Source organism: Embiotoca jacksoni, unplaced genomic scaffold (assembly GCF_022577435.1).
Source record: "Embiotoca jacksoni isolate LCO1_2020_lvr unplaced genomic scaffold, fEmbJac1.0.p SCAF_13, whole genome shotgun sequence".
Classification (NCBI taxonomy): Eukaryota; Metazoa; Chordata; class Actinopteri; family Embiotocidae; genus Embiotoca; species Embiotoca jacksoni.
This window is the reverse complement of record NW_027185263.1, coordinates 6,680,848-6,732,954: the sequence shown is the minus strand read 5'-3', so window position 1 is coordinate 6,732,954 and position 52,107 is coordinate 6,680,848. Positions and strand designations below refer to the sequence as shown.

Below are 52,107 nucleotides of genomic sequence, written 5' to 3'. Positions count from 1 at the left end.
TGTCTTAACCTCTGACATCTAGCACTGTGTTGCAACTTTAAACACGGCCAACAGTTACGTCACCCTGGACAACACCACAACATCACCGCAGCACGCTAAGCAGCTTCGTTTTTTTGTTTTTTAAACGTATGCTCTTTTGAATTAAGAAATCTAATGTGCAGAAGCTCGTCAAAACTACCAACTGAATCATGTCTCAGTCTAAAGTGTAAAATACAATGATCATGACTTATTTGCCTAATTCCAAAGAAAATCCAGCAAAAAGTTCTCTTTGGACCAAAAAGAGAAACATTATGTTGAAAAGTCGACACTCACTTTGATCACATGAAAACAGAAACCAACCCTTTGGCTATGCAAAGAGTTTGAGGTTGTCATTTTAAAATAAGATTTCGTGCATTTGACAGATTTGTGGGGCTGGCTCTGAATAAAGTCAAAATATGAAGACGTTTTATAGAACCTCTTACAGGGAAATGCTTTTTATTACTGTAGTTTTAGTTAGTATACGTTAGTACTTGACTAAGTAAACATATATGTTCCTAATATGACCCACTCTTTGAAATAGCACACCACTGCATGCTTTAGGGTGGTTTGACTCAGGTAGAGGTTGTTGTGTGCTGTACAGATTGTAAGGCCTACATATTTGTAATTTATAATGTTCTGCTTTGTGAATAAGATTATAAATCTGGCTCAGGTGGATGTAATGATCAGCTGCTTTACTGGGATGCCAGTTTTCTTCTGCAGACTTGGTTTGATGTGTCTTCTATTGAATTGTTTTGGCTGAGCTCATAGCGAATAGACCTCAGTTTTGACTAGGAGGATGATGTTGTTTTCTCAAACTGACTGACAGCTCAGTAACACCACCAGCTGGTTGCATTTTGTACTGATATTTAATTTAGCAGCAGAACTCTTCTTATGTCCAGTAATATATTGTCAAAAATAATGCTAATATCATAATGTTCCAGCAGCATAGAGTGCAGGCTATGAACGCTTTTAATTAGACTGAGAATGTACAATATTTTCAGGTAAAAGTATCCAGTACTTGTTTAAGAGAAAGGTATGAACAGGTTGTTATTAGGAACTGAATGCAGTATTAACAGAGAACATTTACTCCACACCCACTCACATGCATGTGACAAGCTCACCACAAAACTGAACAGTCATGCTGTCTACTGAAAGGTTAAAGTCGACAGTAACATGTCGGGCTGCATCGGGAAATTAAATGGAGATGAGCTGAACACAGCACAAAGCAACTAGACTATGCTGTTTCTCCACTGCAAACAGAACTGAAGCTGTGAGATTCACACAATGGGAGATGACGTAATGGTTGAAAAGAAAAACAGTCGGCTAGTAATCACTTTCACAGGCAAAAATGGCAGTTTCAGCACATACAACAACGCAGAGGCAGCCCTTGTGGGATTGACCTCATACACAGTCACTTCTGAAATATGATAGCCCAGCTGGTGTCAGATATGGGTTACCTCCTGAAACAGGAGCTCATCCGACATAAATTATACCTTAATTAATTTGACAATGATGTACTGATACTACACCAGGCACCTCCAATATCATGTAACAGATCTCATTATATCCATTGAACTGAAAGGAGACATTAGAAAATAAAGCCATGACAGAGCGAGCAAGAAAACAGAGCAAAATGGCTCGAGTGCATCTTAACTGTGCAACACAATACAGCACGATCACGCTGACTGCAAACCTGAACTACGGCTGAATTTCAATCTCTTTCTCCACCTTTATCTTTTTAAATGTGTCTTTTTGGAATGATGCATTTAATTGATGTTTTATTGACATCGTTTGAACCTGAGTGATCAAACACTCCTGCCTTGCCCTACTTCTAAAACGTATGGATATGTCTCTTTCACACACAGACACATCTTTCCAGTGGTTTCACACAGTGGCAGTAAGATAACTGTTGCATTACTTTTTTGCAGACACCCCCTTCTGGTAAATATTATCTTCTGTTAAATCGTGCTGTGTGTCACTATTTTGACCGCCAGGAAGCGCTACAGGACCAAAAGAACCGACTTGTATTGAGTCCTATATGTTTTATGGGGCTTTCAGGCGCTGTGGGAAATATGAGGCGATATTTTTGATTTGTCACCCCACCCAAAAATTTTGACAATTTAAGACTGCATGGGAAAGTGAGAATTTTCTACAACTGCTGAGCAACTGGGGTGTAATGTTTAGGGAGCGCAGAGCACCGCTGTTAAACCTATTTGACCCATGTAGTCTACTTTTAAGAGTTTGAGTCTGAGGACTTGCAGCGATTGATCTGCGTAGATTATTTGTTCAAATAAGATTGTTATAATTTAAAAAACAAAACAAAAAAAAACACTTTTTTTTACAAAAGCATGGCGGATTATGTATTGATGAAAAACCATATGCAGAACCGGGACAGGAGTTTACGAGGAACCCTGGAAGGCAACATTAATTCGGCTTCCACTTTGGCCAAACAAACGAGACTCCCGAAAGGAAAAAGAAAAAGCCCCACATCCCCCTAGCGGCAGCTCCCGCGGCTGGCTGTAAGCAGCACGGTGCAGACGAGGCTGTGTTTGGATTAGGGGGTTGGGCTGCATGCTGGTAGGAAAACCTGCCGCCAGACATCCACTTCGTCTCCGGCGGTTCAGCGTTGCTTCCCCGCAGCATCAGCAGCAGCGACACCGCAGAGCAGCCTCCAGCCTCACCTGCTCCTCAATCTGCGCTCCCCTCCGCCTCCGTCCACACACAAACACTGCCGCAGCACAGAGGGAGCGGACGGACAAGGACGATCAGCTGTGAGTAGCATCTTTTTTTTTTTTTTTACCCCGTTTTCATACATTTTCTGTTGTTGTATTTTAGGATTGAGAAAGGTGAGAAGGGTGTTGTTGCGAGGCGGTGGTATTTTGGTGTTTGGTTTCCGGTAGTTTTTTTTTTTTTTTTAGTTTATATTGCAAACAAAATTTCCCCTTTTTGTTGTTTGGGTCCTTTAATCAGTCACTAATAACTCGCATGTTCCAAATTTGATTTGTATGACTCTGAAAAAAACAAAAACACATTTGTTTACTTTAAGTAATTCAATATATTTAATCCGTTGATAAATTTGAATCTCCTCCATGCATCAAATAGACTGTGTGTCCCAGGTTTCATTGACCTGAAGGGCTTTGAGGTAAAAAAAAATAAAAAAAATCATCCTTTTCTTAACACCTCCTCTATTCAGGAGCAGTCTTCTGGGAAATAAGGGGATATAAAAGGTCAAAGATGGTGAAACTGGGGAGTAATCTGCAAGACAAAGGGGCCAAACCCGTGAGCGTGGAGGACGGCTTTCAGAATGTGCCCCTCATCACTCCTCTGGATGTTGGCAGCCTCCAGAGCCAAGCACCTGACAAGGTGAGAGACTGCCCACAAACTCTCACTGTGTATGTGTCTGTGTGTGTGTGTGTGTGTGTGTGTGTGTGTGTGTGTGTGTGTGTGTGTGTGAGAGAGAGTGTGTGAGCGTGTGTGTGTGTGTGAGAAAGAGAGTTTTCCTGCTTGTTTGTGCATCTGTCTGTGTTTTTGCAAATCTCCTCCTGTTACTGTTAACCGCATGTTGTTGATGCCATCCTCAAACCCTCTTATGCTAAATAGCACCCCCCCCAACACACACACACACACACACACACACACACACACACACACACACACACACACACACACACACACACACATATATATATATATATACACACATACACTCCACTCCCATAACATTTCATTCATTCACACATTCATTCATCTCAGCTGTCTCTCAGCCATGTCCTTTGTTTTCCAGCTGAGATTAGGAGACAGATTTGGTGCCAGACAGACTGTCATTTATCATCTTGACATCCCATAGTAACTGCACTGGCGCTCGTTAATCCAGTTACCATGGTGGCAGTGCGTAGTCGATCGGTGTATTTGTGGGGTTGGGACAGAGAGCTACGCTGACTGCACATTATAAAAATTAATGGAATGGAGACAATAGACAAGCTCATTGTCACCTCCTGCACATATAGTCTGAAAGCTTTATTGTGCATCCATTGTGTTAGTGTTTGGCGCTCTGAGTTATTGTACAGCTGCTAAATGAAATTATGTTTTGTCTTATTGATTTTTGATGATAGTTTTGGATTGTTTAATCACGAATGACATGTTTATAACCGAATCAGCAATCCGAAAAAGCCCTTCTACTAAGTCTTTCAAAACAACAGCTTTTTTCATCTTAGTGCAACTATAATTGATATTTTTTTTTTTTTATAACCTAACCACAACACAAAGGTTAATTTGGAGGGATGAACCGACAGAGAACGGTCACCTGAATCATCTGAGCTTTATAGAGAGTTTCAGCTAACCTCATTAGCTGTTTTCTATTAGAAAATGCTCTAAAAACCACAACCCGCTCGGCACCAAACAGCAGACACGCAACGTGAACGACTAGCTGCTCAACACAGTGGTGCATTTAGCAGCTAAGGAGACAGCTATCTCCCGCCGGAGCACAAAACTGACCTGAGAGAGCGTGAATATTGGAGGCACTCTGCCAGGTGGCCAGAAACACGACTCCAAATAAATGATTATGCTGTTGCATAACTGCTGGATGCGTAAATAAGCATCTGGCTGCTATGGTAACAAGTTCACCATATGAACTCCAAAAGGCGCTGCTTCACAAGCATCCCAAAAAGAAGAAGCAAGGAAATACATGACAGTGAGGAAATAAAAGGTGTCATTTATGCAATATGTTGCAGAAGATTTCATTGTGGACTTTAAAATGCAACTGAAACCATTTTACGAGCGTTCTTCATATGCAAGATATCTGGAGTTGGCTCGAGGGTCTTCAAGTAGTTTTGTTATTGAGGGTTAATAGAGAACTCGCCCTACATCACCCGGAAACAAACATCCATTAGCACTGATGCAGAAACTAACACACATCACAGCCCGAGCCCACATTATGTATTCTGCAGAGGGAGGCAGTCTCTTTCCATTTCATATACCTGTTAACTGGGGAGACTTGTCATTTACACACACGCACACAGACACACACACGCACACAGACACACACACAGACACAGACACAGACACACACACACACACAGACACACACACACACACACACACGCACGCACACACGCACGCACACACGTGCACACACACACACACACACACACACACACACACATACGCACACAGACACACACACAGACACACAGACACAGACAGACACACACGCAGACGCAGACACACACACACACACACACACACACACACACACACACACACACACACACACACACACGGACAGACGGACGGACGGGCACGCACGCACGCACGCATGCACACACACACACACACACACATACACATACACACACACTTTCATTCACAAAGGTGCTTCCTTGCATTTGAGGAGTGTGTATATACGAGACAGGCGTGTGGGCGTGCGTGAGTGACAAGTCGTTTCTGTCAGCAGCCATCAGTTTGTGACATGACATTCATAGAGCTGTCAGTCATTTTACACTGATTAAATCAGTCCCACTAGACTTAAAACATTGCTGTAGTCAACTCTGTCACTGTGTTGAGATTATAGCCTGCACGCACGCACGCACACTTTTACTGATTACCTGAGCAGGTATATTGACAGAGAGAATAACCTGAGTTGAGTGTAAACCCCTGCTCACTGACTTATTGTCATTGAAAGAAAAAGAGGTCAGAGAGACAGGCTTGCTGTTTTATTATTAGTTTTTTGACCATTGCTGAATTTTTACATGCCTCAGGAGACTAATCCACAAAGATTGCTGTTGCTTGCTGCTTTTGGATAAACTCGCTGACAGCTGATGCAGATTTGGTGTGTTGCTCGCTTGCTCAAAGGACTGAGAAAGTGTTCGTTCAGTTGCTGCCTAGACTGATTTAATTTGACCCTGCTTACAGACATTTAGCAAAAAAAAGTTATCTTTTTTTTTTATACATCACTATGCAAAGGCAAATGGATCCATTTGTTCTTGGTTTGGACAGTGTGGGAGTTGTAAAGGTCAATCTGCTGTTAAATCTTTGCATTTGTCCAACGCTGTATGTGTGAGAATTTGTCTTCCTGGTGAAGTGACGCATGAATGCAACAGAGGCCAAGAAATAATGAAATCTGTAATTACACATCGGAGAAGAGGGTGTGTTGATGAGGGCAGGTGCAATTCATTTGATGGAGACTCTACACACAGGACCTTAGCCTGTGCTGTATGTGCGCGTGAGCCCACAATTCTGTCCTTTAAAATACCATGGAGCAGTGTTTTTTGGGCCTTTTGATAACATTTTTAACATTACTAGCTAATCCGGCTCTGCATAACTGATGTTTCTTGACTATTTTGGGACAACGGAAACAAGCGGTGGACAAAAAAACAGACATATCATCAGCTTTTTAGTTGATGTTGGTGAACTTGTCCGCAAACGGCTGCTTATTTACACATCCAGCTGTTGTGCAAAAACATTATTATTCATCTCCAGTTGTATTTTATTAACGTAAATGGTGGCGTTGTAGGAAGCCATACATTAATGTTTAGATTTCTGTCTCTAAATCTGAAAATATGGACAGTGATGATATATCTTTGTGATGAAAATCTCTGTAATCTCACTGAATTTAAGGTCGTTGTTGTTTGTTTCTCGACTTTCCCCACCCAGACAGAGTTACCAACTAATCAGCTTTTGTCTGCCTTCCACAATCTGATCTGAGACCAGTTTTATTCTGTCTGTCCTTTAAACCTGACGGCAGGTTTATGGGGTCATGTGACCCGCCTAGTACCCCAAATCAGCAGTACGCTTCTGAGCAGCTTTACACATACGACCCCAGCTGTTTTCACGCTGATCCCGCCTGATGACTGTGACCTCGCTGACCGCAGGGCTACCCAGGGATGTCTGCAGGGGCAGGGCGAAGTTATGGCAAAACGCACACACGTACACACACACACACACACACACACACACACACACACACACACAATACGCACAACAAAGCCGCAGCAGCACACGGAGTCTGAGGCATTAGAAAGGTATTAGATTTGATTTCATCTGGGCGGGGACGCATCACAGCCACCGCTGGGTCGCCAATATCTTGATTGGATTGCTGGTAGTCTGGAAAAGGAGGCTGACCCACAGAAAGACACACAGATCTGCTCTTGTTTTTCATTGCTCCAAGAACAAAGCTGAGATCCAAAGACCTGCTTCAAAGGCTGTAACAGACTTACAATCATTCTCTTATCCTGCCCAACATGTCTCCCTGCACACCCTCACCCTTTTATATTTCTCTCCTCCCTCACTTACTTCAGAGTAGCTTTTAAGTCTCATTCATTCTTTACGGCTGTGTGTTGCTAGGCTCATAAATTAGGGAGGAATTCCTGCGAGCGGGAATCCTCAGTCAGCGTGTCAAATCAGTAATGGATCATTGAATGATTTCTTATGCGCTGTGACGATGCGAGGCCTCATAAGCAGATGATCCATCGTCCAAGTTTAATTTGACAAATCGACACAAATTATACATAAATTCTTTCCTCATTTATCTGGCTGGCTGTGCAAAGAGGCTGTACACTAAATTGGCAGGCACTCCTGAAGACAAAATGTAATAGAGCAGGAGTTTGGTTTTTTTAATGAAAAGGAAAGCCTACACATCTGTTAGCTCGATAGTCTAACAACTGTCAGTTTAAAGAACAAGCTCCATCAACACTTAATTTAAAGATAGTTGAATTACAATTTGTGTTTATTGGTTACATCCATATATCATACCACAGTGCAGCCAACATATTTTTTAATTAGCCGAGTATTTTCTTAGTTAATCCAATACTTGTTCAGTCAATGAAATGTTAGACGATAGTGAAAAATATCCATACAAAATATCTACCCTCCAGGATGACATCTCAAAATGCTCCAAGTTGTTTTCTGACTTTAAGTCAGAACCTGAAAAAACCTGAAGATTTCTGTTTTACTATCACATAAAACTGATAAATGCATCAAGTTCTCACAATAGAGCGAACAGCTGGAACCTTGGAAAGTATTGGCTTTGAGATTAAACAGCAACTTAGATGATGAATCACTACTAGAATTAAGTTACTGAATACTTTTTTTGGATCGATTAATTTTTGTTAAAAAAGGGGATTTTTAAACAATTATTGAAATAAGTCAATTTGGAAATTAGCAAATAGAGGAAACTAACTGGGAAATATCCATATTTTATGTTTTTAAAGACATGATAAACAGGTATGCACCTTGTGCCTTTAATACTTGTTGATTTTATGTATACAGGGCCCCTGTGTGCTAAATACTCTGTACTCCCACAGTACTGCAGTGCTGCCTGTTGGTTGGACCAGGGGATTTCAGTCCTGCTCCTCAGGATTCAAAGCCCTTCTGGCTTTTATTTGTAGCTGTGTAAATAGAGATTGATTTAAACCTCTGATGCCGAAAGAATGCAAACACCTGCTCTTCTTTACCTGGACGCTGAAAGAACCGGCTGTGCTCCGTCCTGAGAGACCAACAGTGGCTTTCAGGATCGAGCCCATGATTGTGGCTTATTGTAATCGTGTAAAGATTTTCTTTTTTGTTTTTTTAAAGCATATTTAAAAAATAAAATAAAAATCTTTGTATTAACAATGAGCATGTATTTTAGAGGAGGGTGATTTGTGGTGTGGTTTGTGGTGATGAAACCTCAGAGTGAAAGATTATTATGGTGTTGTGGCCTGAAACTTGACTGACTTATTTTGTTATTTTTAGAAGCAGCAGGCAGCTGTTTTCAGTGAAAAAAAAAAAAAAAGCCCTAAAACCCCAACCGGCACCAAAAAGCAGACGAAGTAAGCCACTAGCTGGTGAACATAGTGGAGCATTAAGCAGCCAGATATTTTCGGTTGACCAACAGCTGAAAAGGTAGTGTTGCTCCTCAGCTGCTTGATGTGTAACGATAGCTGTTAACAACTTAAAAGACTATAATATGTTAAATTTGTGTTTACAGCTTGTGTGTGTCCACTGCTCGCAATTCACCACTCGCAAATATCCAATACTGTGCAAAAGTTTTAGGCGCTTCAGATTTAGACTTTACAGTCATATCCAATCATTCAATACAATCTGAAAAGCAACTGGTCGGTCCCAAATTTAATGTGCCGTATGAAAACATCCCCAAATATCCAGCCAGAGCTCCAACCTAATCCACGTATACAGGATTCAGATTTTTGTTTGTTTGTTTGGTAATCACTTTACATTTGTGCACTGTGTCTTCAGGACTGTTGCAGTAATTCAAATCAATCAAATATGTAAATACTAAGAGGGGATCTGATTAAACATGAATCACCTTTGATAATATCATCACTAATATCTCGTTAGAATTCATGTTTTGCGAGTATACGTGAAGCTGCTACAAAGATGGATCCCTTTTCTTATTTCGACAACGGTTTAATTCACAAGGATACACTTGAATTAAAGATGTCAACAACAAAAAAAAGGGTCTGCCACTGCTTTTCACAGTGAATCTTCACCAAAGACCAACTCGGCCTCAGCTCAGTCTATGGGGATGAAAAAAAGAAACTGCAATCATCATGATAACAGGTCTGAGGGATAACATACTGGGGCAGACGGGCAGAAAAGAAAGGTTCTGACAGCGTTTCCACTGGGGAATATCAGATCTGAAAAACACTGTGATTGGAGATAAAGAGACAGAGCGACACAAAGAGGGAGTGGCAGGCTGAGTTTGACGAGCTAAAACTTTTCGGAGATGTGCTTTGTGCACTTCTTCATGTATCAATCAATCACGTCTTCATTCACTCAAATAACAAAACTAAAAAAGCTCTCAAGTCTTTTTTTTTTTTTTTTAAAAACAACATATATCTATCATATCATCAGTTCTGTTGGCATCAAAACCATCCATCATCACAGCAGCAGTCAGCTCAGCAAACCAAAATAAATCGAGGAGCTCTATTACAGATCTAAAAGTGACTCTGAGTCAGACTGACCTGATTAAAAGGTCAGTGAATCAAGATGATTACAAAGAATATATATGACTAATTGAATATCTGTAAATAGATTCTCAAAGTGGATTAAAGGAGAGGCTTCTGTATGTGCTGGAATCGTTAGTCTATCTGTTCCTGAGGTAGAACAGCACGTCAATCTTATTGACATTTTAACAGGGCTAGGAGTCCACAGTCATGCTGGAGATGAGAAGTCATGATATGATAACACTTTATAAAACAGAAAATGTGTAATTTTGTGTGAAACAGTGGATGAAAACAAGACTATGGGCAATTTTTTTTATTACTAGGAACCTACACGGGACTAAACTGGGAAAGAAGACTGAAGCTTTGGTAACATAGTGGTAACAACACTGATTATTAATCAATGCAAAACCTCATCGTGGTGCTAAAGGAAAAGTCAAGGGATCGCCAAACTCATTCAGATGTAGCTGCTGGGTATCGCCATTTCATATAAATCCATTTGACAGTTGTCGAGATATTTAATTGTGGTCACCGCTAGATTTACTAAAAAGTAAATTACACTTCAATACTCAATTAGATTCTCAAGTAATAAAAGAAATAAAAGCGTGGAATAACGAGAAAGCAAGCAGTAATTATGTTTTCATTCCTTTGTCTTATGACCTGTAATGGTCGTATCATTTCTATGTTTCTGAAATAAGGGTGATCTGTTCAAAAATGAAAGGTTTCCCATAGAGTATTTGAACCTGTCTAATCAGAGAAGGTGCCACTTTGTTGAGCTGCCGAAAGCTAAAAGGGCTGCGTAAATGAGGCAAAGTTGATTGATTGCCTCATCATTAGGTTATATGAAATAAAGTGGAGTGTTCCGTGGATGAGGTGAAAGAGTAATGAGGCAACATAAAGCGCTGGTGTGTTTGAGGCCCTGAGCATGTTATTGTGAAATTAGTTGGAGAACGAGAGAGTTGAGCCAAAATTGAGACATTAGTTTTGACTATGGTAAACGTGACGTCTGGTGTTGCTGCGGTGAGAGCCGTGAGTCACTGGAGCCTCAGGGGGCCAATCAAATGCACCGTATCCAGTACACCTACTGCGGCCATCAACTCTTAGATAAGAGCTTTCTAGTGCCAACTGACAGCTTTGTTATTCAGATAGTGGAGCCAGTTTGTGTGCACAGCAGTTTCTGGCTTTGTCTCAAAGTGACGGAGAGCCGCTCAGAGGCAGCACAATTAGCCACAAGGACACGGAGACATTGTTCTTGTTCTTTTCCTCTCCATCCACCTCTCCTCTGTCTTTTAATTTGCACGCTATTCTCTGCCCTGTCCTCTGCTGTGCATAAGTATACAGTGACACAAAAGAGTAGGGACACTTTGTCTTTTTAGTAATTGCAGTGATGAAGCGAAACCAGGTAAAACACGTCTCTCATTTCTTTAAATCAGTGCCACAAAAGAACAGACGAGGCTAAATCAGTAAAGTTGGGATTCTGTAAAAACCTGACTGCACCCCAGGCGTTACTATCCATCCAGACACGCCCCCAAATATACCTGTCTTTGAGGCCTAATATCTAATAAATGATGGAACTTAACTTGCTTACAAAAATCAGCATGTTGATTTTCCAACAAGGGGAAATAATACACGGGACCTGGTCTACACGACCCTTAGAGGAGCATAGAAGGCCAGATGCCTCCCGCACCTCGGCCTCTCTGACCACATCACTGTTATGCTAAAACCAGCATACAAACCAATTGTTAAAGTCACCAGGCCATTTGCATATCGAGCCAACCGGTCCACCGAGGATGCAGTCTCCTCTGCCCTCCACTCAGCGCTCACCCACTTGGACACTAGTGACTCCTACGTGAGTCAGTTGTTCATTGATTTTAGTTCAGCATTCAACACCATCATTTCCTCAGCAGTTAATATGGAAAGTGAACCGGCCGGGCCTGAGCTCTTCTCTCTCTAATTGGTTGCTGGACGTTCTCATTGAGAGACCACAAGCAGTACGGGTTGGCAACAATACATCAGGAACCATCAGACTTAGCATGGGGGCTCCCCAAGGATGTGTGCTCCGCCCCCTGCTCTTCACCCTGCTGACTCATGACTGTGCACCACTTTACAGCACCAATCACGTCGTAAAGTTTGCGGATGACACGACTGTGGTGGGTCTCATCCACAACAGCGATGAGGCAAACGACAGGAATGAAGTGAATCGACTGGCTACGTGGTGCAGGGGTAACAATCTCTCCCTCAACGTGACAAAAACAAAGGAGATTGTTGTAGACTTCAGGAGAACCCTCACCCAACACCACCCCCCTTTGACCATCACCGGTTCTGCTGTGGAGTGGGCGAGCAGCACCAAGTCTCTGGGTGTGAACATCACAGATGATCTCTCCTGGCCAAACAACACTGCATCACTGGCCAAGAAAGCCCAGCAGCACCGCTACTTCCTCCGCTAATTAAAGAGAGCGGGAGTCCCAGCAGCCATCATTTCCTCCCTCTACCGAGGCGCCATGGAGAGCATCCTGATCAGCTGAATCACTGTGTGGTCTGGGAGCTGCACCGCCTCCAACCGCAAGACCCTACAGTGCATCGTGAAGGCAGCTGGTAGGATCATTGATTCTGCACTCCCCTCCCTCCTGGACATCTACAACACCCACCTTCCTGGCAAAGCAGTCAGCATCGTGAGAGACTTAATCCATCCCTCACGGAGCCTCTTCAGCCTCCTGCCTTCTGGGAGGAGGTACCGCAGCCTCCTACTACTTTCAGAAGGACCACCAGAGCACCGATCAGAAGGAGTGAATTTAGCAAATGACACCATAACGGCTTGTGAAAAATATTTATCGACTTCCAGGAGAGAAGTTGATGCTTTTTGAATGGGAGTCTATGGAGCAGCCCCTGGTGACCCTCAGGGTTAGTGCAATTAACGGCATCTCGGAATTGGCTGCACTTTTCAAACCGAAATGTCCATGTCCATAAAGCCCCTGGCTTTATCCTGCTCAAGAGAACCTCAGCTGTAACTCCTACATAAATGAGGAAGTCATATTTACTTTCCCCTCCCACACTTTTTTTTTAACCTGTACCTTCCATAAAACAACTGAAGGTTGAAAAGTACACACGACTTGAGGAGTTTCACTCTGACTGTGGCTCTAAACCTGTTTGCTTGAGGAATGTAAAGACTGAAAGTACCAGCGAGGGACCGTGCTGTTGCTCTGGCTCTTTTTAAAGCAATTTTTTTAGGTGCCAGCACAAAGCCCAGTGTTTTTCCTTCAGATCGGGGTCTTTGGTCGTGGGTACCCAACCTTAGATACAATAGAGCCAGCAGATGTCTGAAATCAGTGTTTCCTGTAGGGTTCTTTCTGATTGTATTGAGTTTAGTTTATAGTTCTGAAGCCAAACTCCTCCTTAAAATGTAGTGCACAGATACTGTGTATTGACAGTTGTGGTATTATATGTCTGTGGATTCCTCATGTTTTACCAGATTCAGTATCTAATGGCAACCCTACACTTTCTTCTACGCCTCAGTTCCAGGCTAGTAAGTTGTGCGCTCGTCTTCACCTTCCTTTTTAAAAGGAATTATGGCATTTCTGCTTCACTGGAATATATTCAGGGGAAATATGTCTGATCTCTTGATGTGCTTTCAGTGTAATGTCAGTGATTTTATTCCCATATGGCTCAAGATCCTTTTGTACCTATCTACAGTAGTTTTTTGAGGAAGCATTAATTTTTTATTTTTTTTTATTAAATCCTCAATTGAATATTTGTAAATATAAAACCAATCCACACAACAAAATGTCAATGTCCAAGATAATGCTTTGATCAAATACTTCAGCAGATCTCCTAAAATGTTACCTTGAAATCTATAGCTCTATTAACTTTACACAGTACAACTCAGGTCTTGTTTTGAAGGATAACGAAGCAACAGGGACAATGCAGAGTAACAAAAGCTTCCTCCTGGACATCACACTGCGTACCGGCCAGCGTAGTTCATACAGAGTATACAATACATACTTGTACTTTGATATTTTTTCCGTGAAGCAAAGAGAGTTCTGCACTGTTTGGCCCGATTCATGTATTTGAGTACTAACGTTTTTGTCCTTCACTTCTTTGCACTGTAGCATTGTGTATCGGTTAAACTGATTTTCTCAAATATGACACGGCCTTACAGATTTAATGTGGCGACCCATCAAATGTGATTAATACTCATTCACCCTTCATTTTCTGCAGCATCCATGAGTGTTTAACCACTTTCTCTCATCTCCAGGTGGTGGTGAAAACTCGCACAGAGTACCAGACAGAGAAGAAGCGGCTGAAGGTTCCCAAGGTGGAGGAGTTCACCATCAGCTTTACTGACGGGGTGTCTGAGAGACTTAAGGTAAGAATTAATTCAATGAAAACTCATACAGTATTTAAGAATCTTTGGTGAAATAATAGATAAACTAATATTGAGGGTGTTTTTTTTTTTTTTTTTTTTTTTTTCATCACAGCTCTAATTACATGAAGGATATTGATTCATCTGACATTTCCCACTTAGCTGACAAAAATGAAATCCATGTGACCAGTTTGGACTGCCAGTTATCTTTAGTATCCATTTGGGGCTTTTTGAACTGCTGACAATGAACTGCTGTTCATTGCATCGGTACTACAAACCTTATAATGTCATATATAATAAGTGAAACAGTGGATTAAAGCAGAAAGAGCCCTACTTTTGATATTTTAAGTATATTTATCTAATAATCCATTTGTTTCTTCACTTAAGAGGAATTTTGAGCTGGACCTTTACTTGTAATGGAGTGTTTTTACATTGTGTCACTGGTATTTTACTTGAGCAAAGAAGTTGAGTGCTTCTTCCTCCACCGCTCCTCTTTGGCAAAGTGTAGGACTGGTGACCTCAGCAGCGTGCGTGTTACTGCTCCAAAAACATCTCCATCACCCAAGCACTGCCTGTTCCATTCTACTGTCGTTAGGGGAGACCAAAGAGGACTCATGTTGTCATGGCAGCAAAGAAAACCTCCCTCCATGGCAACACTGACAGAGAGCGAGGGAGGAGGAAAAAGTGCACAATCGAAGGTGTGCAAATATTTAAGTGTGTGTGAGTAAATGAGAGGTGTTGCACTGGCCTGGGAAGGTCTTTTTAAGAGGGGAGACAAGAGAATCAGATATTGGACACCAAAAGAGGCTGTGAAGTCTGTCTGGATGAGAGTAGATTCCACCAAAGTTGTTTTGAGAGCTTTGCTGCCAAGGTTAAGTAGAAAACTGTGCCTCTACTGTGTTTCCAAAAGTCATGAGATGAGCTTCTTGGAAATGCCAACATTGATGGACAAGCAAGTCAAGAATGTTGATAAAATATCAGTTTGGTCGGCTGAGTTCAGCCGCGCGGCTCCACGGGTCCGGTATTGATTTTAAATACAGCCATGTGCAGGGTTGGATGTCCTTGGGCCTTTTAAAGCTATATTTGAAATCAGGCAGGTTAAACAGGGCTAAAAGTGGACAGTGTGAGTAAAATCCTAACTCTTAGTATGACATCCTTTTGTTAAATCACACTGTCTGTATGTATACTGATACTGAGAAGCTTTCTGAACATGAGATAACCAGATACGAATGTCTGTTTTGTTCATAATGAATTAAACACCTGACTCTTCGTCATATTGATGCAGAGGAGGGAAGTCTTCTTTGCTTAGCCGATATTAATTTTGGGTCTGGTAATAAACACCTGGATATGAGCGTTGTTATTTTTGGATGACATACCATTTAGACAAAAGACCTACATATGCTTCCATAAGTGCCTGAGTACAGCCTCACAGAGCTGCTGACATGACGTAAGATTCCTATCCTTACTTTTAAGGGTTTTATGGCACACTGCACAGGTGTTTTGGAGATTTGTGGATGTGTGGCACTTGCAGTACAGAGAGTTCATTGGGAGATTGTTGCTCATCAGAAGTGGCTGAAATCTTGCGGCAGATTTTACGGCCATCTCTGGCTTGCCACACCACATCAGCTTTTGTCAGGCAGAAACGCATTTGAGTCTGTGTGATTTTGTGCCATGTCGGTTAGTTTTAGGTGCCTAGCTGAACTGCTTGCTTTGCTTGACTGACAGAGCTGATTCTGCAGCCACACACACACACACACACACACACACACACACACACACACACACACGCGCACACACGCACGCACGCACGCACGCACGCACGCAGAGTACAGAGCGGTGAACACTGTGCAGTGCAGAGCAAACATTTCTGGATGAAAAGCTTGCACATCTCGTCTCTCTTCAAAGCTTTGCAGATTGTGTTGATGGATGAAGAGAGCTCGGAGTATAAAACGCTCTCTAATCTGCCCTCCCTCACCGCCTTGTTTCTGGTTATAACCGTCCGTCCTGCTTCTTTCTGCTTGCAGGACACATTTTTTATTTAAACAGCTTTTATTTTGAACAGTTTGTTATGCAGCTTCATTCATAAATGACATATCACATTTCAGAAACTTTGCCGCAGCCTCACAGTGGTGACACATGCGGTGCTCTTGTGAACACAGTTACCTCTCTGCAAGGAAAGCAAAATAACAGGATTACGTAGGGAAAATAGGGACTGGTTGATTTTTTTTTTTTTTATTCTTACTTCTTAAGCATAAGAAATGTTATAGTTTGGTGGGATTTGGTCTAAACAGCATGTGGTGAAGATTTCATCCTTCCATCCTGCTCTCTCCTCATCTTTATCGTCACTTCCATCCCTCCTGCATCCCTCTGTTTCCCAATGATTCCTCCCTTTAGACCAGGTTCATGTGTCATCGCTTCCCATGTCCCTCGTCCCTCCCTCCCACTCTTGTTCTCTGTCTTTCTGATTACTCCCAACAGACCTGAGCTGCAGTGTATTCCCTGCAGTTGTTTTGCTCCATAAAGGAGACAAGGAGGGCACGTTTCCCACCTCATTAGCTGGCTAAATTAAAGACGGACTACAGGCTCCTGAATTTTACGGCATATAGAGCTAGTTGGACCTGGAGAGGTTTCTGCTAGAGGGAAGAAGAAGAAGAGAGGCTAAGAGGTGTAACAGATGAAGAGTGGTACGCTAGGGCAAGACAAGTGCACAGAAGGACTAATATTATCGTATGATTTTGGCTCATCACGAGTATATTAATATATTTAAGTTTATACCAAAACAATTCGATGGAAATGGTCAATAGTGGGAGTTGTGTTGACATAAATTCTATTTGCAAAAAGCTTAGAGATAATTGAGAGAAACAAAAATATAAATTATTATAACATGTTAGAGGAATTAGTCAGTGATGTAAAATGACAAAAAAAACAAAAACAATGTACACACACACACACACACACACACACACACACACACACACACACACACACACACACACACACACACACACACACACACACAGAAGTTTGTATGGGTATCTTTGTGAGGACATTCATTGACATGATGTATTCCCTAACACCTTACTCTAATGTTTATCATAGCAACTAAGGCCCTCAGGCATTATCATCCGGGTGATCCGATCACAAGGCCAGCTTTAAATAGGTGAGTGCACATCTGGCATTATCAAGTGTCTCGAGTGAACACGTGTGATTGGATCTCGACTCCTCGCTCTATATGCAAATAAATGACACACATCATGTTGCAGGAGAGGAGTTGAAGCAACAGGCATTCAACAATATGAGACAGCTTTGTTCACTGGAGCCTCAGTTTTATGCACCATCTATTAGAAATTTATGATGTCTTTCACTTTTGTTTATGTCTGAACACTACCAGTTCGGAAGGACAACCTGAAACCGTAACACCTACGGCTACGGCTATCACCGGCGCGGCATAATAAGCTAACTGCACATGCTCACGTATCTCCGACGTAGACTTTATCGCCACCTACTGGACTGACACACTTGTCTGAGCATTTGAAGTTGTTTTAGTATTACATTTTGTAAAACGAAGGTCGTGGAGGGGAAAATATCTGTTTGGAAAGTATCTGTCTTAGCATGGAGAAGGAACCATGATGACTAAACACAGATGTAAACTACCAAATGTCCACAGTCAAGAGGGCACATTATGATTAAAAAAAAAAAAAGTATGTATTTATAGCGTTTTTGATTTGCATTCAGCTTAAGACCTTTGCTGCAATAGATCTATTGCTATATAATCATGCTCGGCTGCAGACTTTCTCTAAAAAGCATGGCAGGGAAATCATCTGTGGATTGGAAGAGAAGAGAGGATTTATCTGGCGCAGTAGGGCAGAGATTGAGAGACACAGGTGTAGAGATTGATGATGGGGAGATTTAATTCATGTTGGTTCCTGGCTCGCTCCCTATTCAGAAAACATGGTGCGGTTGGCCGGCTTTCACGCACGCGCACACGCACACACACACACACGCGCACACACACACACACACTGACTGAACGACCGAACGACCGACCACATGACAGTGCCATGACTGCCAAGCCGAAAACGCTCGGCGCCAGCAGGAAGTAGCAGTCCTGTGCAGGTATCGGTGGGAGTCAGCCATCGTCCAAAACAATTATCCCATTATTACCTCCATTTCGCCCTCAAATAGAAGCTTTGCTGCAGTCTGCCGCCTCCACACAGGGCCTTCGCTGTTCGTCAGCTTGGAGGTAATTATTGCCGTGGTTTGAAACCTTGCGCAGCTTCCTGTTCCACACATGGTTCTCCCTTGTTTTGTATGGGTGACTAATAGCATGCTGATTGTAGGGAGTGTTGGTAGCCTTCGTCTGATCTCAGTTAAACACCCACACTGATGCTCACACAGATTAAAGTGGACAACAGGGAGAAGAGCTGATTCATCTTCAGCACTAGTATTATACACTGAATGTTGTGTGCTGTTTAAGAAGTGAGAACATCAGTGGGAGGGAGGCCTGATACTTTTTTTTTATTGATGTAGGTGAAACAATATCTCAACTCCTCTGCTGCACTTGGAGTAGAGCGGGAAAACACAGTTAATAATGTGGTTTTATATGAGCATCAACTCCCATTCTGGTCATCCATGTTTAAAAATCTGCATTAAAAGTTGCTGCATATTTAAGGCTGATTAGTTTTAGTTTTTATTGACTTATTAACCATATTTTGCACAAGTGGTGGTGCTATTTTTATTTTTTTTACCAAAATTTCACACCTGAGAGCATCCAATGCCTATGACTATGCACTCTCTTTGTGCCCAGACACAACACAAACAAAATATAGAATTTTGATCTGACATTTAATGTTGAAAATTTCATCAGAAGAAAACTACGCCAGCAAGAAACTGCATCTTTTTTCGTAAGTTAGACTACAATGGAACAAACTGTCGGTAATGCATTAGGTGAATTTATTTATGAACAGACAGCCTTAGGGTTAGCTATTTATGCTGGAAGCTTCTTTTTTTCACCCATTGGAAATAATTTTTAACAAGTCCTGAGCTGAAGTGAGTGTTGCATTAATATTATCTACATCTCAGCAGCTGAGGTTTTGCCCAAAGGCAGCATGAAAGTAATTGGTGACTTAGGTGCAAGTTAACTTGTTCTGGGATTCAGCCTGGCTACTTCCTTGCCCTCACACTGGCTCCTCATCCTCGTTCACCTTCTCTTCGTCTCTCCTACCATCACACCAAAGCCGCTCTCGCCTTCACAGCTCTCCTCCTTAACTTTCTCTCCCTCTAATCATCTGTCAAGATTGCACCCTTGTTCACCGTTTTGCTTCTTCTTTATTATTTTCTCTCCCTGTCCATCGTATGTTCACACTCTCATCAAACTGTTTGCTAGGAAGCGCTTTACAGCACTTGTAACACTCACACCTCTAACTGTGCCAGCTCCTGTTGGCAGATACTCAGACATCTTATTGTTCAAAACTGGCCTCTGATAAAATGAACTAGCCAGATGTGATCCCGAGATCCCTGAGCCTTGGCGTGCACACACACGTGAAGCACACACACTTTGAGCAGCAGACTGTCTTTGTTAGCTTTTGAATTGGCTGGGGTGTTCAGTTAAGAACTCAGCTGGAGATAATGGTGTTATGGGCTTCACGTGGGCAAGAAAAATCAGTTATCAGTGTAGAACAGACAGAAAGAAGATGTTATTAAGAGGATGAAAATAGAAGCTCTCTACAAATCAAAACCAGCACGATGGCGTCTTACGTATGTCTTCATGCTCCACTGAACCACAAACACGGTCCCGGTTAGGTCAGTCTGCCGTCCCAATGTCCTCAAAGTCAACTCAAGTTGGAGTTATTTGTCACCACAAAAGGGTCCCCCATGTCTCCTGCCATATGAGATGCTGACAAACAGGCTGGAATGACGGACGACTCGACGTCTTCAGGGCCCGAGAGATAGGCAGATGGACCAATAACAACAGAGGCAGACATCGCTGCCGTGTGTGAGCAATATTTGGGATGATTTAGAAGTCCTGATGGCTTCCGTTCTGCTCTACTTCTTGTTTCAGATCCCATATCAAGTAGTACCTTGAAGGACGGCACACTTCAATCACCGTCTCCCTATCAGTATCAGCAGATGTGAATAAATATACATAAATCATCTTTCTTACCTAGTCGATACACAAGGAGCATTTGAATAAAATTCTTACTGCATGTCCTATTTTATCTCAAAGGTCACGCAAAGAGAAAATCCAATTTGTGATTACAGAAAACAAATGAATCTAAGATTGACCACCCTATCTTGTTTTGTTTTTTTACAGGGACGCTGCAGGGGCGGCTGCATGCAAACTGTTCTTACTCTAAATAAACTCAGTTTTCAGGGGTTGCTAAGACAGAAAACAATGTCTGAGACTGATCGATGGCCAACAAGTCTATGCAGTCTGACACCATTAAATCTCTCGGCACACAAATTCTGATGCAGCCTGACTGGTTTAAATGTTCTGTATCAGTCAGTTTTCATCATTTTGGGTTCAAATCCACCGCGGCGTAGGATAGCAATGATAACAATCCATGATGCTTTTATAAATACCTGATTCTCTCTTTATAACGACACAACCTAATCCACTTTTATTTTAGATGTTACTAAATTAAGTTTAAATGTCTTTGGGCTTAATTGGCTGGTTGGAAACTGCCTGTGAACATAATTATTACCCACGTCCTTTGTTTTGATAGCTAGCAGGGTATATCTTAAATGTGTCAGCATATTTCAATGAAATTTGGTGGAAAATTAGGCCATTGCCCGAGGAAAAAGTAATCAGTGTCCGGTGCTGATCTAGTGGTTTTTAAAGGATTTCCTCACGCTGCAAGATAAGGCATAAAACCATAAGTGGCATATGTATTAAGCTTATCATTGTGTGTGTTTTGATGCTGACCTGGATGTAAAAATTAAAGTGAAGGGTGTTTTTAAAATAATACATTTTCTAGGATTTGTCCTTTCCAGTGTTTCAAAACACCACTACCGCCAACAATATGATGTTATCATAATTACCAAGTCATAACATGATATTACAGCATTTTTTTTAAATTTTGCATAATGCCGAGTCTTGTCATAACATACCCTATAATGCAATATGTTGTAATTCATTACCTTCTTTTTTTAACTGCATATTATGTCCCCAAAACGTGAACCCAAATTATGATTTCAGTCTTTCCATTTCACTTCAATCATTGTTATTGCAGCCATATATCATCGATTGGTCCGTGTATTGATACAATATTGCCACGCAAAATATTGTAATGCTATGTTGTGTTGATTTTTTCCTGCACCTGTCTAGGTCTAGCTCGTGTATCATCATCAGTAGTAATAATACAGCTGCTCTTTTACACCAGATTTGAATTGTTATCATTAGCTTTAATGGTGTCCTCTTAAGTGAAATGTAAGAATCAGTCATTTGAGATTATTTCCAAATAAGAAGTGAACATTTTTCAGCCACAGAGTACACGAGGGAGGAGGTCGGGATGGATGGATGCCCTAACAAAAACAGTGGACTCTTATGTACGGACAGTTAACGTTGGTTTCTTGTAACAATGGCCACGATTAGTCAAGTAGCTATTTTGACAAAAACATGATTTTCCCTTAATCTTACCAAGTTGGTTTTGTCCTTGAATTTAACCAAGGCCTTACCATTCTGGTAACAGGTATTTGTTTGGGTTTTGGAAGGCACAGACAAGTTGATGATGATGATGTTGTCCTGCAGATATGTAGCCATCAACTAAGACACTTATCATTCTGCAGGACAGTTACAAACGATGTGAAGTTCGGGGGATATGTTGTTCGCTTTAGTCTCTCAGATGACATGTTGGATTAAAATGTAATCAATTATCATTATGAATCCAAGGCCAATAACACTCATTTCTGCTGCATCCCAACTGCTTTGTGGCAGATGTCCAGGTTCATGTCCTGCCAATTTCAGATCATTCTGCAGCAGCAAAGACTCATAAGATAGAAATGGAGCCATAAAACCCAGAAAAAGCCGAGCTTTGGTGTTTCCATGTTGAAAATGATAAAGTGTGGAAAGAAAGTGAACAGTCATGGTGCTCCCTCAGCCAGAGTCCTTCACTTTGCTGCTGTTGTTCTGACAACCTGAGCCATGGGAGCAATTAGGAGACAGACAGACTGCGGATGACTAATCTGACCCTCTTCTTCCTGCTTCTCTGTTGTTTCCTCTCACTTAACATCTGTCCTCACAACTGGTCCACAGCTTTCTTCCAAGTATGTTACTTATACTGTGTTTTCAGCCCAGGCATGGGTGGTATCACTTTCATTGAGTCAGTGAAGCTACCAGTGTAGAACACAGGAGTTATAATGAGCGGGAAAGTTATTATTTATTATGAGTATCATTCATCTTCTGTTAATCTATAATTATTATCATCCTTTGACTCCCCGTTGTGTATTAAATGGGCTCATACAGTGCATCTGGAAAGTATTCACAGCGCTTCACTATTTCCACATTGTTATGTTACAGCCTTATTTCAAAATTGCTTAAATTATTTTTTTCCCTCAAGATTCTACACACAATACCTCATAATGATATCGTGAAAAAAGTTTTTTTGAAATTTTTGCAAATCTATTGAAAAAAAAAAAAGCACATGTACATAAGTATTCACAGCCTTTGCCATGACACTCAAAATTGAGCTCAGGTGCATCCTGTTTCATCCTTGAGATGTTTCTACAACTTGATTGGAGTCCACCTGTGGTAAATTCAGTTGGTTGGACATGATTTGGAAAGGCACACACCGTCTATATAAGGTCCCACAGTTGACAGTGCATGTCAGAGCACCAACCAAGCCATGAAGTCCAAGGAATTGTCTGTAGACCTCCGAGACAGGATTGTATCGAGGCACAGATCTGGGGAAGGGTACAGAAAAATGTCTGCAGCATTGAAGGTCCCAATGAGCACAGTGGCCTCCATCATCCATAAATGGAAGAAGTTTGGAACCACCAGGACTCTTCCTAGAGTTGTCCACCCGGCCAAACTGAGCGATCGGGGGAGAAGGGCCTTAGTCAGGGAGGTGACCAAGAACCCGATGGTCACTCTGACAGAGCTCCAACGTTGCTCTGTGAAGAGAGGAGAACCTTCCAGAAGGACAACCATCTCTGCAGCACTCCACCAAGCAGGCCTGTTTGGTAGAGTGGCCAGATGGAAGCCACTCCTCAGTAAAAGGCACATGACAGCCCACCTGGAGTTTACTAAAAGGCACCTGAAGGACTGTCAGACCATGAGAAACTAAATTCTCTGGTCTGATGTAACAAAGATTGAACGCTTTGGCCTGACTGCCAAGCGTCATGTCTGGAGGAAACCAGGCACCGCTCATCACCTGGCCAATACCATCCCTAAAGTGAAGCATGGTGGTGGCAGCATCATGCTGTGGGGGTGTTTTTCAGCAGCAGGAATTGGGAGACTAGTCAGGATGGAGGGAAAGATGAATGCAGCAATGTACAGAGACATCCTTGATGAAAACCTTCTCCAGATCACTCTGGACCTCAGACTGGGGCGAAGGGTCATCTTCCAACAGGACAACGACCCGAAGCACACAGCCAAGATAACAAAGGAGTGGATCGGGACAACTCTGTGAGTGTCTTTGAGAGGCCCAGCCAGAGCCCAGACTTGAACCTGATTGAACATCTCTGGAGAGATCTGAAAATGTCTGTGCACCGACGCTCCCCATCCAACCTGATGGAGCTTGAGAGGTCCTGCAAAGAAGAATGGGAGAAACTGCCCAAAAATAGGTGTGCCAAGCTTGTAGCATCATACTCAAAAATAATTGAGGCTGTAGTTGCTGCCGAAGGTGATTCAACAAAGTATTGAGCAAAGGCTGTGAATACTTACGTACGTGTTATATTTTCGTTCTTTATTTTTAATGGGTTTGCAAAAATCTTAAACAAACTTTTTTCACATCATCATTATGGGGTATTGTGTGTAGAATTTTGAAGAAAAAAATTAATTTAATCCATTTTGGAATAAGGCTGTGACGTAACAAAATGTGGAAATAGTGAAGCGCTGTGAATACTTTCCAGATGCACTGTAAGTAAAAAAAAAAAAAGCATGCTTGCTGATACATCCAAAGCACATTGTTTTTACTGTTAAGTGACAAGTGTCCTCACTTTCAACTGACCGTGAAATGGTACAAAATGGTGCAGTACCTTTCCCGCTATGATTAACGCAGCTTAGATCATCATCTATTTTACTCCTAAAGCTCTTCTATTCAAGACAAATCCTCACACTCCCCTCTCCCCACTGAATGTTATCCTGCTCCATCTACTCTTTCTAAGTACAAAAATCCTTTATATCTGTCCCCTCATCTTCTGTTTCTCATATTTCTTCTCTGAACACGTTTGTCTCTGGTGATCAGTCCTGTCGGGGCCAGTGGGTCCGAGTTTGTTATTTCTTAAAATTTTGTATTTGTATTTGGTTTGCTGATCCAACAACTTAAATTAGTTTTTGTTATGTACACACTGTTGGGATTGCTTTGAATATGATCCTCATATAGTGGCAATCGTTGTTCAAGATAGCAATGCTCCAACATTGCTGCCTGACTACACCTCATTTTTCAGACCAACGCGCTCATGGGCCCAAAGATGAGGATAAGATAAAGCAAATCTGTTAGAATTCAAAATCAAATAAAGTTTTACATAGAAGGGTAACATTTCCAAAATAATTGATTACATTTTCTGCATACTGTACGAGAGATAAACTCATTGCACTCACACGCAAACACATGCGTGCACACCCACACACACAGCTGAGTACACGTTGAGCATATGCAGGAACATAAAAAGTACCCCGGAGACTGAGAGCTGGGGAGACATTAGAGTAATGAACCTTGTCTTGTGATGTAAACAGATGTTTAGAGGTGTGCTGTGTGTCAGGAAGCAGGTCCCGTCATTAATAATATCTCCTCTCCTGCAGCATCTTCATCTAGAAAAGTAGGAGCTGATTAGAAAATGTAATCCAGATGTTTAATGTGTCCTCGGGGACTCATTACTGCATCATGATTAGTGTCTGTTTGAGTATGTTTGTGTGTTCATATTATTGAGGAGGCATTTGGATTTGTCGTCATTATTGATTCGTGTTGTGTGTTCCATATATATTCGAGGCTACAGTAGGTTTGAGACTCATATTTTAGCAACAACCGAGTATCATCATGCTCCTGGATTAGAGGTTTTTCAAGGTTGCAGACAGCACATGTGACTTTCATTGTGCTCTTGTTTACGCACTTCCTCTTGTCTCTTTTACCCTCTCTGTCACTTTCTGCTTCTTCTTTTTTTTTTTTTTTCCCCTTGTAGCCCACCTGCTGTTTGATTTGGAGTCTATACCCCAAGAGCACATTCTCCTCCGAGCGCCGTCTCCAACTAATATGACAGTGTGTGCAACGACGAATCCTTTGAAGTTTTGTCTCCATAGAGACCTCGATTAATTGGGAGGAATTAGCATAATTAGCACCCATCTACGGCTGAACGTGCACCGGCTCACTCGGCACTGAGGCTGTGAATTCTGCGTGCGCGAGTTGTTGTTTCATGACACGTCTTACAGCAAGACGGAGGAAGAAAGATGTTTTCTACACACACAGAAAATATCCTTCAGTATTCGAGTATCATCTGAACTTCTCACCTGTAGCCCCCCCCATAATTGTTAAAAATAATTAATTCTGAGAAAAGCCCTGAGCTTCATTAAAGCTCGAACCAACAATACATGATAAGAAAACTGATAATAATCCTAACTTTCCCATAATTCTTTCAGATGGTTTCTCTGTAATTACATACAGAAATGTTTGATTTTTATGAGTGAAATTGACTAATATGGATGTGAATCCTGTGGTTTAAGATAATTAAACACTGACTGTAATCTGCATAAATCAGCTGTTACAGGTGTGATGGTATTTTCACAGGGAATAAGGATTGTAAAAGTCCTGTAGTCTGTATACGGCTTACTGTATTTCCCTTTCAGCACATTGTCAGTGGGATTCAAAGCCCTCACTTTGCTCCCTGCGATTCAGTACAACAGCCAACTTGGACTGGTTTAAAAAGAAAATACAGCCACTCTCACTGTGGTTTTATGGAGGAGAGGCTGCAGAGGACATTCAAGTACAAAATGTTTGTAGCTCGGTCACCTCTGGATGTGCAGAGTCACAGAGAGGGAGATTATGTTTTTTCATATCAGACAGAATTCAGGTTTTAATCACAACAGTTTTTATCTCTTGCCTTTCTGTAAATCTGTGTTAATCCTTGATTTTGGTGATCACAGACTGCTGTCATCAACATATAGAATCAGATGTGGCTTTTCTAAGTTCTTCTCCTTATTGCATCCCAGTGACCTTTATATGAAATGCTGGATCTCTATAATCAATAACAGAAACACAGCATGGGCGCTGCATAGATAAGCACTACATCCATGTTTCAGTCATGGTGTTCTGGAAAAGAGTGAACAATGTTTGTTGACCTCTCCAGATGAATCAGAGCTCTGGGGGAGACGTGCTCTCGTGTGCAGACCTCAGCTGACCTGAAATCAGAGCAAAGATCTTGTGTTTTCTCAGGTTGGCATTTTAACAGTTTGTGTTTCCATCCGAGACGCGATGCATCTCGACAGTGGAGTGTTTGCGCTTTGTTGCCACACTAGTGGAGCTGCGCTTGTCTCAATCGTCCTCAAGAGCCCAAATCCCCTGACACGGTCTCCTTGACATCCCTCTGCCCCGTCTGAGATACTCCGCTCTGAGGTAGCCAGCTCCCCGAACAGCGCCTGCTCTGAATGTTGTGTTTGTTTCACTGACTAAAAACAAAGAGGATTTTCCGCTGAGATTCTACGGGAGGAAAAACAGAAGATTAGCAGTGACTTTTGCAAAAAAAAAAAAAAAGAAGCAATTTGAAAGAAAATCAGTGAAAGCAGTTTGCTCTTTGTAAGTACAGCAAAGCATGGCTCTGAAAACAGCCTAGAAAACATGTTTTTTTCTCTTAAATGTGGCACTATGCTAGTATCTGAAGATAACTTTAAAAACCAATGAGAGAAACTACATTTACCCAAGTACTTCACCGGACCTCAAGTACATGTATCTTTACATTTTATACTATATTATACTGTTTCTTTACTGCATTTCAGAGAGCAATAATGTACTTTTTCCTCCATCACATTCATCTGACAGCTTCAGGTTAACATTTTACATAAACAAAACGTGAGGAGCTTATATAATGCAATGCTGTGACACAAATTAGACCAGCCCTTTTCATTAACCCCCAAAACTTCCCAGATGGTTTCATTAAAAATAAATGTTGTTGCCTAGAGAGGTAGATTATACAGTACAGACTAGAGAAAAATCCCCAAAATTATTAGAATTAAAAATATACAGTATATAAAAGTTAAAAGTAGCTCCATCTGTAGAAGTAAAATGCTGTTCATGCACTAATACATCGGTATTAATATAATCTATTAGTCATGGGTGCCAATTTTCTGCAAGCATAAGTAATTTTACTTTAATATAATTTTAATTACAGCATTTAAGGTTTAAAAACATGTTCTGGAGCCCACATGGCCACTGATGTCTCATCTCAAACTACTGTAGTTCACATCACTGAGCAGCCCTGAAGCAGCGATACAGTAATTCACCTAATTTTTCTGGCATCATTTCCCTCATGCCCCCATCCGCAGCCGACACATTTATATTCCATGTACGGTGACAGAGGTGGTACTAGTGCCGTGTTTTGCTCAAGGACAGATGGGGATCAAACCTGTGACCTTTAAGTTATCAGTTGTGCTTTCCAACCACTTGCCCTAACAGATATCCTATACCCCACTTCATTAATTTCACCCTTACAAAACTGCCTGAAGAGGATAGGAGAATATATAATTTACATTTTTATGTAGTGAGCTGATCCCTGATTTAGTAACACGTGTGTTGTATAGGTGAGGATTTAGTGTGTCGATTAGACACTTCAGCAGGGGCACATTTCCATCTTCACCGTTGAACCTTGAGGCTAGATTAGTTGGGATGTTTCCAGAGGGAATGAATGATGAATATTTTTACTTACTTTTGTATTTTTTATGTTCTGAACTCAGAGGTCTTTTTGATGTCTTCAAATGAGGAAAAATTCTAAATGATGTAAAACAGAAAGAAATTCAACTTTATTGCAAGATGCAAATTGTTTGTCATTTTTTACTTTAATAAACAGTCATTTTTTTCACAGCAGACATTTTGTTATGTAGGAAAAGCACAGGTGTAATAATGAAATAGATGAGAGCTGAATTCCATTTAGTTGCTATTTGAATAGACCAGAGAGCCATTGTTAATGGGCCACTGCCAATGCCTTAAAAGATTAATTAAAAATTATCTATTCAATTATTTCATCAGTAGTTCTGATGCGCTCGACTGCACATTTGTAAACTGTTACTGTTGCTGTGGATTCACAGTCCATCCTGCTACTATTATGGGTATTTAAAGCCAATGGACACAGGTCATGTTCCTTGTATGTCCAAGCTTGGCCATTAAAGCCCAGTCTGATTTTAATCTGCTGCTCTTAAATCAACAATTAAAAGGATACGTCAAGTCTTTCTTTCATTGTTATTTGGCTTTACTGTCTCTTTATGTAGGTTTTGCAATTGCTTGTATCTGTAGTGATAACTCTGTACTCACCAAGGTAATTGCTTACAACTGCGAACATCGTTAAGACCCTAAAGAGAGGTTATTCCGAGACAGACGCTCAGTTCTTCAGGTGACCTGACAAAAGTTTACAGTTTCAGATAATCTAAACTGTATGTGCAAAATTGTGGAAAGTAACAAGAGTCAAATTTGAGCCAGGAATTTGCTCTGGAAACTTTGATGGATATTTACATTGGACATTTAGGCAGTCATTTCTTTTAGTTTCTCCTTTAGCTTAATAGTTCTTTGTTTAGCTAAACTGAGAGTTTTGTTTACAGTGACTGATCATCTGACTCTCGTTTCTTGTCTCTTCTGACTTCTTTTTAGTGATGCAGTTACTTTCCAAGCTGGGTTGGGTTGTTTTTGGGCAAACCTTTGAGAATAAGAGCCAATGTGTGATAGTCGGAATGATCTATTATCGGTGGACTCTCCACACACAGTGTCTATCCTTTCCTTTTGGACGTTGAATCAGATTGACATAAAATACGCCAACTTTTGCGGCAATCTGTCCACTGACCTTTAAGCTTTTCTTGTTTTTTTTTTTTTTTTTTTTTTTTTAGCAGAGGCTTTCTCTCTGCACTAGCTCAACCTGTCACCAAGTTAATTAATTTCATTAATCAACAGATTCCCGAAAGGCATCTGATATTACAGCCAAGATAAAACAAATTTAATATTAGAACTTTACTCATTTTATATTAATAACTCCTTTTAAGGCATGTACAGTACGTGCAGCGCAAAGATTCACTTTTTCATGGAATAATCCCTGACAAAGTGGGCAACTGAGCTTCTTTTGTGCTGCTATTGAGAAGGCGTCAGAGGGGTAATAGGAAGATGAATGAAAAATGGTTATGTATGCTTCCTTTGGTGGTGTATTGATTGATGCATCAACCGATATCCTATTGTGTTTGCTGCCCTCCTACCTGCCTCTCTGTCTGTCTGTCTGTGCCACCTGCTACTGAGAGGTAACGAGGTTCTCCATCTGCCCCTGGATCTCTATCATTCGCTCTCTGTCTGCCTTTTGCTCGCTTCATTTTTTTTTTTTTTTTGTCATCTCTTCCTTTATTTCTCACTTTGTACGCTCTGTCATTCTGTTATCTGTTGTTTTTTTTTTTATCGGAGACATTTTTCTCCCGCATGCCTTTCCTGTCACACGCACACCTTTTCCTTTCTCCCCTGCTTACACACACACACACACACACACACACACACACACACACACACACACACACACACACACTTATATATTCTCCTCTGTTCCTCGAGTGAATGTGAGGAGGTGTCTGCTCCCCATATGGCCTGTCAACCTACAGCAGTGAGAATGTGGGTGGTGTGTTGCATCCTAACAGCACAGCGTTAAAAAATAAATAAATAAATAAATAAAAAATGGAGAGAAATCATATGTCACACAGACTTGTGAAAAAGCATATCCATTTAGAGAACTGACTTTGAACTTGCAATGCACCGTAGAACCTTAAATACACAAAGAGAATTTTGCGGCAAATATCACACAATCAATTATTTTCTACAATCCAGATCCAGTGAGAGTCAGTGTTGGAGAGAGTAACCAGGTGGTATGTGTGTTATAAGGGATGTGGGTAAACAATAGGTGAACTGTGGATGCTTAATCTGCCGTCAGCGATGAGAAAGCTTGGGAGCAGAGGAACAATCCTAATGGATCTTTTATAATCTGGTTTGATTGTTTGTCTTTCTCCATAATATTCAACCGTCTACAACGGCAGCAGCCTGTCCTCTCACTGATAGGACTCTGTGATGCAAGAATAAAAGAGAGCAAAGATCAACATCATCAAAAGGGGGAAGTTTTTAGTCCAATTTAAAATAAATAGATGGATGTTTAAAGTTGAGTGACAGAAAAAAAAATCACCTATTTTAACAATCAATTAAATTATTTCAGGCAACTTTGGGCAAAAAAAACCTACCAAATGTTCATCAGTTCCACCTTCTTAGAAAATGTATTTGAGTGAATTCATTTTGGTTTGATATTAATTAAGTTTATGCAAGTTCAAGGCTAAAATCATTAAATTAAATCACAAAACTCTTTGTTATGTTGCCTTGACATTTGGGGTTTTCTCAACTTTGTGTGTTTTGTGTTTATTTGGCTAAATACTGTTTGTATTTGCGAGGTCTAGTTTCATGTGGGAAAACAGTATGAATCCACAGGAAGGCTGGGATGCTTATAAAATGCACTTTTTCTGATAAAAAAAAAAACAAAAAAACCTTGCTCTGTGTAGGTTTAAATCTATTCAGAATATTTTTATATCAGTGTGAATAGACACACGGCGGTTTTTTTTAATCGGCCCGGGGCGGACTCGTTGAAACGATTAAAGCCCACCGTGCACGGCTAGCTGCCATGCGGTCAATCCAACCTTTACTCGTGGAGCCAGTCCTTTGTTAAGGACACGTTGTTCTTTGTGCAACTCATAACAACATGCTGCGCTTCTACCTGCATCCATGACAAACAAATGTCTGTCTGTTATCTGTGGCGCGCAGCAAACAGTGGTGGTTGTGTTGGTGGTGATAGTAGCGTAGGACGGCACTTACTGGAGCGCTAATGACAAAATGGTCACAGTGACTGCGTTAAACAGAGAATAGGATGAGGCTGATGTGTGTGGGAGAAGCTGCCTCACTGGGAGAAATCATACTGTAGTTTCCACCAAAAAAAACCCCAACATTATTCTGTCTAACTATGCTCTGCTATATTTTGCTCTATTTTATGATGTGCATTTGTTTATGTTTAATGTGACTCTTCAGATTCGGCTGTTACAAAATAAATAGGTGTGAGACCCGTATCATATCACAGAGAAGTATTGCAACAGGCCAGTAAATAAAAGTATGACTCCACTTCATGCATGCGGGGAGTCTTCATCGCTGAGCTGTAGTGTTACTGTGACGACCTCCTAAGGTTTACTGTGGAGTTCAGTCAGATTATGAATAATGGAGAAAGGTCAGGAAAGATTTTTAATAGATTTATACACCACATGGCCTCGGCTGCATCAACAGGGATTTTAGAGCGATCGTTTCTATTACAAAGGGCGGGGCAGGTCCCTTCCTGAACTGTTGCTCCCACCGTTGCAGCTGTGTTTGAATCTGCATTAAAGTGTGACTGAACATTCACACAGGCTGCGCTCCCCATGCCAGGGTTAATCCGCTAACCGGTTTCGTGTATGTGCCGTGTCACGACCTAATTTTAAGACTCATGAAAGAGTGACCATGAGAAGATATTATATAGGAGGCAGTTTAATTCAGCAAATCTTTCCACTGACAATATCAGATGAGAATTCAAGCGTATACATGAGGACAGTTTACATTTCCCCCATTTTAGTGGCACACTGAAGTGTAAATCTCTTCAGTCATTAGCAGCTTAAGTCTTCGTTTCATGTTTCAAAGTGTCTAAAGTCCACATGCATTCACATCTCTTCCTCAGTGACACCAAGAGTTTTACAGTAATCCCTCTTCTTAATAAGCCATTTCATGTGCATCACTATTCAACAATTCAAAAAGGGGGTCAGGCTGGGTCTTAATCAGTCATTGCACGTCTGTTGCCGCTTCACAAGGCGGGTCACCATGACTTTAAATACGTCCTTTTAATGCGTCGCAGTGTGTGATGTGGGAGATGTAATTTACAGAGAGCGTCAGCAGCAACCGGGGCTGAGAGTCGTGTCCCTCGGTTGACACCGAGTAAACAGTCACTTAGCTTGCGTGTCCCTGTCCACCCGTATAACGCTGATGGAGACTGATGATCACAACCGTGTGTAATTGCTCCGACATCTTGCCGTGACAAATGGTATAGGGAGCAGTAAATCTGGAATGGAAACAGGAAATTGGAAATAGTCATCCATTATGGAGGATTCTACTTTTCAGATCGCTCACTGGGACTTGTTAATGGAAACTTTTTGTATTTTGGAGCGTGTGGGGGGGGATACAGCCGTATGCATTCACCACACACTTACCTGCAGCTATCCTTTGCACTTGATTAACAAAATTTTAATTAAATGCTCACTCAGAAGCACCCAATTAGGGTGTCAAGTAGACAGTAGGAGGAAACAAATCCTTTCGTATGTTAATACTTCATTGTCTAGCCTACCAGGGTAATTAATATTTCACACCTCAAAATGTACATTTGCATCAGCGTGCAGAAATAAAAGTATTATTTCCATCATTTTAGATTAGCTCTGCTTTTGGCTGATATTAAGCATTTTTCACACTGCACAATTATTTAATTCCATACTTGTGCACGCAAATGCTGATAACATTTAATCTTTCCTTGTTGTGGAAGCTGACCAGAACATTTTAGTTTGTTGCAGTTTCTTGAGTACTGACCAACGATTGAAAGGTTCAATTTGACTCGAGTACTTTCGGATCAGAACATGCAATTCATTATTCCGTTAATATTCCTCCCTCATATTTACAGCGAGAAATGAAGAGCATTTTTCTTTCTTCTGCTTTTGGCAGTAAACAGTTGGAAACATTCAGAAATTAGATGAAGGGCTAATTGATTTCTCACGCTGATTCGAGTGCAGTGACAATCAGCGCAGGTTTTGAGGAAGGGAGGATCCTGATTGATTCATGTGGCTGTTTAAAAAAACAAACAAAAAAACAGGCCTCTATTACATTTTCACCAACATGCTGACAGCAACAGATGCATGGGACATTTGCTCAGAGCAGTATCATCAGTTATCTTTTTGTATAATTGGAGATGGGCCACAACAACCAAAAATGATTTAGAGTATATGACAATATGAAAAATGTGCAAATCACAGATAAATAATCTAATTGATGCACTGAATAATTGTATTGTTGTCAGATCTTTTCTTTTTTTCTATTAACAATTTGCTTGGACGTATTATTTTGGATGTCAAAATGTTGTGAAATAATTATGCAGTTTGTTGTATGTCCAGGTGATACTGCCAAATTATTGTCCTGTCATGATATTACTGGAAGGACAAATTTGTTGTCTCAGAGCCCTTCATGTAAACACAGCTCCAGTATGTTCTGATGAAATTGCGTAGATTAAGCTCTCAGCACATGACTGGCAGATTATGAGGATTATGAGAAGATTTTTGTGTAAACTGGGACAAGTTTGAGGAAGCTTTAGTGAGCTTTGTTCTTCCACCTGTGCAGGACATTTGTAATTTAATGAGGGGCATGCGTGTATTATAGGTTACAAAAGGCCTTTTCAGGAACACATTTTTACTCGTCACAGTGAGAAAAACAAAAAAATCCATTTAGCTGCTTCAGTTTTAGGCTCCTGGTATTGTTTGAATTGAATATCATTGATGTTATTAGTTAAACCTTTGTTTTTCCTATGACAAGGTGAAATGAAAGGTGTATTAGCAGCAAAGGTCGTAGCTTAGAATATATAGTACATGTACTATATGCAGAGAAATCCTGCATTGTATAGCTACACAAAAATCGGAACAAATACCAATAGAAAACAAGAACACAGCAGAGAAATGATCCGTGTGTGCTGCTTAGTTACCTCACTGACTTGAATCTCCTATATTTATCTTAACCAAGCAGCATCGAGTCGTGGAAAACAAGGTGGCTTTTAACTGTGTCACAACTTGAGTCATTCATCACATAACTCAACAGGAACACCTTGCCTTGAGGAGCCATTGACCTCAGTCAGCAGCATCTTTCTATTTATTATGACTACGCACAAACATACAGACACACACACACACACCAGTGCACACACTCCATCTTTCTCAGTCTAACCCTAACCCTTTCTCACATAAACCGCAGTCTGTGGTTTACGCTGCTCCCTTATTGCTCCCACACACATACAGCATACACACATTGACCATCGTTTGTCCTCCTTCCAGGTGACAATTCTGATCATCCTGGCCTTGGCCTTTCTCGCCTGCATTGTATTCCTGGTGGTTTATAAAGCCTTCACCTACGACCACGCCTGCCCAGATGGATTCATTTACAAGGTAAGACCCGTAAGTGGCCTGAATTTCATTTTACAGCTCAACAACACATTTATCCAGAGCCCACAGACAGTCAGGCGGTTCACAGGGCAGCTGGATTGTAGAGTGTGTCGTGGTCCATAGCCAAGTTTAAAAGTCTTAGCACTGGGTCATTTGTTTGTTATATTTTTTGACACCTTGTGTATATAATGGGTTCAACTTCTGGCTATTCCTTCCAGTGAATCACTGAACCTACAAAATGTCTTCCCCTTTCTTTAAGGTTTTGGGGAATTAAGTGATGAGGGAACACAGTCGGTCACACTGTAACTGGGATAATGTCGTGAGGAGATGAACAGTCTCACGTGTTCTGGGCCTTATCAGTACTTCCAAAGCAATTAAGTTGAAGGAGGTGTAACAGAACCTTTTCTATCTCAAAAAGAAGAGTCAAGCCTTAGTGCTACATCACTTAGCTAATGTTAGTCTGAAAATGTAATCCCAGGGGCACTTCTTCTAGTCCACCATTCATTCTGCAGTACAAGTTAGATATCTAGAGTCATCAGAAGAGGACATAACATCATTAAGGACACAACACAACCTCTTCACACCCACCATCAGGGAGACGTTAAAGGAGTGTGAAATCAAGAACCACAAGACTCAGGAACGCCTTTTATTTACAGGGACTTCTGACCGAACAAGCACCACTGACACAAAACCTCCACTGCAGGCTCCGACTCCCACATACACACTTTTTACTGCAGGAATGACAGTGGAATTCTTGAATCTTGAAATTTGGGAAAGAAGCTTATTTGGTTTCTTTCCGTTTCCCACCGCTGTGTTGAGTTATCTGGCTTTTAGCAGCAACTTCAGAAGTATTTACTGTACAGACATGAACGTCTTATCAATCTTGTCATCTAACTTTCCGCAAGAAAAAGTGTATTTCTCAAAACGTCAAAGTTTCTCTTTAAGGCGTGACAGTCTGTTTTCATAGTTCATTTTTTCAAAAATCTTTAGGAAAACGGGCGATAACTGTAGCGTGGCTCCCACTAACTCTTGCAGATGCCAGTTAATTGACAGGAAGTGAAAGTTACACGCACACTTCAAACAAGGTATCGTGAGTCAAGGAATAAAGACGTCAAATGTACAAATACCGCTAAAGGTGACGTTGCGAGATTGCTCTAGTCACACCAAAAGTGAAAGATTTTCAAGTTAAAAGCAACAAAATCTACCTCTGAAAGTTTGACACTTTATTCTTCTCTCAGTAAAGTAAATGATTAATTGCACATAAGATTTACTATGGTTATTCAGCATGCCGAGGTGTACTTGGGCAAGGCGCTGAATCCTCTTTGCCCTTTACAGTCTCCCTCCCTACTCTCTCTTCTATCTAAATAAAGAATTAAAGGTGAGCAGTCGTCTGAGAAAAGAAAAAAGAAAATAACCCTGCCCTACTTTTACTAATTTCTGAGGTCATGTTACAGGAAGAGGCTAATGAAGCCTATCTGATGGGCAATCATCAAGCAATGATATCAGTGATTTTGTTATGACCAGTGTAATTAAGTGTAATTTTATGCTTTTGTTCATTGACACAGAAGCAAAGAAAGAGACTCAGCTGAGTCCGCTCTCATGTTATTAACTGTGTAGATTATTAAATGAATTAGACTCTCTGCCTATTTTACAATAATTACCACATTATGATTGACTCTCGATCATTATGGCTGACGTCGTAAAAGAAAATGGCTCTCACAGCCGTCCTTATCCAACAATCTGCTGTTCCGAATTGTTCTGTACCACAGTTTAAGGTGTTTTCAGTGTATGGAGGCAGGCTCGCCTCTCCTGATTTCCACTGCACTGTACCTACACCATAAGTTTCACTGTATCTTCTAAGAGGTCACCTTGGAAGTCTGCGTCCCTAGACAAATCTCGTCTTTAAGGTGGAATAAATCTAGTTTCAGGCCCACAACCTCTGCAGGGGCTCTGCAGAGGTATTATTAGCAGTGTCGCATGCACATTCACGAGGTGCAAAAGTGTCGATAAAAAAAAACACACACACGCTTGCTCACATAACAGGGCACATATACTGCACACAAGGTTGTAAATGTATACACACTCAATTTATAAAAATCCAGATTATAAATGTGTCTTTTTTTATGGAGAGGCAAATATGACCTTAACAGTAAACAGAGTTCTTTTTATCAAATATATTCAATGTCCATCATATAAATTCATTGTGAGACATTCCTGGTCATAAGTCATTATGTATAAAAATGTATTACTGCATAAAAATGTTTTGGTTTTTATGTATGGTACCATGTGAGGATCTTCAGTTATATCGAAAATTTGTTCCAATTCATATTATATTGTCCTTTTAATAGGAAACATGCAATATACTGTACATTATAGTTTGGTAAAAAAAAAAAAACAGAACTAGATTTTTGAATAAGTTGGCGTTTCAGGCGTGAAACATTTCCATGAAAGATGAGGAAAATGTTGTGTATATTGCGTTAAGATTTTTTATTTATTTATTTATTTATTTTTTTTATCAAGCTAAACAATTAATCATTTGTATATCAAAATCCCGACTGGACGCAGTTTCCAAATTGCAAAAACATTACTTTGAACAAGTTTCAGCAAGTTGTAGCAAATGATAATTTAAACTGCCAAAATATTCAACTGTAGCTAACTAGCCTTAATTCTATCCAAAAATAAAAATGAAAATCTAAAAAATTTCCTTTTTGGCAGAGAAGCTGTTCTGTAGTATTTTTGATGGATCTTTGAGGACCAAGTCTCTTACACAGAAACGATCTAGATGTGACAGACAGTAAACAAGTTGTTGCATTCTCCTGTTAAACTACATCCTCCAATTCAGGGCAGTCAACAATATCATGGCATTTCAATCATAACAGTGTTGTTGATTAGAAATCAAATTTCAGAAACTGTTTACCAGCAGTTTATTATTGTCAGAACTAGCCAAAATAAATCTTTTGAAGGTCACAGTTATGATTGAATCATTTTTAGTTAGGCTAACGTTAAGTATACAATTAATAACATCTTAATCTGTGATAAACATGCAAGTGTTTTGTAGAAATACATTTAGCTTGAAACCACACCCTTACTACAGACTTGTAATTCGTAGAAAATAATTGCAACCGAAATTGTACATGCAGTATTTGCCGTAGAAATAGCATTTCAATATTTTCCTCAAGTTGTCCAGCCCTAAGACAGTTCACAGTTTTTTTTTTAATTGACCTACAATATCATATGAACCTCACTGTTCGTCCTGCTCCCCCCACAGCACAAGCGGTGTATCCCAGCCTCTCTTGAGGCCTACTACGCTGCCCAAGACGCCAACTCGAGGGGCCGTTTCTACACAGTGATCAGCCACTATAGCATGGCCAAGCAGACCACCTCGCACTCTGTCTCCCCCTGGCTGCCCGGAGGGGCGGGGGGACACGACGCCAAACCCCCGAGTGGTGGCGAGGGCCACTGAGTTAGCGGTTGAAGGATGTAAACACACGCAGATGCAGACATGAGGGAGTACACACTGCACACACACACCCACACACACACACGCACGCACACACACACACACACACGAATATTTAAAAGACAAAAGAGACACATGTTAAAATCTACACATATAACATCACTATAGAGTAAAAACATGCATGTAGACATGAAAACACACAAGCACATGTTACGTCATATTCTGATTCCTTTGTCTGCTCATTGACGTGTTCGCTCTCTTACTGAGGGGCATTTGATCTTTTGGGATTGTCATCGTCTGCTGATACACACATAGGCTACATGTACACGCACACAAACACGCGCACACAGTCTGCTCCCCTGTTATCATGTTTACTCCCTTCCTCTAATTTATTATTCATTGACCGTCATGATATATTTATTTTTTACTGTAATGTATGGATGTTTTGTATGTGATTACCAGGTAACTCTTTGTACAAAGGCACGAGTCAATGCTGAATTTCACGCTTCCTCTTTGTGAGATTCTCTGGGGTTCTTTTTTTTTTTTTTTCTTCTTCAAGTGTGTATACTGTAGTTACTCTATACTCATTCTCTGCCCCTTTTCTTTCTCGCCTTTCGTTTGTCCAGATTACGTAACCTCTGGCACTCCCGTCAAACACTACAAACACTTCATTTTCGGACCCAAAATAAGTTAAGTCTTGTTCCTCTGTGACACATTTTTAAACAAAACATTTCAGCTGGTCTGTCAGAGGCCAACATTCACCTCTTATCCGAGTTGACTGAATGAATTTTTCCATCATGGCTGTTTAGTAGTTCATATACAATAACATTTCCAATGTGCTGTGCCATACATACATTTTAAATCCTGAAATCCCCCAGTGACCCAAGCTGTACATACAGTTGTGCATTCAGGCTAGTTTTGTGTGTATGCATTGTAGTAGCTAAAATTAGGAAGCTTTTCTTTCTTTTTCCTTTTAAAAAAAAAAAAATAGGCCTACAATTCCTTCGTGTGAACTACTCACATATTGCTTCAGCTGCTTGTAGCTTCATTAAACACAATGTTACAGATGGGAAAGGAGATAATGTGCATATCACGGTCTCTTGCCAAAACTCTTGTTTTCCACTGTGTATTGTTAAGTTTATAGATGGGCTTCAACTGCAGCCGAGTTTTCTTCCTGTACTGTTATTTTTTTTAATTATTTTTTTTAACAGTTTGTAATGTTGGATCTGTTGTCAAGAGCGCTTCAATGAGATATTGTGATGTTGTTAGTTGATATGTAGCGATACCTGGTGTAATTTATCAGTGTGCATCCCTGTCCCTCTTCTTGGTTTGACTTCAAAAATAAAACAAGCTGTGACCTGTGCTAAGTGTGCCTGTCAGTCCCTCTTACCGATTTCTCCCTTTAGCACTCACACAGTGTCTAATGTAGGCCCGAGGCAGCGCGATGGGAACGACGGTGGCGGCTTCTTTTCAGCACATTATATCGTCTAGACCTTCAAACCCCCACGCAAATTCATACTACACGAGATACGTGTTCTGCTGTATGTGCGAGGGACTTTCCAGAACTGCAGAGAGCAAATTTGTTGGCTATAATGATGAGCATCTGTGATTGACAGCTACAAAGCACCAGAAAAATACCTGTGTTCTTAACGGCTACGGGATATATTATTCATCTACGGAGTCCTCTGTGAATGGCAGATAAGGCGTTTGTTTCGAGTTACATGAATAGACAGCCTTACTAATTAGAGGCATGTTTTCTAATGAATCTGTCAGCTGTCTGTGCTTTTCACGAGTGAGGAGCGAAGCGATCACTGAATGCAGCAGCTTTCAGAGGCAGAACAAAGAAATCACAAGAAGATGAAAGGGACAAAAATAAACTGTGCATCACTTTAAACAAATAAAAACTCGTATACAGTAAATTCAACGTTAAAAGTTTGCTTTAAATATCAGTAAATTCATTCCTAATTTCCCCCGAATGATGCAGGCGCTACGCATCAATGAGGAAAAGGAGAATCATCCGGCCATGCGGAGCGTCATGGTGTAAGCAGCAATACTAAAGTTACTAACACTAAAAATTGTGATTTTGTTAAAGCCTGACAATCTGTCTCATTAGTCAGCCTACAGACAGAAAATGCATCAGTGTCCATGAGGCAAATCCGAGTCATTTATATCCCCAACACAGAGTACTAGCAATAATATAAAGCGCTGGATTTCCTTTTATTGGCTTGTTATTGCAATTTATCGCTCTGCATTGCAACCCGAAGCCAAGCATTGTACACAATCAGTGATAGCTTGTTGTCACCTGGCGTAAAACCAAAGTCTTTCCAAACAACAGGTGATGAGCCACTTGTAAAACTAAACGGTTTCACATTCAGACTGAGCACACAGACTCCTCTGCAACACTCATCTGTGTTGTTCTTCATTCCGTGTTCATGGATATGTTCCTCCACAATTGGTTCACAAGAGCTCCATAAAAGGTTTCTCTTTCTCGCCTCCTGAAATTGCCTGTTTTTCTTTCCCAACATTAACTTCAAGTGATGATTTTGCTGTGGGTGGGTGATATTGATTAAATCCTATATTATGGTATACTGCATCGAATTTAATGCCACAACCAATATACACTATAATATCATGCATTTTCTGGAAAATGAGTTGAAACAATGATTAATGCATGAAATAACCAGAGGGACGCCTGTTTGTGGCAATCTGAAAAATCTTCATCTGACTGATCCAAAGTAATAGTAAAACATAATATAGCTATAAAGCAACTATAAATATTGATTTACAACATTTTCAATGATGGCTTAAAAGAGACAATGCCTATGATTTAAAAGGAGTAATCACCACAAAATAAACACTGAATTATTGCACAACCCCAGTATTTTACTGTCCAATGTGCAAATGTGTGCCTTCAAACAAACAAAGCTTCCTGATGTTTCACAATCAGCACCTTACGTTTTTAGGATGCATTTTTTTGGAAAATAAATAAATCAAAGTAAACCAAAAAACACACCGTTCTGAAATGAATGGAAGTTAAAGGGGTCTTTTACAGATATTGTTGGTATTCATAAAGCAGAACAAATGGTACGCACAGTGTACTGTAACTCGAAAATTCTGCTCATGAAGACATGATATTAAACTTTTATAAAAACACTCAAACAGAAAGCCAACAGAGTTTCTCTTCATTACGAAACAGCAGACATGAAGAACTTGTGACAAACGATAAAAAAAAATGGCTTTACTGATGTTTATTGTTTTTTTTGTATTTTTTTCAAACCCCCCACGCAGATTACACAAGAGAACTGACTCAGACTCTGTACATATTGAACAGATGGTTGCTTATGCAGTGCTTACACAAGGCTAACACAACCCTGACGTATAGTGAATTGAAGGGTCAGGTGAACCGGAGCAGCTGGCGATTTCACATGTACAAGAGAAGATACATTGGTTGTGTATTTCCTTGACAAGTGAACAAAGGTCGACAACGACAACTCTGAATGACTAAACTGATGAAATGACTTAAAATTAGAAGCAGGGGAAAGGGGAAAAAAGAAAAGAAAAAGACAGCAAACCACATTTGCAAAGTCGATGCAGAACTCATCTATGAATTTGTGTATGATTTTTTTTGAAGCGCCCTGATTTTAGCCAAACTGCTTTAATTAGGATCCATTTCTTCTTTTCACACTGCAGAAACGACCAATCCTCACCAAACTTATTAGACCATTCATTTCAAAGACCTTCTGGTCCTGATAGGGACAATTAGCAATCAGATATAGGATGAGTCGCAGCTTAATCCTCTCTCTGGCTCTCTAATTATAACAGCAAATAGCTTCCAGCCATATAACTCATGCTAAATTCCTTCCAGTGCAGGATGTTAGATAATGATGTGAAGAGGGACTGATTGTTGCGGACAGGTCATTGGTGTTTTCTCAAAGTAGAAAAGGATATTGAGGAAGGAGCGGAAAGAGAAGGAGAACAAAGCCTCTGCGTTGATTGGCATGGAGGGAAATTAGGCCTGACATCTAGAAATGAACAGCCATGTACATCCGTCCGGTTGTCTCCCAACAGAGGAACAGAAACCGTGGGCTTTGAACGCCCCCTGACAATTTGCAGGTGTATTTTTTGTTTGTAGTCACAACAGATTGACGACAGCTACTGAAGCTATCACATGCATTGGCTACTGTCTTTGCACACGCAGTATTTGAATGATCTGTAGACTGTTTTGCTCTCATTTTTCAGCGTTAAGGTGGTGGTTTTCAAAAAGCTGCCTTTGATTACAACTGTTGGAATCAGTGGATACGTTTCACTGTATTCTCGTTTGCCTATTTGTTTGCATGCTAGATGACGAACAGAGCACATCATTTAACTATACAACAATACTACAAACATGTACTATATCCATCATTATGAGATAGCTGCAGTCCAAGTGATATACCAAGTCTGCAGAGGCATCGAAATCCAAACAGTCTGATTTTACAGTTTGACAGACTGAAGAGCGGAAAGCTTCCACAGTCTGTTCAGTTTCCAAATCGTCTATTGATTCATCAACATCCAGCGGACCAACTTACTGTGTTAAAGCTTGAGGAAACGTCACTGTTTACATCCGCACTTCCCAATTGTTTTCTATGCAGCATGCATATTTATGCTTGCATCATTCCAGACTTTCAAACTGTTATCTCCTTTGCTGATTTCAAAGAAGTACGACTTTAAACACAACAAACATGGATAGACAGTAGGAGTCTGTCCTGCTAATCCATACCTTCCAACCAATCAAAACTAAGAATTCTCAATCTTAATGATGTAATCATTTTCAGTGCTCTGCATGGATTTGCTCCATCTTATAGTACTTCATGAATCCGTCTTTAGTCCCAATTCTACATCCCTACAACTCTTCAGGTACTCTAATTTTCTCCTCGTCCCCATTTCACACTCTTGTTTCCAGCCTGTTGATCAGGCAAGAAGTTGCAAAAGATGGGTAAGATGTTCTTTTAAAGAATTCTTTCAACATTTTCACCTTCATTGGACAGTATAGAATGAAAAGGCAAGACAGGAAACAAAGAAAAAGAGAAGGGTATGACATGAGTTTCAGGTCAGTGGCCAGAATTGAACAAATTGAGTGGGTGTTGTAGTTTTTTTGCTGCTACTGCTCACGACTACCAATTTATTTAAATATCTGCTTAATACCCATCTTTCTACAGCAGCTTTTGAATCTTCTCAGTTATTCATTTAATATAATTGAATAGCCTATAATAACAATATATTTTTTTTGTCAGCTGTATTGTATTTTACAATTCTCTGCAAAACATTTTTTTTTATTTTTTATTTGTGTTTCAAAACAACAAATGGTGAGCAAAATTCACATGCACTCAAACATACACACACGTGGCCATCTGTACCATTTGCGCTCTACACCATTTTTTCTTTCAGCTACCTCCCCTGCTGTCAGAGAAAGGCTGCCTCTCAGCAGTGGGCCCTCAGAGGTGGAGGAGGGAAACAGAAGGAAGAGAAGGAGGTAAACAGTGCAGAAGAAGGGTTGGCACCCTCAGGGAAATACAGGAGGAGGCAGGTAAATGGTGGGGAAGCAGCAATGATGAGTTCCATCTAAACTGCAATGCACAGACCTGCGTACACACAGGCAGATATGTTCAGATTCGTCACTCCTGATGTAAATATGTGATAAAAGAATGTGCTGTATAGGTAAAGGGAAAATGTACGCCGTCTCACTCCAAGGGTCTTGTAGACGGCGCCTGGGGAGACGTTTGGTGTGTCTTTCTACAAAAGAAAAGCCATCAAATATTCTGACTGGTGGCATGATGAATTACATACACTGGTGTGCTCCAGAAAGAATTCTGTTACCACCAGAAATAAGGATGTGATTTTTTGTTCTTTGTGATTTTTTTTGTTCTGTTTTTGTTATATCATTTAATTGCAACAACACGTAATGCCTGAAGGACATAAAACAATTTGTGAAAATATACTACTACTACATTTCTATATTCATGCTGTGTCTAGGCAGCTGGGAGTCGAGGCAGGAACTCAGCTGTGAAGACCATTTTAGCCCATGTGTCTGCCAACAGGTCGGCCTTCTGAATATCATCTTTTTAATCATATATCTGTGGTGAGCTTTGAGCAGCCAGCATAATAGAGTACATTATTTAACACGATTCACCTTTCGCTTCAAAAATGTAGGATGCACAAACACAAACATTGTGTACAGGCGATGTACTAGTATGAGCGGGTTAATAATGTATTTAACTGGACAAAAAATGTCAAAAGAACTGCCATAGTTACCCCTTATACAATTGTGCCTCATTTTAATGCATTACAAGGCTTACTATAATTTCCAAAGGGACTTTCAGTCTCCTGCTCTGTGTGTGTGTGTGTGTGTGTGTGTGTGTGTGTGTGTGTGTGTGTGTGTGAGGGTGAGGGTGAAGCTACAGTACCGCATAAAACTACACTAGTGACCCTGATGATGGGTATGGCATATATCTTTAATACATTCAATTGTATATACGTATTTTGACTTAACAGCTGAGTATTTCGAGAATTAAATCAACATATAAATGTTCAAATGTTAAAGCAAATGTGTCCCTGTGAGAGTGTGTAAGTACTTTGTTCTGGCCTAGTTCCTTCCACCCATTTAGGAGAATGTCAGTTAAGTCCACGAACCGTTGCTACTGCTGAGGTGCTCCTGCTGAGCTCGGTACATATAATATTCAAAATACTAAGCACAGTTCAATTATTTAGAAAGAGATGTCTGGGTTAAGGGATGTAAGTCTTGTCTCTCTCTTCGGGAGCAGCTACAGAGGTAGCATAATAATCAGGCTGTCTGAACGCATTGTCACTGCACATAACAGAAAATATGGTTAAATGGTGTTCTGACACAGAGTTTTTATTATTTACAGAAACCCATTAGGTCATAGGCTTGCAAATAAATGCATCACATCTATTTTGTTTTTCCGACAGCTACTTTATATTTGCAGACTCTCAGTGACTCAAAGCATACACTCGGTCACGCTCCAGAGCAAATAAACATATGCTTACACAGACTATTGTGAATGTGTGCGGACATTCATGCTTAAACAGTTAAAAAAAGCACACACACTAAATAGATATGAATTGATTCAGTCAGACACACAGACACACACAGATCTTTGTGTAGTCTGCGCAGCTTATTTACGACACAGCGCTCTTTGCTTGCCAGTCCCAGTGAAACTGGGGCAAAGGGATAATCCCTGGTCAGATGTCAGTCATATTTAGGAAAGGATGCCAACACACTGTGTGCTGCAGACAGCAAATTGTGCTCTGTGAGAGCAGGGATTACCAAGAGATGATGTTAAATAACAGCCTGGATCCACTTCATGTGCACTTGCTGGTTACAAATGTGTGAATTTTATGTGATTTAGTTTCTTCTCTGGGCTGCAGCTGCCAGTGGGGGAAGGATACTGTTTAATTGTAGTAACGACACTAAAGCAATTTGCTCCAATGACCGATCCACACTTCTCTGATACCACAAATGATGAATTTAGGAAACTATAGCTCAAACAGTGTCTGTCCATAAATTACAATAGGATTATACTTAGAACTGAGTCCATAAGACAACAGCGGTACCTCTTTGAAAAATGTTGAAGCTACAGTTACATTTCTGTAAGTCTTTACAAGTGTATATTAAACTTTAAAAGATGGTGCAATCCAACACAAATATATCCTAAACCTCAGCCTTAAACCTCTCTGGAGTCTCAACAATTATGATTAAAGGTTTTGCAATTGGACAAAATTTGAGAGAACTTGTTTATTCTGCTTTGTAATATATCTACTGAAGAGTTGAATGTACGGATTAAGTTGTTTTGACTACAGGTTGGAAGTTAAAACAATGACTGGGACAAAATGGGTAACTTCATTTGAGAGTAAAGACTAAAACATAAAAACAGAAATTATCAATTTAAAATGATATAAACCAGAGAACTTAAAATTCTCAGATTTAAGAGACACCAGCAAATATTTGGCATTTTTTTCACTTGATTTATTTGGGCTAAAATAACATGATTTAATGCTTCAGTCAAAAACTATTAAAAAAAACAAATAACAATCTTTGCCAAGTCATTATCACACAAGGCAGCAATGTTAACACTAATCTCCAACAAAGCTGCTTTCTTAATTAGCTTTCTCTTTTTTCTAACTATCTTGAAATTAGGCCTGTTTTCACCGGCATATTATTCTCATCACATCTCATCGCACCTGGCGATGACGCCAGAGAGAAAGAGAGGCAGCGAGAAGAAGCCGGGTACGTTATGTCTTCCCCACCACGCTGCTAAACCATATACTGTACATCCTGAGAGTCTGTTTTAACTCTAAGATACTGTGCATTTTGCATCAAATACAGGGGTGAGAATATTTTTGACTTATCACTTCTCCTGCTATTGAAGAAAATAGAGATGAATTCAGTTGAAAGAAGATGCCATAAGAAATTGGCAAAATAAAATATATGGAGCATAAGAGCGCAAAACGAGGGCAGGGTGAGTCATAGAAATTCAAGGAGTTCCCTCAAGTGAGAAGGTGCTCTAGTTTTAGCCCAAAGAAAAGGAAATAGGAGAGGGCAATCCAATCAGTTGTTGAAAAGAAAAGTGTGTGAAAGTGGATATCTGTCTATGTCAGAGCAAGGTGGGAAGCTTTTATGTATCCATACATGTGTATTTGTTTGGGTGTGTATTTGTTTAGGTGTTTGAGTGTCCTTACATTGACTATAATAGCAACATTTGGGATACGTTTAGGAGATAAAGAGAGACATAGTTTGCTCAGCAGGTGGAACAGACCAAAAACAGAGCTAAAAGAGCACATTGGACTTACATTCGCCCGGCAGCTAAAACACGACGACAAGTGAATGACAATGTTGCTTCATAAATACTAAATGTTGAACACAACACAATTTTGTTGTTCATCCAATGAGGGAAAAGTGCAAATAAGCGGCAAGTTGAAGTAACCACAGGAATAACCTAAAGGCCGGTATATTATGTTTTATCATAATAAAAAAATAGCAAGTCCGTGTAAATGTTGTATATTATTGCCTTCAAATGCTTGCAATTTTTCAAGTTCTTTTGGCAACACCTGCCATTCACCCTCTGTTCTGTCACCTAATATGTAAAGACCAACATGCATGTATTTTTAGAAATGCTTAGTTGTTTACATTTGCCGATTACAAAAACAGACAGCAGAGCATAACTTTCAGATACAAAATTACAAGTACCATTTGTGCAACAGGCGTGTCATTAACATTTAAAATGTACTATATTGCACGGTACAACTAAAACTGAAACACACCTAAGGGTTTTCTGATTGATATTTCAATTTCAAGGTAAAGCTATCCCTGCAAGGTAAAGAAAAACTCTTTTGCTACAGACAGCAACCAAACATGGTTTCAATTCCAACCCAATATAAAAGGTTTCACTTTTCACAGAATTCTTTTTTTTCTTTTCATAATGTAACAAAACTGAAGGAATTCCATTAAAGCTCAACGGCTTTGATTAAATGAAATGTGACAGAAAATATGAACGTCTGCAGAACGCAGGCTATCAGTGTCTCCGCTCAAAAAAGAAGGAACAAATTTATATTTGCATATAATATTATAAAAATGATTGATGGAACTTATCACTTCTTGCATTATTTTTTCACCACACACAATGACAGATGTAATGAAGTGAACATTAGCCACATGTTACACAAGACTTTCAGAGTGTTTTTATCCTTGGAAAAATGATTCATGTGCATGTAAACTGAAAATCTGAGGTATGCTGTAAATTAGCAGCTGATGACAGTATAAATAGCTGAAATGCACTTTAAAGAGAGGAGACATTTCTAGTGCCGCTGTTCTTTGAGTGCTTCTTAACATATCAAATCATTTGTGGCATTTAATCACATCTGCCTTGAGGAGCCATGTTTTTTTTGTTTTTTTTGCTCCATTTGTGAAGCAAGCCTGAATTAATTAAATTCAGTTGAAAAGGTCTGCTCAGAAGATGAAATGCCAGTGCCACATTAACTGGAAAAGCTGTAATTCACAACAGTAAATTATTATTTATCAGTGTGAAGACATACTGTAGTTGTGTGTCATGTCCCTTCCGACACAAGGAAGGTGTTCCTGATCGTTTTTGGCAGTCAGTTGTCCATCATGTTCATACTGTGCAGACTGTTTGACAGCTGTTACTGACTCATAAACCATATGTGATAGTACAGTAACATCTGCTGCGTCTCTAATACTTACGCAGAAAGATTTGTGAATCAACCAGCAAGGCAGACGTGGAAAAAAACCAAACACAAGATATACTGTACATCCATTCGTACAAGCTGGATGGCCGACTGGCTCCATCAAATTCAGATCTTTCTCTGACCACAGTAGCAACATGCAGTGGAGACATATATGTTGTAATTTGCACACCAAGCACACAAAGAGCACAGGAACTTCTCCGTCTGACTGCCTCGGTCTCTGTCTAACACACAAGTGGAGCAGAGACACGGAGTACTGTTGTCTGTCTCTCTTTCCTGAGGCTGACGTGACTGGCTGGATGCATCCAAGAGAAAACTTAAACACACGCTGAAGCGTCTCAGGACAGTGAAAATTTTTATTATTTTGCTTCATCGCTGCACTTGCATCATCCAGATTTTTCCATTTTGGAATAAAACCAAAATAGGTCAAATGTTTCTGCACACCAGACAACAGTATGAACATGTTCTCTCACTAGAAAACCTGAGGTGACTGACCACATGTGTCTGTATAACTCAATCTCGCAATCACACTCTGAGGCAGAAGTTCACGTCATTGACTCCTTCACAAATGCCAGGTCCTTTCATGTGACGTGAAATGTCACACAATCGAGGACAGACAATCTTGCAGAGGTCTTGACATTTTTTTTTTAGAAACTAATACTTCCTGTTACTTCTTCTGACACAAGAGCAAATCTCTTCTCATTCCTGAGGAAATGTCAAAGAACTAGAGGATATACTCATCCATGTCTCCAGACACGCAAACCGACCACTGAGGCCACCCAGTAAAGAATATCTTAGTTGAGGTGTTTACGCTTCTCTGAACTGTGAATGGATTGTGAAGGAGTTTGTGTCTTTACATAATCTTTTACACAGCATTTTTAGATCTGTGCTTGAGTATGTGCTCACCTTGTGGCATTTACTGACCGCAAACACAAACCTCAGAAGTCTGGTACTCGGGGTACGTCCTGAATCACACAACACACAACACACACACAGAGGACTGTCTGCATGACGTCCCTAGGCTGACATAGTTGGCAGATTCTGAACTGGATGGATGCATTCAAGGAGAAACTGCACAGCATCAAGTCCTGCACTGACATGTCGATCACAGAGGGATGGATACTGGGGAAATCTCTGTCCATTCTGTCCATACATTCATTCATTGTATTATGTAATATATAGATACTTTTAAAGTTCAGCATTTCCATCCATCTATTAGTTAAACAATGAGCTTTATATCAAAACTAAAGTTACAGTAGATTTGAAACTGTATAATGCTATATTCCCTTAAACCTTTGTGATGGAAATGTTAACATAACTTGTCTGTCTACTGTTGTACAACACTGCCTGGGTTAAAAGTTCATGTGGAACTGAAGACATTATGAGACCGCGAGACTGGAGGAGTGACTAAAACTAGAGAGATTATACTTAAAAGGTTACCGCCAGGAAGAACTTGAACCAGGAAAATCTGCAGTTGTTACGGTGTATAAATATCCTCACTTTGCTCTCACTTGTGGGGACCTTTGATCTCTGTATGGTGTTCAGTCCATTTGCAAATGCTTGTGTGATTGTTATAAAAAATGCATCTTGGTTGTGACTGCTGCTTTATTACAGGAAATTCCACCAAACCCTTTATTGTGGAATTTATCTGTTATTAATAGAAATAGAAACTCCGAGAGACTTCAGCAAGTAATATACAATAATCTATGGATTATTAATTACATTCTCAATTAAATGTAGTATTACTTGTAAGGAACCATATGAATGAATACATATGAATATAACCATTTAATGTATCTATCCAGAATGATAAAGGGCTGTTTATGATAATATTAGTTTGGCTTTTTCACAGCATTCATTAACATCTTGGGATAATTTTTAATTTGTTTAAAAGTGCACGAGTTATATTTAATTGGTTGATTGATTAATTTATGCAGAGATATTTAGATTCAGTAAATATGTCAAACTTTGAATGCCAACATGAAGCTGTACAAGACAACCAGAATACAGGAAAGTGAAATACATGTGCTCTGCGGATAAAAGGTGGCGTCTCGAATTTGCAGATGATGTTGTTAGTTTTGCCTTTATCTGGCCGTGACCTCTGATGTAGTAGGGAATAAGGACCAGCCCCCTGAGTATAAGACTGGACAGATATGAATTTAAAAAAAAGGACAAAAACATTATGAGAAATTTGTGGGATGTGGACCTGGACTATTGTGGTAAAGAGAGAGCTGAAAAGTAAAAAATATCCTAGTCAACCTCCATTTCCACCCAAATCTCATCTCAAGATTTGGGGGATGGCTCAAACATCGAGACCACCGTCATAATAGGATGGGATTACGTTTCTCTGCGGGAGAGTTATTTTCAGTCTCTGGGATGGAGTCAGGATTTCTGTATTGATCCTCCACTATCCTTGTATTGGAAGAAGTCTGTTTAAGTGATTCAGGAACAGAGTACGGGTGCCTCGGGGCCTCGGTCTCTTTCGGAGGTGCTCAAGGCACGACTGGCTGGAGGAGACGGAAGCTTCTTGGACACATCTTACCCAGCAACACTTGGTGCGCCCTCACAGAGCTGAATGACTTTTCTCGCAGATGGATATATGAATAAGAGGTATCTTACTGTATTCCTTTTAATGCTGAGTAATGCATCAAACTGCATATAAAAAGAAGAGGGTAGGTTTATAGCGCAGACAGGACTGACACAATTGAATTGATATATAAAGAGCCTTTAATTTCACTTTGACAGCTGTTTTGTAAGAGATTTCTCTTCTGCTGCAAGGCACGCTACTGCTGAATAGTAAAAGCTCGATGAATTTGATTGTTATTGCCAATAATTCTGTTGGTTAAACAACATTGTCTTCTATAAATAGTGAATTAACAATCTACTTAATGGATTGTATTAGACATTGTATGAAAGACAGTTTTTCAACCATTTTTTAAATCATGATAGCTTTAAATACGATACTACAACATAACTATATCTACATTATACTCATTCAATGAGGACTGTTGATATACTGTAAGCTGAAGCATAGGTACTGCTTTGAATGATTGTGTAAGTATGTTAGATTTAGGAGAAGTTGCGCAACTAAATACAATATAATTGGAATATACATTTATGTCTTTTGCATAGCCCTCCTTTAAATTCAACAAATACTGGATATTTGGTTGCACGTTGTATAATATATATAAAAACAAACCCTCTGTATTTCATTATATACGGCACAGATGGTCAAATCTTTCTTCACATGTCATTTTTGGGCAGTGTTGGGGGTTTAACCCCAGGCTCCTCCTGTCCACATGTCAAACTGTCAGTAGCCAAAAAACTGAACCCCAAGGAGCACCCGATAGGCAGGTCAGCACTTTGCCTGGCCTGCAGTGTGTGTGTGTGTGTGTGTGTGTGTGAGAATGACTAACAAATTGTAATACACTTTGTCTGTTAA

General features: G+C 40.3%; 1 protein-coding gene across 2 annotated transcripts; it reads left to right on the top strand.

Annotated features, from left to right (window-relative positions):
• The first annotated feature begins 2,463 nt into the window (after positions 1-2,463).
• On the top strand, positions 2,464-39,771 carry nsg2 (neuronal vesicle trafficking associated 2). 2 transcript variants are annotated; one of them, XM_069146058.1, is made up of 5 exons: positions 2,464-2,789; positions 3,212-3,381; positions 14,209-14,319; positions 34,841-34,960; positions 38,217-39,771. In XM_069146058.1, exons 2-5 carry the CDS (start codon positions 3,253-3,255, stop codon positions 38,409-38,411), a joined length of 555 nt encoding a protein of 184 aa, XP_069002159.1. In that variant the 5' UTR covers positions 2,464-2,789; positions 3,212-3,252; the 3' UTR covers positions 38,412-39,771. The 2 variants fall into 2 exon arrangements, with proteins under 2 accessions (XP_069002159.1, XP_069002160.1); XM_069146059.1 differs by having other exon boundaries at positions 2,468-2,789; positions 34,841-34,951.
• The last annotated feature ends 12,336 nt before the right edge of the window (positions 39,772-52,107 follow it).

Excerpts from the sequence above, each read along its gene's own strand:
- nsg2 (XM_069146058.1), top strand. The coding sequence starts at position 3,253 with ATGGTGAAACTGGGGAGTAATCTGCAAGACAAAGGGGCCAAACCCGTG. Across the intron at positions 3,382-14,208 it reads AGAGCCAAGCACCTGACAAG|GTGGTGGTGAAAACTCGCAC; the intron begins GTGAGAGACTGC and ends TCTCATCTCCAG. Across the intron at positions 34,961-38,216 it reads TCATTTACAAGGTAAGACCC|CACAAGCGGTGTATCCCAGC; the intron begins GTAAGTGGCCTG and ends CTCCCCCCACAG.